The sequence below is a fragment of the Humulus lupulus genome, chromosome 5 (assembly GCF_963169125.1).
Source record: "Humulus lupulus chromosome 5, drHumLupu1.1, whole genome shotgun sequence".
NCBI lineage: Eukaryota > Viridiplantae > Streptophyta > Magnoliopsida > Rosales > Cannabaceae > Humulus > Humulus lupulus.
The window spans coordinates 206,747,426-206,819,514 of NC_084797.1; the positions used below are offsets into that span (position 1 = coordinate 206,747,426).

At 36.1% G+C, this 72,089-nt stretch overlaps 1 protein-coding gene across 1 annotated transcript; it reads right to left on the bottom strand.

The window, feature by feature from the left end:
* Positions 1-22,951: 22,951 nt before the first annotated feature.
* On the bottom strand, positions 22,952-41,303 carry LOC133779897 (uncharacterized). The gene is made up of 3 exons (XM_062219795.1): positions 41,238-41,303; positions 40,815-41,164; positions 22,952-23,309 (listed from the first exon to the last, which is right to left on the bottom strand). Exons 1-3 carry the CDS (start codon positions 41,301-41,303, stop codon positions 22,952-22,954), a joined length of 774 nt encoding a protein of 257 aa, XP_062075779.1.
* Positions 41,304-72,089: the final 30,786 nt, after the last annotated feature.

Sequence of the window (72,089 nt, forward strand, 5' to 3'; positions counted from 1 at the left end):
GCACATAAATATACAATTACGCTCTCAATGGCCAAAATTACGAAAATGCCCTTCTAATAAGAAGTGGGCCCATATGCATGCAATTTTCATCATATAATAATATAACTCACATTATCATGCATGTAATCACATAATTGCACATAATATCACATAATTCCATAATTTTCCATCAAGGCCCCCTAATCAAGACCCTAAGCCTGATTAGGAAATTTGGGTCATTAAAGTCGGGGTAGCTTGGGAGGAACAAGAGTAAAACCCTGTTTTGCCACTTAGGATGGCTAAATTGTATATGTTTATCTTTTACCAATCTGTAAACTGATTTTTGGGTTCCCGTGTACAAACTTAATATTTTAATGAAAAATAATCATTTTGTTGACCAAATCTTTTATTACTTGACCTTGACTTAGTCTTCAATTACACATTTAAGTTCAAACGACTTGCTTAGCAGGTTAAGCACCATTTTAAACACATAGTGTAGCGATCTTGGTTATCCAGGGCGTTACAGATTCTTATTTTAATATGTTAAAGACAATTATTTTATTTTTGTAAAACCATGGATCCATATACTTATTTTTAAGTTTTCATTCAATAAAAGATCAATGTTTATGATTATGATTCAATGTTGTGTTCTCGATAATTTATGAGAAATTAGGGTGTTACAAATAAATAATTAAGGAATATGATTTAATATTCAATTAATATATGACCATTAAAAAGATACCTAATTGGTTTCCAAAAGTAGTCTTTTTTTCATACATCATTTCAAGAAAATGGGAACAATTTTCAAAAGATACAAGTGGCCGAATAATACCCTATATTTTTGAAAATGGGAATAACCACCTCAAATTTAATAGATGTAATTATTCGTATCATGAATGCACATTAAATGAAAAGTGGAAACATGCATGTATTTGAAAAGTTGCAATTACTCATTAAATATATTGTTTTCATAAAAAAAAAACAATTAAAAAATATTTTTTCATAACCCTACACAACATCTTATTAGGCTATATATATTCTAAAGTAGATTAAATAGTTTTCATAAAAAAATATATCTCTTCATCTATTTCTCTAGAAAATTCCTATATCTCTTCTAAACGATTTTTCATTATTATGGAAGACTTTATAACTTTCCAAGTACCTATTCTTTCAATGATTGAACTGCTGGAACGCCAATTATCCATCATCAAAACATTTTCCAAAGAAGAGACTTCTCAAAACGAAAGCAAATCGGAGTTTGAAACTGTCCTTTTTGCCGAGAAGCAACAATAAAGAAGAAAATTTTTTACTTCTCTTATGGTTGAAAATTTGGAGTATGAAATTGAACTTTGGATAAAAGAACTTCAGCAAGTGAGGATGGATGACGAAGACGTCTTTGATCAATTATTGGGTGGCAATGAAGAACTATTCAAAAAGAATACGAAAGTTTTCTTGGAGGATGAAAAAATCGATACTAGTGGAATTTATTTGAACTCCAACAAGGATCAGTAGATTATCAGTTCAATTATTTTATTTAAATTATGATCGAGTTTCTTCTTTCTTTTATTTTGTAAGTTTATGACTTTTTTATGACATTGTTCTTTAGTCCTAGTGATTGATTCTATGTTAATCTCTCTAATATTATTAAGAATTTCAAGTTTTTTATTTTATTTTGTTGAAATTATTATTATTTTTCATGTATATTTTATTAAAAATAACTTATATGCATCATTCATGATAATTGGTTATATTTTCCTATTTATCTTTTAAAAAAACAAATTATTGAAAATTTGACCAAAATTTGTAATTAATAATAATAGCAAGATCGAAGTTTTGGATTCCTTTATGAAAAAAATTAATAAAAGTAAAACCTATTAATTTGATAAGCAAAAATTTCTCAAAATCGAAAAATGCAATAAATATATTTGGAAAAAATATATAAATAATTACCTTTGTTATTTTGGTCGAAATTTTGAAAAATTATATCATGGAATATTGATAAATCCAAGATTCTAGAAGATTGGTTATATTGTTTCACTTTGAAATTGTACATTTAATATTTAATAAGTTTGTATTTCTGCATAATAATAGTAATAAATGATGGGTATTTGAACAATTGTCTTTACAATAAAGTCATAATAATTTTATTCTAATTTAAAATTTAAACTTTGTATGAGAAGTTAAATTAGTAATTAAATACATTTATAAAAAGTTGTGTGGTATAATTTTTATGAGAATTTTGAAATTTATTAAATTGAACAAATGATTTTTTTTTTAATTTCTATTTATTTTTTTTTCATCTAGTTAGGTTATAAAAACTCTTTATATATGTAGATAAAGAATTTACAAAGATAACCTAAAAAAATAGATAAACATAATAAACAAAAATGGGGTACATCAACGATATGGAGAAAGAGAATGAAAACAAAGAGGGTATCAAGACTATCGATAAAGAGAATCAAAACAAAGATATGGTCAATGATATGAAGAAAGAGAAGCCAAAATTGACTGATATTATTATTTTTGAGGAAGGCAAGCAAAAAATGGACGACAACAATGGTGTACAGAAAGATAAGCTAAAAATTGAAGACATTGATCATATAGCAAAAAGGAAGCGAAAATGGGCAAATGTTACGGATGAGGAAAATGAAAAAGGAAAAAAAATTGGTAGACGTGAAGGATATGGAATGAGACGATGTGTTCCTTTATAAAGTTTTTGAATTAATATATGACAATATAACTCTTAATCTTAAAGAGCTCACCACACCGGTAGAGATAAAAAATAAGAATGGTGAAATCAATCAACGCTTGGTTCTTCTCTGTACCAGAAAGACTAAACTTGGGTCTCTTTTTTCATCTCGATGCATCTCAAGTCGCCTATGGAGTCCTGAGGCACGCAAGATGCAACTTGCTCAACATATCATCATTCATAAATTCATTCATGCTGCAGAGAAGGAAGAGCACTTTTGGCTCCAAGAACTCTTGAAGATTGGTCATGATGAAATAAAGATAATAGTCTCCTCAAATTTTGAAAAATGTTATTTCTTATTAAAGTTTTTATTTTGACAATATTAGTTTTCTTCTCTTTGTAATTTGTCGTCTATGAATTTTAGTTTCTCAACAATATTCTTCAATATATTTGTTTACAATATTCTTCAACACATGAACATATTAAATTGTTAGGATAAGTAAATTATAAAATGTTAATGGTAACTTATCATAATAATTTCTCACTAAACCCTAATATATTTTAAGTAACTATAATTATTTATTAATAATAACTTTCAGAAAATATAATTAATGTAAAATTTAATAATTTATTTAATATTTTTTAGAATTCGAAAACTTTTAAAATTAATAAAAAATGACATAAAATAACTATAATTATTTATCAATATTAATTATCGAAATGTATATTAAATATAAAATCTAGTAATTTATTTAATATATCTTTGTAGATTTCGAAAACTATAAAAATGATTAAAAACTGTAATGTTACATAATACTAAAACACACATCCCATGAATACTAAAGCACACATCCTACAATTATAATTCTTGGATATGTAAAAGGTCTTCTCGAAATTATCAATTTATATTTAATCATTGTAATAATAGTAATTTATATTTATAGGTTAGAACATGTTACATCTCTTTATAATCAATGTAACCATTTTAATGAGAAATATATTAAACTTTCATCTTCCATTTAAAATTATGAATAATAATAAAACCATACTATACAAGTGACCACATTATTCATTATGACAAGTGATATTCCAATATGAGTCACAACATAATGCACAACAAATTTATGGTGGAAATAGTTCGTCATCATTTCCTTTCCAAATGCAAAGAAAAATTCATCACTGGAGACTTACATGCTTTGCGGGATGATATTCAGTCGCGCCTCTTGCAAAATTTTCATGAAAGAAGTACAATAAGGATGATCTTGGCAGATCATATAATCCAATAATACTCGACAACTCCTTTGGATTTGGAAGATATTGAACAAGCTCAAAAAGATTTAGCATTATCTTTTATTGAAGGATCGGAGAAGGAAGACTTGTTTTGGAGGCAACAACTGTTTGATGTTGAATATGAAATTAATTATCATGAGTCTTTGCTTTTTAATCACATGCATGGTTCAAATAAAAAATAACCATATGTTCTATCTTTATTTTCCTTAGGGAATCAAATGTACTTCATTGGAAGTTGTTTTGTTATTTAATGATATAATATAAGTATCAATTCCAAAATTTTGTTAATAATTTGTTGGATTTATTAACAACAATTACCATTATTTTCAAAATAGCATAGGTGGTTGAATCTTATGTGCTCAAGTGTTTCATATTTATTAATAAAATAACAATATTATACACTTTCCAATAATATCCAATTCCCTATTAAATGGAAAAATTTATGTAATTATTAAGTGTGATTGGTTGAAATTTATTCAAAAGAATTGAATAGTCACTTGTCTTCGAAACCCTACTTATTTATATATCACACACCTTAATTTGAACCTCTACATATCTTATTATTTTAGTAAAAAAAATTAATGCAATTTTTATCATCTCTTTCTACTCTTAGCCATGTCTGATGTAGATCAAGAATACTTGTCTCTAGTAGAAGGAATGATTGAAAATCTTCAATCCTTGATGAAGATTGCCAAAACTTTGCCTACCTTACCAATCACCAAGGTTGGAGACGGTACACATTTCGAAGATCGTGGTCGAACTCCTTATCCATTTGTCAGTATATCAAAGACAATGAGAAGGGAACTAGCCAAGTTATATGTTGAAAACTTGAAGGAGGAAATAAATAAAAGGCACATTGAATTAACAAAGATCAAGAGAAGTTGCAAACACAATGAAAAGGTGCCACATGAAGAACACAAAGAGATAACTATGGAATTTCTTCGGCGTACCAATGAAAATCAAACAAAGAAGATGACAATCGAAGAAGATCACGCCAATAAGAAGAGGAAGGTCGAACATTAGTGGTTTTTTTTATTATTGTTTCCACAATTTTTTATGTTTAATTTTGTTGGTTTTATTTTATTATTGCACCCTTTCAAATATCTATATTGTCTTGAAAAAGACTATTATTATCTAAAAGGAGAGTTCTTGAATTTTAGGATGTGCAATTATTTTTTATTTTTAATCTTCAAAATTTTCAATATTAATTGTAAACCATAATTGGCATAGCCGAAATTAGGGTTTGGATATTAATAAATTTTACATATTTAATTATAATTTTCGAAATTAGGGTTTAGATAGTTAGTTATTGTCTTTGAATATGAAGATGTGCATTTAATATTTAACATATATTCAATATTTAATTATTCAAAATAATAATTAGTGTAAACCCTAATTATGCAAATTAATAGAACTCTCCCGATTCTCAAAAATATTTATTTTTTTTTAAAAAAAATATTCTCTCTAATATTTTGTTGTAGCCGAAATGTGGGAATATAAAAATATTAAATTAATAAATTTTGATTTAATACTAGGATTTTGGTAGTTGGTTAGAGTGTTTGAATTTGAAAATGTGCATTTAATATTTATGATATATCCAATATTTAATTGTTCAAACTAATAATTTGTAACAACCTAAATTTTGACTATAATTGTAGAAATAAAGATGTTGAAAAATGAACGTAATAAATTGTAAAAAGTATTGTCTTCTTTATTGATAATTTAAAATAAACATAACCTGAGTTTAATAAAAATAAATAATAGTCTTTACAATAAAATAAAAATAAAACTAGGCAACATTTAATCATAAAGTTCATAATTTCCCAAGAAAATAACACGTGGCTATACGGCCCCCACATATTCACACTAGTCTTGCTATTAGGAATCTACTCGCCACTGGTCATCTAAGGTTAACTTTTTCTACAAAAATAAAAAAAAAGGAATGGGCTTCTAAGCCCAGTAAGGAAAATACACAGTAATTCATACAGAAATCAATCATAAACTTATAACGAATAAATACACATGTAATACTAGAATCATAATAGAATTCTAAGTCATAATCTATCCTATTTCACCATCATACTAAAGATCACACATGTATCTAGATCATAAATTATATCCCGCAATCATAACATTAGTCATAAACACAAAAATAACAAATCAAGAAAACTCAAGAAACAAATAAGAGTCAGTTATATAATCATATAATCAAACATATCATAAATTTCACAAGAGTCATAACAGAACTTATTTATACTAATCATACAACATCATAAAACCCTAGGTCATAATATAGCCTAAGTCATAATCATAAATCATAATCTAAATCATAGTTCATAGTCATAAGTCATAGGTCATAAGTCGTAATAATAACCATAGGTCATAGGATATAGGTCATACGTCATAATAACAAGGCAGATATAATAAAAAGATAAGTGCTTATACATGGGTGGCAATTAAGCCCCAGACATAAGTCTGTCATACAAGTTTGGCAACCGAGCCTACCAGACATCAACTTAGGTCTGCCATATAAGTTTGGCAACTGAGCCTACCGGACATAAGTCTGTCATACATCTTTGGACACCTTAGGTCCAGCCACACTTACACCTTTATTGTACCTGAAATGTTAGGTCATACAAAACATAAGCTAGATCATAAACTAAACTACCTAATTTTCCTTACCTTGAGTGTGGTGCACATAAACTATACTTGAGTCCTTTATATGATAATCCCGCTTAAAACCCTATTTCATAAACATAATACCATTATTAAAACATAAACTAATAGATCTAAAACTCAAACACAATCAAAACTTAACTATACCTCAACCTTGATCTTGAAGAAAAACTCTAGATCCTTAAATGCTTGCTTGTAGGGTTTTGACAATAAGAAAGATAGCCTTGGTCGTGTGGCCTCTTTGGGTACTAGGGTTTCAAAGATATGAAGAGGCGATGGAGATGGTGATGATGATTTCAGCCTTAGGGTTTGTGTTTTAATGGTGGTGCAAAACAATAATAGGGAGAGAGAGAGTATGCGTGAGTGTCTCAAGAGGAGAGTGAATGAAAAAAAAAAGAGAGAAGAAATAAGCTCTATTTATAGGCTCTCAAAAATCACAATTTCATTCTAACCTATAATCCTAATTTAAATTTAAATAAAATAGAATCCTAACTTCTATAGAAAATATATCTAGATTATCTTATTAATATTTTTATAAAATAATTGAGGAATAATGGAACATCAAACTACCTAGGAAAAATATCTCAACCTCTAACTACTTAAATCTCGTAATTCTAGACTCACCTGTAATAAAATCAACATAACTAGAGTTGTAAGAGTCTGATTTAGACAATCTTTATACCTTTAGAAAGATAATTCAATTATCTACAACTTTTTAGAAATACTAGTTTTCCAAAATCATAACATAACCAGGTCAAAAATGGACACAAGTTTGGCAACTGAGCCTACCGGACATAAGTCTGTCATACATCTTTGGACACCTTAGGTCCAGCCACACTTACACCTTTATTGTACCTGAAATGTTAGGTCATACAAAACATAAGCTAGATCATAAACTAAACTACCTAATTTTCCTTACCTTGAGTGTGGTGCACATAAACTATACTTGAGTCCTTTATATGATAATCCTGCTTAAAACCCTATTTCATAAACATAATACCATTATTAAAACATAAACTAATAGATCTAAAACTCAAACACAATCAAAACTTAACTATACCTCAACCTTGATCTTGAAGAAAAACTCTAGATCCTTAAATGCTTGCTTGTAGGGTTTTGACAATAAGAAAGATAGCCTTGGTCGTGTGGCCTCTTTGGGTACTAGGGTTTCAAAGATATGAAGAGGCGATGGAGATGGTGATGATGATTTCAGCCTTAGGGTTTGTGTTTTGATGGTGGTGCAAAACAATAATAGGGAGAGAGAGAGTATGCGTGAGTGTCTCAAGAGGAGAGTGAATGAAAAAAAAAAAGAGAGAAGAAATAAGCTCTATTTATAGGCTCTCAAAAATCACAATTTCATTCTAACCTATAATCCTAATTTAAATTTAAATAAAATAGAATCCTAACTTCTATAGAAAATATATCTAGATTATCTTATTAATATTTTTATAAAATAATTGAGGAATAATGGAACATCAAACTACCTAGGAAAAATATCTCAACCTCTAACTACTTAAATCTCGTAATTCTAGACTCACCTGTAATAAAATCAACATAACTAGAGTTGTAAGAGTCTGATTTAGACAATCTTTATACCTTTAGAAAAATAATTCAATTATCTACAACTTTTTAGAAATACTAGTTTTCCAAAATCATAACATAACCAGGTCAAAAATGGGTCCAAAGTTATAGTACCGTAAAGTTACGAAAATTATATTTAATTATCTAGAATAACAACTTAATCCACAAATATGTTAACTAACCATAAAATAACAAACTCTAATTCTGTAGGTTGATTTCGAATTTACTAAGCCCAAAATCTTATTGGTCTTTAGGGCTTTATGTAGAGTCGATCCATAACAATTTTTAATAATACCATAATTAATTCATTCTTATGCAATCACTCATTTTTCCACAAGCAAGGCTACTAATATCATAAAACTATACTATAATAATCATGACCACTAAATATTTTTAAGAATTAAAAATTATTCTATCACCACAACTCAAGTTAAATCTATTCTATAAAATTAAGACAACCTATAGTTAGATAAATAAAGAGGTCTAAGAGAAAGGTAACCTCGGTTACAACATAATTAGTGTACACCATGTTATCCCTCAAATATACGAGGATGACGTGGTGAATAAGAATGTGACACGTGACATCACAAATCAGGGAAAAATGACAAAGTATTTGAGAAAAGACCGACGGGCAAAAAAAATAGGTCCATGACCTATAGGGAAGTCGACCAAGCCTAAACCCCCTAGGGGTAGTTGGCCTAACCCCTACCCCTAGGGGTGGTTGGCCTGACTCCTACCCCAGGGGTGGTCGGCCCTAGTGTGTCCAAGAGCCCCTAGGAGTGGTCGGCCCGACCCCTACCTCAGTGGTGGTCGGACCCAGTATACCCAAGGACCCTTAGAGGTGGTCGTTTTGACCCCAACCCCTAGGGTGGTCGTCCTGACATGCTCAAGCACCACCTGGGTGGTCGGCCCACCCTATTCTTCATAGTGTGGTCAGCCTAAGCCCCCAAATACACTTCACTGAGAAATACTCACTCTCGTTGAAATTGAGATCAGCAGGCCTAGCACCCAAAAGGTCACAAGCCTAGCACCCAGAGGATCAACAGGTCCAGCACCCAGAAGGTCACAGGCCTAGCACCCAAGCTCGGGTCGTCAGACCAGCACCTAAGTCTCATATACCAATAGAGACTTAACATCTTCCCCGAGGTTTCTATCGTGCATTATCCACCACGATCTAGAGAAACAACGAGAAGACCCACGATCTCATAATCATGGGGAGGTGGATACGTATCTCCACTACCTGATAATCGTCTACCAAACCACGATCCCAGTATTACTGGTCATGTAACATCCCCTGGGTACTATAAATAAAGGACCCAGGGCTTCATTTCAGGGGAGGGCTTCTTCTGGAATTTTTGAGATCTAAATAACATTTGGGGAGAAATTATGGGTAAATCATAAACGAGTGAATACTTTTGTTCATCAATGTAATTGTCGAGTGATTCAATACTAAAACCTAAGTGGATTAGGTTATTACTGTTCATTAGAACAGGGTTGAACCACTATAAAATTTCTATGTTTACTTAAGATAATCGTACTCTGTCATTTATTTTGTTTATTTCGCTCAAAATGTGTCGTATACTGTACATACAGCCGTTGGCCAATTTCACAGGTCAACAGGCCCTAATTATGCAAATTAATTGAATTTTCACAATTCTCAAAACTATATTTATTTATTTTTTTAAAAAAAACAATTATTCTCCTAATAAATGTAGTAGCCGAAACATGGAATTAAAAAATAATTTAATAAATTTTGATTAAATGCTAGGATATAGATAGTCGGTTAGAGTGTTTGAATTTGAAAATGTGCGTTTAATATTTAAGATATATTCAATATTTAATTGTTCAAACTAATAATTTGTGCAAACACTAATTATGCAAATTAATTAAACTTTCCCAATTCTCAAAACTATATTTAATTTTTTTTTTTTTTTTAAAAACAATATGTATTCTCTCTAATACTTTGTTTTAGGTGAAATATGGGTATATAAAAATATTAATTTAATAAATTTTGATTTAATACTAAGATTTTGATAGTTGGTTAGAGTGTTTGAATTTGAAAAGATGCATTTAATATTTAAGATATATTCAATATTTAATTGTTCAAATTAATAATTAGTGTAAATCTTAATTATGCAAATTAGTTAAATTTTCCAATTCTCAAAACTATATTTAATTTTTTTTTAAATTATTCTCTCTAATATTTTGTTGTGGTCGAAATATGGGTATATAAAAATATTAATTTAATAAATTTTGATTTGATACTAAGATTTTGATAGTTGGTTAGAGTGTTTGAATTTGAAAAGGTACATTTAATATTTAGGATATATTCAATATTTAATTGTTCAAACAAATAATTTGTGTAAACCCTAATTATGCAAATTAATTAAACTTTCACTATTCTCAAAACTATATTTAATTAAAAAAAAAAACAAAACAATTATTCTCCTAATAAATGTAGTGGCCGAAATATGGGTTTAAAAAAATAATCTAATAAATTTTGATTAAATGCTAGAATATAGATAGTTGAATTTGAAAATGGTGTATTTAATATTTAAGATATATTCCATATTTAATATATTATTGAATATTGCCAAAAAAAATCCTTAAGGAAACTGAAATTCTATTTAAAAAAAAAAAACTTTGAAAATATTGCATTACTTCATAATACAGTTGTATTGTCCTATATATTCTTCATTCAAAAACATATAGAAAAAAAAACATCCTTATATTTGGTTAAAGTTAGAATAAATATTGAACATGGAAGATTTCATTACCTTCCAATTACCAATTCTGGTTATGATTGATGTATTAAGAGAGCAATTGTCAATAGTAGAAACATTAGCCAAAGAAAGAGACTACCCTGTCCCACAGAGCAATGTTTGTGATCTCATCAACTTCTTCATCGCCCAACATGAGAAAAGAGCGGAGTTAACCGAGCTTATGGTAAGAAATTTGATGTTGGAGATCCAAATTTGGAATGAAAAAATGGTAAAAGTTAAGATTGGTGACCAGCGAATCTTCAAAGTTTTAAGAGACGGTGACAAAAAATGCTTTGAAAAATATATGAAGATGCTACAAATGATGAAACAATTAAAACGACAAAGCAAGGTCAATAGATTTCTAAGAGTTTTATTATGATTGTTATAGTTTTTTCTTGATGTATTTTTTTAAAATGTTTTTTGTTTAGTTTATGATTAATATAATAATGTTGACCTTACTGTTTTTGGTTTTTTTTTTAATGTTATAGTTTTTTCTTGATGTATTCTCAATAAAATGATTAAGTTACTTCTCCTATTTCGAAATTTATTTTTTTAATTATGCAAATTAATTAACTTTCCCAATTTTCAATACCATATTTAAAATATTTAAAAAATAATAATTAGCCCTATGTAGCCGAAATATATTATAAAAAAAATATAATTTTATATTATGAATTTAAACTATATATAAAAAAACAATAATTAGCCCTATTTTTTTGTAGTCGAAATTAATTATAAAAAAAATATAATGATTCTAAACCCTAATTATGCAAATGAATTAACTTTCACAAAGCTCAATACCATATTTAAACTACTTTTTTTTATTAAAAAAAACCAATAATTAGCCCTATTTTTTGTATCCAAATTAATTATAAAAAATATATATAATGACTTTAAACCCTAATTATGCAAATGAATTAACTTTTCCAATTTTCAATACCATATTTAAACTACTTTTTTTTTTTAAATTATCCCTATTTTTTTGTAGCCGAAATTAATTATAAAAAATATATAATGACTTTAAACCCTAATTATGCAGATGAATTAACTTTTTCAATTCTCAATACCATATTTATAATATTTTAAAAAAACAATAATTAGTTGTAACACCCTGGATAACCAAGACCGTTACAATGTGTGTTTATAAAGGTGCAAGACTTGCTAATCAAGTCATTTAATTTAAAAATGTGACATTAAACCATAATCGAACTAGAGTTAAAATATTTTGGTCATAAAAGATAAATTTCATTTAATTAAACATTTGATACACGGGATCCCAAAAACAGGGTTAAAGAGCAATTTACAAAATTTCAAAGGTTATGTACAACCACAAGCCACTCTAATGGAAAAATAGGTATGTTAGGTTCTCTTGTCCCTGTATCATCCCTCGGCCGTGGTGGCCGAGCTGCCGACTATGTACTCACACTCAGCTGTTCCCTTGAGACATCGTTACCCTGTTGGCGCTGTACTCACACTCGACAGTTCCGTGGTGGCATCCTATTATCCTGAGTTATACACACCCAAGATAATTCTTCCAAGTACTATACTCACACAAGCAGCTAGAATCTAGTAGCACGCCTACTCTATCATCTAAGGATGTCTACTGACTAAAATCCCTAGCACTATCCTCATGCTAGTCAACCTAATGCAACAATTCAAGTCACAAATATAATTACATGACTAACAAATAAGAAAACAAGGTTGTACGCATAACATACACCATGTGCGCAGATGTCCACTCTTCTTACCTTAAGCAGTGAATTGTCCGCTGGCGTGTCTCGAACCAATTGTTGTGTCACGTCGACGCCCGCTGGCTGCTAGACGTCCAATTACACAACGACAATTCAAGAAAAATAAAAATAGGCGTTAGGGTTTTATTTCGAAACCCTAATTATCAAAATAATTTAACTATGCAATTCTAACATGCATGACACGTAAATTAAAATTATTTTCCACAAAAGTTCAAATCATCATGTCACATGCACAAACAAGGATTTTTCTAATGTATCGCATGAATTCATATAAATACTTTTTATGTGAAAATTACCAAAATACCCTTTAATATCAGAATTACATTAAAGACTCAATAATTTTTTAAAAATTATCATATGACAACAAAATTTAATAAACAACTTTTTCAAAACCCTAAATAATCAGCAAAGACTCAGATAAGACCAGAAAAATCATTTTCAACATTCATAAATTATTTTTCCTCAATTTCCCAAATAATTTAAATAATTCAAAATAATTATACAGCCAACCTAAAATATACAAAACTGTTCAAAAAGCCTAAATAAACTTATAAAAATCATTTTAGAATTTTTTGGGTAAAATAAATATTTTTCTTAATTTATTTAATAGAAAAACCAATTAATTCAAGAAAAATACATAAACAATTTAAAAATAAAATCTAAATGTACAGACTGGTTTCTATATCCTACAGTAACACAAAAAAATCACCTAGGCTTCAGAAAAGTAACATTAATATTTTTCATATTTAAAATATAGAATAAGCCAAATAAATCATGGAAATTACATAAATGATACAAATTAGAAATATAATTACAAAAAGCCTTAGAATCTTATTTTAAACATATACAAAAATTCTCATAATTTTTAGAATATTTAAATAATTTTTCCACATTTATTTTCTTAAATCACATATTTAAAAGAAAATAATTGAAAAAAATTATCATATATGATAAAAAAAATTAAATATAAATATACAAAACAATTCTAAATCATACAGAGATCATTCGAACATAAACTCATATTTTTCTTAACAATAAAATTAATTTTCATAATTAATCTCTATTTAAACTTAAATGAATCATAGTAATTCAAAGAAAAATCAGAAAAATACCAAACCAGTTGGAAAATGCTCTAAAATTAATGTACTATTTTTTAGGATTCAAAATCCAAAGAAAAAACCTCCATAAATACCCAGATTGAGTTCGCAGAAGCCTCGCCGGAATCTTCTTCTTCTTCGTCGCCGGCGAGATTCTAACTCCTCTTTCCACTTGTTTTTTACACTCCAAACTGGTTGGAATTTTTTTCCCAAAGATCCCAGCACCTCAAATAACCCTTGAAGCTCAAGAAAACCGACCCATGATTGTCGAATCGTGCTTGTCTTCCCCGTCGCTGGTGTACTGCCAAAAATGGTGGTCAAAATACAATTTTTATTTTAGAGTTTTTATATCCGTTTCTTCATGTCCAAAACACTTCTTAGGGTCCCTCTAAGCTTTCTAAACACTTCAAACAAATCCGGAACCTCTCATGTTTCATTAGATCCGAAATTATTCAAGAACACCCACTTTAATGGTGAAAATTTGTGATTTTTGAAAACGACCTTTCTAGCCCCTTTTGTCACGTCAAAAACGTTCCTTAGATCATAGGAAAGATATTTCAAACATTCAAAACCACCCAGAAATTTCCTAGAGCTCTCAAACCCGAAATCTCCCTTTCTCTCTCTAGAAAATTAAAGAACGTCTATTTTCTTCCACTAGTGCGACTCTCCCTCTCTTCCCACGATTTTGAACCATTGAGAGGCCATCTAAATCGTGCTTAAACAAAAAGAAATGAAGGCTTAACCACTTGGTTGTTGTTGACTGATTCTAAGCCTATGGTTAAGGAATTTATTTTAAAATTAAATAAAAGAAATGGTGATCTTATTATAACTAATTTAAATTTTGAATTTAATCAGATAATTGCATTTGAAATCATATTCTAATGTCACTTAAATGCCCCTCAAGTAAAATTCAAACATAGGGACATTATGGTCATTTTATAATTACATGCAATTACCATTATTTAATCCATTTAAATAATAATGCAATAAACCGTATAATAAAATAAAATAAATTCATATCATGTTATTAACATTATTATGATCATAATAATAATAACATTCACAACATAAATAAATAATTAAATTAACCCACGTAATTAATTATTTATTAGGCATTATGCACATTTCGATATTTAAATCTAATTCCAGGTTCTCAAACATAAGAAATCGAGAATCTTTGTTATCATTGGAATCCATACATATCTAAACCCATAAATATGTAAAATGACAAAATACTCTCAGTGGAAAAATTACAAAATGACCCTTTCAAGAAAACGGATATTACACCTTTACCTGGACCACGTAGCACCTGTGAGTCAAGGCCCAGAAAGAAAACCATAATACAAAGCATAACCAATAACCGTACTCAAATAATTCACAAAACATTAACCAAAGATTTAGTATACCATAGCGTTCACATAATCAGTGATATCAATCAACAAATCAATAATCTATCATTCAGGTAATCAACATGCCATAATCATCAGATTAACAACAGTAAACACTTCATACAATACCCAAGGTCGACAACCTTAGGTCGCACACTCTGTTTATCCACTGACTCCGGCTCACTTAGGCCGAGCTTAGTGATTATATAGTTAACCTCAACTACCAATGGCCGAGCCGCATACTGTGCGCAAATATCAATTCTGGCACTCTTAGGTCATTTATTTCATGCTCACATGGCACATCACAATCACACAATATATGCATTCAAATACAGGGAATCTCAGTCCCACACAATCACATAAGGGTGCATTTTTCTTACCTTTAATTCCAAGTGCTTAGTTACTACGAACGACCTGTGAGAACAATCCCGTTCTGAGCCCTAGCGTAAACCTTGTCACAAATCGTAAATAGAACCCTCATTATAATTCAATTTCGTAAACCAACTTCAGGGCCAATCCCAAGCTCTCGGGGAGTCCAATTCCACCAAACGGGGTGGTGGAATTGACCCCCGAGCCCCTGGACAACAACTCTACAAAGTACCCAAAAAATCAGGTTCTGGAGGCAGGGTTGCGCTACCAGAGGGGCGCTAAAGCGCTATAGTCAGAAACCTAAGCCCCCCAGAAACACAGCCTAGTGCTGTAGCGCTCCTAACCTAGTGCTACAGCGCTAGCACCAGACATGCAAAATCCTGAGTTTTTCTCATGGAACTTTCCCGAACCAAAGCTCCAAAAATCCACTCAGATCATCAAGCAAACTCAAAATCAAACCCATAACTCACTATAGCACACCCAAATAACACCAAAACTTGGCTAACAACTTCATCAAACACAGAAACCAAACTTGAGCTCTAAAGCTCAAGAACACTATCTAAAACCAAAAAACCCAGACAGTTAAGGCAAGAAATTGTTACCTCGGATGGATGAATCCGACCCTAGGTTGCCCTCAGTGCCCTTCCAAGCTTTAATTCCTCCAATTCCCAAGCTTAAATCCTTAAACTTCCATCCAAAAATCCAAACTCAGAAATCACCCTCAACTAAACTCAGCAAACTCAAAAACCTTAAACCTTACCTCAACTTGGGAGCTAAATTCCACCTGAACTCCTTCAATTACTCCAAGGATCAAAGCCCCAAAGCCTAGCCTGGACTCCTCTTGAATTCTCAGCTTCAAAATCCACAAGGGAGGGTGAGAGAGGGAACAATCGTGAGAGGGAGAGAGGGAAAGTGAGCTGAGACCTTGTTCCTTCTTTCTTTCCTTAGATCATTATGAATTCTTCTCCTTTGTTCTAACAAAAAGGCTGAGTATATCCTTAGTCTTAGGAAATGATCATTTTACCCTCCCAAAATAAAACTAACCTTACTTAATCTAGGGGTATATTAGTTATTTGTTCCCAATTCCCACTAATTCCTCAAGTGTTCCTAATATTTACCACTTAAATCCCATCTTCCAATTAATCACCAATTATTTACCCAATGTCTAATAATCTCCAATATATTTCCTTAATTCCCAAAAATACCCCCAGGCTCCCCCGAGCCGGGTATAAATTCTCGTCGTGACTATTTCGCCAAACCGCTCACTAGGATCATCTCGAGCCATATGCTGCAAATATATCCACAGAATAATGTGGTCTCAATAGTTTACCACAAATAATCACATTTATGCCATCAACAGGCCAAAATTGCGAATATGCCCTAATAAGCTAAACAGGACCCACATGCATATTAATACTCATAAACATGCATTTCACATATCCATATAATCATATTATCATGCATATCACATAATCATGCATTTAATCATTTAAATCATACATAAACTAATTATGCCCTCCCGACACGCTAATCAAGGCCCTTAAGCCTTATTAGTAATTTTGGGTCGTTACATTAGCCCTATTTTTTTCTAGCCGAAATTAATGATAAAAAATATATTTTTTATATAATTAATTATTTACTAAATGCTATGATATAGATAGTCTTTGAATCTTTCAATTTGAAGAGGTGCATTAACAATTCTCACTTCTCAATACCATATTTAAACTACTTCTCTCCTATTTCAAATTTTTTTTAAAAAATAATAATAATAATTACGACTTTAAACCCTAATTTTGCAAATGACATAACTTTCCCAATTCTCAATACCATATTTAAACCCTAAGGAGAGTTCTTGAATTTTAAGATGTGCAATTATTTTTTATTTTTAATCTTAAAAAATTTCAATATTAATTGTAAACCACAATTGGCATAGCCGAAACTATGGTTTGAATATTAATAAATTTTACATATTTAATTATAATTTTCAAAATTGTGGTTTAGATAGTTATTGTCTTTGAATATGAAGAGGTGCGTTTAATATTTAACATATATTCAATATTTAATTGGTCAAAATAATAATTAGTGTAAACCCTAATTATGCAAATTAATTGAACTCTCCCAATTCTCAAAAATATTTATTTTTTAAAAAAAAATTATTCTCTCTAATATTTTGTTGTAGCCAAAATATGGGTATCTAAAAATATTAATTTAATAAATTTTGATTTAATACTAGGATTTTGATAGTTGGTTAGAGTGTTTGAATTTGAAAATATGCATTTAATATTTATAATATATTCAATATTTAATTGTTCAAACTAATAAATAGTGTGGACCCTAATTATGAAAATTAATTGAATTTTCACAATTTTCAAAACTATATTTATACTACGTTTTAAATAATAATAATAATAATAAGCCCAATTTTTTTGTATCCGAAATTAATTATAAAAAAACATGATGACTTTAAACCCTAATTATGCAAATGAATTTACTTTTCCAATTCTCAATACCATATTTATAATATATTTAAAAAAAAATAATAATTAGCCCTATTTTTTTGTAGCAAAAAATAATGATAAAAAATATATTTTTATACAGTTAATTATTTATTAAATGCTAGGATATAGATAGTCTTTGAATCTTTCAACTTGAAGAGGTGCATTAACAATTCCCACTTCTCAATACCATATTTAAACTACTTCTCTCCTATTTCAAAATTTATTTAAAAAAAATAATAATGACTTTAAACCTCGATTATGCAAATGAAATAACTTTCCCAATTCTCAATACCATATTTAAACTACTTTTCTCCTATTTAAAAATTTATTAAAAAAAATAATAATGTCTTTAAACCATAATTATGCAAATGAATTAACTTAAAAAAAACAGTAATTAGCCTTATTTTTTTGAAGCTGAAATTAATTATAAATAAGATATAATGACTTTAAACCCTAATTATGAAAATGAATTAACTTTCCGAAATCTCAATACCATATTTAAAAAAAAAAATTAAGAAAAAACAACAATTAGCCCTATTTTTTTGTAGTCGAAATGAAAATTACAATGTAAAAAATGTTTATAAACAATTATACAAAAGACATCACTAGTCATGGATTGATTTTTTTTTCTTCTTCGAATGACCATTTTTCTTTGTAGTCGACTTTGGCTGCATAGGACAATTCCTTGAATCATGTCCAACCTCACCACAATACTTGCAATGTAATAGTGATTTTTTTGGTTTTCTCTTCTTTGCACCTCCAGGGAATGATTTCGACAAACTGACTATAGTTGGTCTGCCTTTTGTTTTTTCTAATCTGAGAGTCCAAAATATTATTAGGAAACACTCCTTCGTCATTTTGAGGATGTTTTAACTCTTCATTTGGTGGCATTTTTTCCAATTCTGCATTCAACTTTGATATAACTTTCACAGCCTTTTGAAATGCTTCTCGCGATCTTGTAGTAAGGTACGACGTGATAGTAGTTTGTGTGGTTACACCACCGTACCTAGAATTTTCAATAACTTCAGGATGAGGACACTCTCTTTCATTACCTTGAGTCAACAATTGAACTTCTTTAGCATCTTTTAGCCAACGTCTATTTACCAAACAAATTGGCAAACTTCTTCTCTCCAAATTCTTCAATGAAATAAAAATATGTCTACATGGAATTCCTTTTGTCTCAAAAGAATAGCAATCACATCGCACGTCATATTCATCGTTGGAGACTAACACTTTGCACTTTAATCCACAACCAATGTATTTTTTGACCAAACAAAGAGTGTAATCTGTTATCTTATCGTCCTTCAGGACAATATAATTATCGCCACATTTTATCTCCTTTCTTATCTTTGTAAAAATTTCCCTTGTGAAAATTGAAGAAATTTCATCCTCCACACACAGCATAGTTTTTTGGTTCAAAACTGTTTCAGTCAAATTAGTTTTGTAGTGTTCTTTCATCTCGTTGTAACGTAACATGATAAAGCATGGTCAAAGTGTCGTATAAACATCCACAATGGTATTTTATTTTGCAAATCTCTTTTCAAGAATGCATTCATAGATTCGCGTCTACCGGTAGCAGTAGCTCCACCAAAATAAATACCATGAAGAAAAGTATCTGCCCACTGTTTTCTTGTGCCATATTTGCTTCCACCCATGCATTTCCTGTCAATCTATATTTATTCACAGTCACTTTCCAATTATCCTCCCATTCTTCCTCCTTGTACTACCTATATTTTTGTAAAAAAAAAAAAAGAAAAATATAAATGTTTTCATATTATAATTGAGAGAATAAGATAAAACATCATTTAATGTATTACCTGAAAATAATTTTTTTCAATTCTTGATGGAACGCTATATTGTGTACATGGTGCATTGCATTTTTGAGTATGTGCCATGAGAAAATACAATGTGGAACACCAGGCATAATATTATCTAGTGCTTCGTTCATTACTTTGCAACCGTCTGTCAAAACTGCTGAAGGCATCTTACCACCCATGCACTCTAAAAATATTTCCAATACCCAATCATATGTGGTCTAAGTCTCATTATCAAGAAGTGCAGCTCCAAACACACACGTTTTGTCATGATTATTAGACCCAAGTAGTATTACTAATGACTTTCCGTACCTGTTGAACAAAAAATTAATATGATATTTGAAATTTTACTAAGAAATCGATATAAGGTAAAAAAAAAAAATTAAATACCTATTGGTATTGTAAGTAGAATCAAAAGCCAAACAATCACCAAATAATTGGTAATCAACTTGGGAAGTCCCGTCAGACCAAAATAAATTTGTCAATCTACTTTCTTTATCTACATCATACTTGTAGAAAAACGTATTGTCCGACCCCTTTTTTGCTTCGAGATAACCCATTGCTGTGGACGTGTCATAATCATCCTAAGTTGAATATTTTTTACAAATTCCCTTGTACAAGTCATATTTGATACGTCCCACATTTTCCCAACCATCATGAACTTCTACCATGTAATTCCAAATTTGGGATGTCTTAATTCCGGCTCTCTTCATTGACATAACTTGTTCCCTCATCTCGTCCCTAAATATTCTATTAGATCTAAGAAATGATTTTTCACGGAAGAAGGAAAACTTATGGTTTTGGTGGTTATTAAAACACTTAGTAATCCAACGGTTAGTTTCCCTATCTAAATTTATTCTAAACTTTGCATTACAACTCGTTCTTCTTAGAGCATGAGCTTCTTTACACCTATTATCAAGATTACAATATTTTTGTTCTCTAAAACCTTCGTTTGAACACACCCAACTTCTAATGTGTAAAATACCTTTTTTGTCCTCCCTCTTCAGTTTTTTTATAACATTAAACCCCATCATTTTCGCTTACAAAAAATAAAAAAGATTATGCTTGTTCAATACTTACAAACTCCTTCCCTTCAAAGTCCGAAAATTGTATATGTTCTGGTTCTTTGTCAATATCCAAAAATTGAAGCAAGCTCCTCCATTGCGCAATATTAGGTTCAATCCATTCTTCGTTAACGCCACATTCAACATTATTTTTTGGTACATCTTCATCATTTGTCTCTTCCAAACGTGTTCCCCCAGCAAGGTCTACTTCATGTTCAGAAGATAAGGATTTTGTATCTTCTTGTTTAGCTTCCAAACTATTTTTGTAACTAGTCATTTCTCCAACCTATTCCTTCTGATTTTTTTTCGAATGGTGTGTAGCACTATTCAATATTTTTTATATTTAAACTGATTATATTATTAAAATCGCATTAATTAATATAATTAGTGAGGTGATTGAAAAGTTGATGCTTATAAATTTTGAAATTATAATAGCATTAATTAATATATTTAGTGAGTGGATGAAAAGTTGATACTTACAAATTTCGAAATTATAATAGCATTTAATATAATTTTGAAAATATGTATAAATCCAATATTATTTCAAAATTTTCATTATAATTTTTTAAATTAGGGTTTAGATAACCACAATTGTGTAATATTAATTTTTTTTATTTAATGCTATGATATAGATAATTGGTTAGAGTCTTTGAATATGAAGATGTGCATTTAATATTTAACATATATTCATTAATTAATTGTTCTAAATAGTAATTAGTGTAAATCCTAATTATGTAAAATAATTTAACTTTTCCTAATTAATAAAATAAACATGACAATAGGAATTACACAATAATATATATTAATTAATTTCAAAATTCATACAAAAAATTAGAGAATTAATGAAATTAATTACTGTATAATAATATAATTGTTATAATTTTTTTAAAAATTATTAAATCATTTTTTGAACCATTGTGTTTTGATGGGAAGTTGAAAAGTTGTAATTTTAATAATTATATATAATATTTTGCATAATATAATAGGTCATTTCCAAAATATGTGTAGGTTCTATGAACATTTGCTTTGTAATTAAGAATCACCAGAATGTTTAACCAATAAAGCTACACTTAAACTTTTAAAAATTATAATAGCATTTAATATAATTAGTGAGGTGGTTGAAAATTAGATACTTATAAATTTCGAAATTAAAATAGCATTAGTTAATATAATCAGTGGGGTGGTTGAAAAGTTGATACTTATAAATTTTGAAATTATAATAGCATTTAATATAATTTTGAAAATTTGAAAATATGTATAAATCAAATAATATTTCAAAATTTTAATTATAATTTTGGAAATTAGGGTTTAGAGAGCCACAATTGTGCAATATTAATATTTTTTTATTTAATGCTAGGATATAGACAGTTGGTTAGAGTCTTTTAATATGAAGATGTGCATTTAATATCATTAGTGGGGTGGTTGAAATTTGAAAGTATTATATTATATTTTATTATATTTAAACATGATAATGATAATAGGATTCAGATAATAACAATTAAAAATTAATAAAAAAATAGAGAATATCATAAATTAATATGGGAAGTTGAAAATTTTACATCCATAATAATTATCTTTGATGTAAAAAATTATAAATTTCGAAATATTATTGGAATTTTTTTCCGCATTAAAATAGGGTATTTCGACAGTATGTATAGGTTTCTTGAACATTTACCTTTTAATGTGAACATGTCATTTAATAAGTGTACATAAAGTTGTGTTGATAGAATAAATGTGGATTATTTCATTATAAAAATATATAACTATTATATTTATTTTTATTATTTTATTGGGAAGATGAATAGGTGTCCTTCAAATGAATAAGTGTCTTTCTAATTAAACATGCAATGCTTTGTTCTATAAATATTGAAATTAAAATGTTCCCACATTTTCAAAATTATATTTAAACATTGTAAATAAAATTCGGATTATTAGAATATAATAGGATTTATTACAGGCTGAAATTTGTGTAATAAATATAAAAATGTTTTTTTTAAACTATCTCAAATCGATATATTGGACAAAATTTACTAGTTTGTAGCCACTGAACAATAAATTTTTCATGATGTGTGTGTGCGTGTGTGCAAGGTAACTTTGTAGCTTCCAAACCAACATGAACATTCTCGAAGCAAATAGAACATACAATTTGATCATCTTTAATCAAAACTTTCTCCAATCTTTCAATGGATTGCTGGCTTACCGCCACGAAATTAATAGTCATATTATCCATATAATCTTCACTATCAACGTCAGCATCAATGTCAAAATCGTGTTGCGGAGGAAGATCATAAATAAAAACATGAACATCCACTTTTACACAAGAATTAAAATCCTCTTTATTCCACATATTTCTAGTGTAATCAATAATTTTATCAGAAAGAAAAAATATAGAAGGATGGAGATGAGCCTCACCTAGCATCTCGTCAATGATAACTTTGGCATGATTATTTTCATTGGCCATCAATGTTTGTCATTAAAGAAATACAATATTATCGCTACAAACAGAGTCTTCCATGCCGTTATCGACCATCCAATTTGTAAAATTTGGTTCCCTACTAGTCAATGGATGTCGTGAAAATTTTGCGAAAAGATAAATAATAAAGAAAGAATCGGAACATTCACCTAGTCTGATGGTGTTATTAATATCACATCTTACTATTAGGTAGTATGAATCACCTAGAATTTCAGGAGGAGCCATAATCCGGGATTAGAATGATTACTTTTGCGTTATAACTATAAGCAAAAGATGAGATATGTAGAGAATATAAGAGGAGGAGATCTATAAAATATATAGAAACAACTTGCGTTTAAATAAAATAGAGAGAATAAAAGACATTGATGAAGTTGTTGTGTTTTAAAAAAAAATTATAGGTACTGTAATGCCCCGAATTTCCTAATAAGGGTTAGAACCTTGATTAGGAGGCCAGGATGACCATAATTGATTTATTATGTTATGTAATGATCATATGCATGTTCATGTGAATTATATTATAATATGGTGATAAATGCATGTATATGGGTGTATTTATAATTATAAGGGCATTTTGGTAATTTGGCCCATTGAGGGTGTAATTGTGTATTTTCGTGCATGTGGGTGAGTTATGATTGGTGCCACATTATATGTGGATTTGTTCGAGCCTTTCGGCATGAGACGATCATGAAATGCAAGTGTTCGGTCTAGTCATAACGGGTTTAAGTTCGAGGCTCGGGGTGATATTAATGATTAGAGCATTACCAGGAATTAAAGGGTAATGGGATATGGATTATTGGTGTTTGAGAATATTGAGAATAGTGGGAATTGGAGGGTGTTTATTATGATTAACGAATTAGGTGCGAAAGGACGGTTTTGCCCTTGGTGGCTATTAAGGCTTTATTTTAGACCTAAGGGCATTTAGGTCTTTTCACCCTTAGAGATTGGTATAAGCCATTAAGGCTGTAGAAAGAAGAGGAAAACAGAGTGTTGCCTTCCTTCTCTCCCGATGGTCTTTTTCCTCCATTTTCTCTTTGGATTTTCATGCTTTGTTTGAGGAATCAAGCCAAGGAACTAAGCTGAGATAAGCTAAGGCTATGCTCCACCATTGAAGAGGGTGTGTTGTTGAGATTGAGGTGAGTTTTTAGCCATTAGAAATTTTGGTTTTGCTCTGTTTTCTTAGTTAAGTTCCAGCTGGTTTTTGGGTTGGAAAGTGGGGAATTGATTGGAGTTTTGGCTAGGGTTCTTGGGGTTGTGGTGCCTAGGACATGTGGAGGTGGTATTTAGGTTTATTTGGGACTTAATTTAATGTTTTGAAGCTTTTGGTTGGGTTAGAAATGGTGGAATCGAAGGAAGAGATTTCTGGACAGATGCTGGCTGAAGGTAGTGCTACAGCGCCCAGTGTAGGGTGCTACAGCGCTACCTGCAGAGGAGGCTAGGGCGGTTTGGTTTTGAGTATAGCGCTAGGGCGCTAGGAGGGTGGCACTGTAGCGCTACCCTGTTTCTTCAGAACCCTGTTTTGGGTGTTCTTAAGGGTTTTTGGCTCAGGGTTTCAATCCTTAAGGCCCGGGATCGAATCTACTCACCGTGTGGGCATGTTTCGAGGTCCTGAGAGTGGGGTTTAGGTCAAGACCCTATCTTTGTTGATTTTCTTTAATCGGAGGTTATGTTTGATGACTAGGTGACCGCTAAAGGATTAAGGATCGATCATTCTCAAGGGTCGTTCTTGTTCTAATTCTCGCTCGAACCGGAGGTAAGAAAATTACACCCTGTGTATATGTGACATGCATGGTTATTATTGATGCATGTTGGATGTTAAAATGTAATGCACGAGAAACATGTGATTAGGACATGCTATGTATACTGGGTATGATATTGTTCAGAGCTTGAGCCTCTGTGTTTATGCATGATCCTAATTGTGCTAGTATTTGTTAAGTAAGCATGATGAAAGCCCTGTATTCGAATATTGGATATGTGATATATGTTTGGTGGCATTGCTTACTTGTTTATGGCACTGAGTAGTCAGGGACACTGACCTAAGAGTCAGAAACAGCATAAGCGCCCTGAACGCAGGGCCGAATGAAGATTACATCTAATCGATATCAGCATTGAATGGCTCTAAGGCATTAAAGCTAGATCGACCCTAAGGTCGATGAAACTTATAAGCGCTTGGCTAGTCTAGGACTAGTTACTCAGAGCCAAGGCCTAAGGCCTAGGTGACTGCTTGTCACATGGCTAGGGAATGATGTTCCAAGGTTATGACTCTATGGTCATGAAGAAGGTTATGTTGGTGACTAGTCATCATGCACCTATCCTATCTAAGCTAGTGAAAGGATCACTTATCTACTCGACAGGTTTATGCTGGTGACTATTTCACCAGACACCATCTTGCTTAAGCTAGTGAAAGGATCACTTATCCATAAGCCCCGGTGACCCTATCGTCACATGGCTATTGGGAACGGAACCCACCTTAGTGACTAGTACAATTGCCACTCTTCTATTTGGGGCTAAAAGCCCTGGATGACTATTATGGTCATTGGTTGATGTGTTATACTCAACATTACGTGGATTTGTTTGCCTGCTGGAATAAGGCTAAATCTGCTAGGTGTGTGCCTTATGATTTGATGGCATGTTATTACTATTCATGAGAATATTAAGTTTTCTTGCTGGGCTTCGGCTCACGGGTGCTATGTGGTGCAGGTAAAGGCAAAAGAAAGCTTGACCATCCTTGAGTTGGAGAGCTTAGTGATGATGTGTACATATGCGACTGCTCGACTGCCACGACCGAGGGTTGAAAGAGGAACTAGGGTTAAACCCTGTTTTGCCGCTTAGATCGGCCTGTTGTAAATATTTTCTTGTAGTAGACTCTGAAATTATATTTTGGGATCCCAATGTATACAGTAAACGTACTAGTGAAACGTTACATCTTAACCAAAAATTTTAATCCCTAATCCGCTAATCATACTTAGATACACGATTTTGGCCAAACGACTCGATTAACGAGTTTAGCACTGGTTACAAGGCACAATGTAACGGTCCCTGGAGTTTGGGGCGTTATAGGTACAATTAATAATAGTGGTTGAAATATGTTACATGATAAAAACATAGGGAATATAAATAGTGGTCACTTGGTGACATGGATAAGCTACTGTTTACCCAAAAAACGATTGCTGATGACATGGCGATACTTTCTCACACGTGGCGAAAGTACTGCTCGACTATCGACCAGAAGTGCACCGCATCGTCAAGGTTAATTTTTTATACGACCAGGCAGGTCGTATAACCTAAGTTATTTCCTTTTTAAGTTGTAATCTTATAATAACTGTGTTGAATATTTCTTCATTCTTATCTTGATACGCGATTATTAAGAAAAGATAGGACACGTTAGCATGTGTAACCCTCCTTGAGCCTATAAATATGCATGAAATAGCTAAAGGAAGGGACTTTTGGAACTTTTCATTTCCTGAATCTTGTTGCGAAATATTGAGAGAAAAAAGAGCTAAAGTGAGTTGTTCATCATCTTATTGTAATACATCTAAGGTCTGTGAAACTCAAGAACCCTAGTTCTTTGATCACGACTTCAAGATTCAATAATAACAATATCACTAAGTGGATGTAGGTCATTACCATTCTTTGGGGCCGAACCACTATAATTCCTTGGTGTTTTCTTCCTTTCTGTTAGATCATTTTTCTCATTCTTGCTTTATACTTTGTCGTACATTTGACTCCGTATCGTTGGCCAAATCGAGGGTCAACACTCTGGTGATTTCATGAGAGATTGGGAAAGAACTATGAAAGAATCTAATGGCGAAAATATCCAAGAAGACTGGACAGGCTACTGGTGCTGCACCATCCCAACCTCTTCCCCCAAATATGGTCGAGAATGAACCACATTTGGAGTTTGATGAGGAGGAACTAGATTCCAAAACGCTGAGGGCAACACTAGGAGTGTTGCAAGATGAGTTGGCCAATCTGAGGGCCAATCAAGAGAATGCTGCGGAGACGATGGCGCTGCAGCAAAGAGAAATAAAACGCCAGCGTCAGGAGCTAAGTGAGCGGCATGCTGAGATGGATCGTCGGCAGAGGGATGCCATGGCCGCCCTTGAAGTAGCCATTCAACTGGATAGGAGTCAAGTTGTACCAGCCTCCCAGCCAGAGTAGCCACCAAGCACACCACCTCAAAGAGGTCCTAATCCAAGCCCTCAAAGGCCGAAGCAGCCACCTATGGCCCAAGATGATGTCCCACCTAGGGATCCTGAGCAGCAGCCTCCTTCCCAGGCTGGTCGAGGCAATCCCCAGCGCCCAAGGCAGAATAGGGTCGGGCAACCACCCCGCAGCCCTAGATGCCTAGGGGATGAAGAGCCGAATAAACCGAGCAGGGGACAACGTATTTCTGCCAACAGAAGGAACACAAAGTCAGGCTCTGCGGTCAGGGGCCCCCCACGACATAACAATGCATGGCGACCCAATGACCAGCGCAGGCCTCCCCCTGACGCTCAAGAGATGCCACCCCGAGGAGGAAATAGCACGAACAGCCGGACGCGCCATAGTCAGCCACAATTCAGGGATGGGCATGGCTATAATGAAGCTGACTCCGGCAGAGGGAACACTGGCTGGAGAAATGAAGAAAGAGATGGAGGTAGAAGCCCCCCACCTAGAGAAAATAGGCCAGTTAGCCACAACGCTGGGGGGCAGCCCAGGCAGCCGAACGTCTTTAGCCGGCTAGGAGCTAGTGAGCAGAGATGAAAAGACGACGATCTTAGGGACGTACTTAACGACCGCCATGAAAGGCATGATGAGTACGCTCCCCCGGCACCCGCAGCCCCAGCAGTCCCGGAGGCAGTTCAAGCTTAGATTGATGCCCTGAACCAGGCAGTACAACAACTGTTCGGGGGACGTACGTCCCATATCGAGTACGATAGGAGGAGGGGCACCCCCTTCATACAAAGGATTGTTGTGGCCAAAACCCCCAGTAAGTTTAAGATGCCTACATTACCAAATTTTGACGGGTACGGAGACCCCGTATCTTACGTTAATAAGTTCAAGATACAAATGGACATACAAAAAGTGTCGGAAGATGCCCGCTGCTGGATCTTCCTTACGACACTATCTGATACCTCTTAGGAGTGGTTCTTTAAGCTCCCTACGCGGGTCGTGTACACCCCATAGAGGCCAACCAGCTAGTCGAGATACGACAGAAGGAGGGAGAGCCCTTGAAAGAGTATGTCCAACGCTTCGTGCGAGCTGCAACTGGAGCCAAGACAATGGGCGATGAAGGTAAGATGATGGCTCTAACTACTGGAGTTAGGCACCATTCACCCCTCTGGAGTATCCTCAGAAACCATGGGGTTAGAAGTACCCAAGAGTTCTTGGATCGGGCTGATCGGTATATCAAGCTCGAAGATGCAATTTCCAACGAAGCGAAATCGCCAAAAAAAGACAAGGAACCTAAAGAACCCACCAAAGCCGCCAACGGGTCGGAAAAACCCAATGGCAACGGCAAAGGCAATGGGAATGGCAATGGTAGAAATGGTGGAAAGCAGGCGAACAATGAACCCTCGACCTCCAAGAGTAAGCATCCCAAAGGCAATCAGTATGAACCAAGATTCACCAACTCACTGCCCTTTTCGAAATCCGAGCTAAGGTCTACCAAGCGACCAGCTCAAGCGGTCCTTACAAACGACCCGCACCTAAAAGGAAAGATATCTCCAAGAGAGATAAAACAAAGTTCTGTCGTTTTCCCAACGACTACGGGCACGACACCAATGAATGTAACCAGTTGAAGGACGAGATTGAGTTCTTGATAAGGCATGGACATTTAAGATGATATGTGCGAGCCGCAGGAGGTTATCAACGAGAGGCTCAAGGTGGCAACGAGCAGGCGCCTGCACGCCAACGCTCGCCACCTTTACAGCCAGCTCCTGTGGTAGGCACTTTACTCACCATCTGCGGAGGCCCACATCTTGCAGAAGACAGTGGGAAGGCAAGGGAACGATATGCTCGAACCCTACGCCACGACCAGGACATCGAGATGATGAGTGTGGAAGATCGAGCACCAAAAAAGGCTCTTACAGAGGAGGAATTAATAACCATCTCTGATGATGATGCCCAGCACGCACGATTCCCACACTCCGACTCACTCGTCATGGACGTAAAAATAGCCAATATGATGGTGAAAAGGGTGTTGGTCGACACAGGAAGTTCGGTTAACATCCTATACAAGTCCTCCCTGGAAAGAATGGAGCTATCCATCAAAGACCTAGAGCCATGCAACAAAACCATTTATGGTTTTTTCGGTGAAGATCTTGCCCCAACAGGGTCGATTAGGCTTCCAATTACGGCAGGTAATGCGCCTGCTAGTAGGACATTACTCACTACTTTTCTAGTAGTTGATTGTCCTTCGACATACAATGTTGTAATTGGGAGACCAATTTTGGTCGACCTACGAGCCGTCACCTCGATATGGCACCTCGCCATGAAATTCCCAACAGACACAGGGATAGGTTGCGTACTGGGAAACCAGAGGGAAGTGAGGGAGTACTACAACGCCTCGATCACCAAGGTGAAGAAAGGTGTATTGAGAGATGTTCACAGGAAAGAGTTGCAAATGGCGACTGATGTTCAGGCACACTCGGGTGATAATGTCACCAAATAGGGCGTTGCCCAAAGTGAGGAAGGGACTTAGAACCTCGCTTTGGGGATTTTGAAGAAGAAGTGGGACCCATCGAGGACCTTGAAGAGGTCCAACTCGATGAAGAAAATCCGACCAGAGTTGTGAAAGTCGGTAAAAACTTAGAGACAACAAAAAAACAAGCACTGGTGGAGTTTTTAAGGAGGAACTAAGAGGTCTTTGCCTGGTCGCACAAAGACATGGTCGAGATAGATCCTGCAGTTATCAACCATGTCTTAAACATCAACAAGAGATTTCCACCAGTGCAACAAAAAAGAAGGCTGCTCGACAAAGATAGATCAAGGGCCTTAAAAGAGGAAGTCGAGAAGCTGAAGGAGAATGGGTTCATCAGGGTGGCATTTTATCCATCGTGGGTCTCTAATCCCGTACTAGTGCCCAAGTCGAATGGCAAGTGGCGTACGTACGTGGATTTTACAGACCAGTTATTCAGAGCCAGGGCATATGGCCCTGGTGATTGTTTGTCACATGGCTAGGGAACACTGTTCCAAGGTTATGACTCTATGGTCATGAGGAAGGTTATGTTGGTGACTATTAACCATACACCTATCCTATTCAAACTTATGAAAGGTTCTCTTATCAGTTAAGCCTGGTGATCCTATCGTCACATGGCTAAAGGGTTCTATCCCCATATTAGTGACTTTTGTGACTGTCACCTATTTATTTGGATTGTTTGTCCTGAATGATTATTACGATCATTGTTGATATTATATCATGTTTTATTATGCTTTTCTTGCTGGGCCTTGGCTCATGGGTGCTATGTGGTGCAGGTAAAGGGAAAGAAAAGCTCACCCAGCCTTGAGTGGAAAGCTTAGGTGGTGATGTGTACATATGCGGCCGCTTGACCACCACGGCCAAGGCGTTCTCAGAGGAACTAGGGGGTTCACCCTATTTTGCCGCTTAGGTCGGCGGGATTGTAAATTTGAAATAATAATGACCATTTTGTACTGAGAATAACTTGTAAATGTTTTGATTAGCTCTGCAGAGCAGTTTGTAATGAAAATATCCATTTCCTTTTTATTAGTTTTTCTACCTTAACCTGTTAATTACACTTAGAGCACGTTTTTGACCAAAGGACTCGGGTAGCGGGTCAAATTTCTGGTCCACCGTTCACCGTAACTGTTCTGGGGTAACCAGGGCGTTACAACTTGGTATCAGAGCAATGCCAAGGTTAGGGTTCCTGTAGACTGGCTGGGCATGTACACACATCACTGAAGTCAAGCTCGACTCATGGTTTGGTAACTATTTATGTAGTTATGTGTATAACCGCTTAAATGTGGTATATATGCTTTACCTGTGCGCATGAGACATTATGTTAAACCTGTGCCCTGAAATATTATATCCTCAACAACTGTGTGCTTATTAGTACTGGGAATTGTTGGAACATACTTATAAGTATGATTGATTGTGAACCATTATGTGATACATGCTGAGTGCTAAATGCTATAAACATGTATCTGCTTGTATATTTGTATGACTGTGGAATATGATAATTGTCTGCTTGTTCTTGGACTGTAAGGTGGCAAGAGGTTTAGTTATTACTACCTGATTGGCCGTATTGATTATTATTTCAGCAAGGTATCAGTGACAGAATTATGAATCCGGGACAAACAGACACATTAGCTGGCCAGAGTGATCAGGGCCAGAATAATAATAATAGCCAGGGTCAGGAAAATGACCAGTCTCAAATTCCACAGCCAGGTCCTGTAAATTGGCAGCAGATAGTCAGTGAGCTGCAAGCTACTATATTGAAACAGGGAGAAGAGCTTCGTCTCTTGAAGCAACAGCAAGGGCCTGCAGTGGCCAGTGGATCAGAGGCACCTCCTGTGTTGGTGCCAGCAGCTGGGCAGCTGCCTGAGGTTGGAAATAAATGGGAGCCTCTTTATGAGAGGTTCAGGAAGCAACAACCTCCAGTATTTGAGGGCAGTGCAGATCCTGCCAAGGCTGAACAATGGATGAGCATGATTACCACTATCCTTGACTTTATGAGGGTATCTAGTAATGAGAGGGTGGCTTGTGCCACTTACATGTTTCGGGAGGATGCCCGGATTTGGTGGGAAGTGATTACCCAGACGAAGAATGTAAATGCCCTGAGTTGGGAAGAGTTTCAGACTCTGTTCAATGAGAAATACTATAATGATGCTATCAGGGCAGCTAAAGCTGAGGAATTTATTAGGCTACTTCAGGGGAACTTATCAGTCACTGAGTACGCCTTGAAGTTCGATCGCTTGGCAAAGTTTCCCAAGGAATTGGTGCCCACTAATGAGACCAGGAGAGAGAGATTCTTGCAGGGGCTACATCCCAGGTTAGCCCGAGATGTACGTATCACCACTGTGGCAGGAGTTACTAATTATGCACAGGTGGTGGAGAAGGCACTCACAGCTGAGAGTGCAGAGATTAAGATCTGGCGTGATAGTGCAGCCAGGAAGGATTTCAGGAGGCCAGGTCCTCCATTTGTGGGTTCAGGTAGGGGTGTTGGCCCCAGTGATCAGAAGAGGAAGGTTCCTGACACCTTCCCAGTTCCAGGTCCTGACAGGAGGCCCCGTGGTATTTCTATGGGTCGTCTAGGAGGCAGTGAAGCCTGGAAGTCTTATCCTGAGTGCCCAAGGTGCAAGAGGCATCACTTGGGATAATGTAGGGAAAATGCCTGCTTCTCATTTGGAGCAGTGGGTCATCTTAAAAAGGATTGCCCTAAGGTAAGAAAAGAAGAACCCAGAAAGGCGGACAGCTCGGCCCCAGCTCGAGTGTTCGCATTGACCTAAGCAAAAGTTGAGGCTTCCCCCTCAGTTGTTACAGTTCAGCTTCTTAGTGCTGGAACCCCTTATAATGTGTTGATTGATTCTGGTGCTACACATTCTTTTGTTGCTAGTCGTGTTATTGATAGATTGTGTAGACCATGGGATTTTTATGTTGTGGGGTTTGGTACCTTGTTTCCCACTGGAGAGTTAGTAGTATCCAGGAGGTGGGTCAGGTCTTTGCCAGTGACAATGGAAGGCAGAGAGTTGTCAGTGGATTTAATAGAGTTTGTTATGACTGACTTTGATATGATACTGGGTATGGATTGGTTGGCAAAGTATGGGGCAACCATTGATTGCAGAAGGAAAATGGTCACCTTTGAGCCTGAAGGTGAGGATCCTTTTGTATTTGTTGGTACTGTGCATGGACCTCGCATTCCTATGATTTCTGCATTGAGGGCTAGGGATTTATTGCAAGGAGGTTGCATTGGATTCTTAGCCAGTGTGGTTGATACCACCCAGGTCGTGCTAGTGAGACCAGAGGATACCAGGTTAGTTTGTGAGTTTCTGGATGTGTTTCCAGAAGATTTGCCAGGGTTGCCACCGCATAGAGAAATTGAGTTCGTTATAGAACTGGCACCAGGGACGGAGCCAGTGTCTAGAACACCTTACAGAATGGCCCCAGCTGAGTTGAAGGAATTAAAAGTACAGTTGCAAGAGCTGTTAGACTTGGGTTTTATCAGACCTAGCTTTTCACCTTGGGGTGCGCCAGTTCTGTTTGTAAAGAAGAAAGATGGTTCTCTGAGAATGTGTATTGATTACAGAGAACTGAATAAACTGATAATTAAGAATAAGTATCCTTTGCCAAGGATAGATGATCTGTTCGATCAGTTGCAAGGCAAGAAGGTATTCTCGAAGATCGACCTTCGTTCTGGTTACCATCAGTTAAGGGTCAAGGAGGGAGATATACCTAAGACTGCATTCCGTACCAGGTATGGGCATTATAAGTTTTTAGTTATGTCATTTGGATTGACTAATGCCCCTGCTGCATTTATGGATTTGATGAACAGAGTATTCAAGGATTATCTAGACCAGTTTGTGATTGTCTTCATTGATGACATTCTGGTATATTCTCAGTCAGAGTCAAAACATGAGTATCACTTGAGATTGGTTCTACAGAGACTGAGGGAACACAGGTTGTTTGCTAAGTTCAAGAAATGTGAATTCTGGTTGTCTCAAGTATCTTTTCTTGGACATATCGTCAGTAAGGAGGGGATTAAAGTGGATCCAGCAAAGATCGAAGCGGTCAGAGACTGGCCAAGGCCAAAGAATGCTTCTGAAGTTAGAAGTTTCATTGGATTGGTAGGGTATTATAGGCGGTTCGTGGAAGGGTTCTCAAAGATAGCTGGTGCTTTGACTGAGCTGTAACACAAAAGCCAGAAGTTTGTGTGGTCAGATAAGTGTGAGAACAGCTTCCAGGAACTAAAGCAAAGATTGATTACAGCTCCGATCCTGAGTCTTCCAACAGGTCAGAAGAAGTTTATGATTTACTGCGATGCTTCTCATCAAGGATTGGGCTGTGTTTTGATGCAATCAGATAAGGTAATTGCCTATGCTTCTCGTCAATTGAAGGAGTATGAAAAGAGGTATCCTACTCATGATTTAGAGTTAGCAGCTGTGGTTTTTGCTTTGAAGATATGCAGGCACTATCTCTATGGAGAGAAGTGTGAGATTTATACAGACCACAAGAGCCTGAAGTACTTCTTCACCCAGAAAGACTTAAATATGAGGCAAAGGCGTTGGTTGGAATTAGTAAAAGATTATGATTGTGAGATCTTGTATCATCCAGGAAAGGCCAACGTTGTAGCTGATGCTCTAAGTCGGAAGGGTCCGGGGCAGATTCATGGTATGAGGCTGATAGCCAGAGAGTTAGCTGATGATATGACCAGAGCTGGTATAGAGCTGCTGGTGGGCCAGTTGGCTAATATTACGCTACAGTCTACGTTGTTGGAGAGGATCAAGGAGGGTCAGCTGAGTGATCCATAGCTGATCAAGATCAGAGAGGATGTTCTGGCTGGAGTGTCCAGAGATTATTCAGTGTTTGAGCTAGGCTTGCTGAGATACAAGGGGAAAATATGTGTTCCATTAGACACTGCAATGAGACAAGAGATTCTGGATGAATCTCATACTACACCTTACTCTTTGCATCCATGCACCACAAAGATGTATCAGGATGTGAGATCGCTATATTGGTGGCCAGGGATGAAGAGAGATGTAGTAGAGTATGTGGCTAAGTACTTGACATGTCAATAGGTCAAGGCTGAGCATCAGAGGCCGGCAGGGCTACTGCAGCCTCTGGATATCCCAGAGTGGAAGTGGGAAGACATCACAATGGATTTTGTGGTGGGCTTACCCAGGACTGTTGGTCAGCATGATTCTATTTGGGTGATAGTGGATCGCTACACCAAGTCAGCTTACTTTCTGCCAGTGAGGACTACTTATACAGTTGACCAGTATGCAGATCTCTATGTGAGAGAGATCGTGCGCCTCCATGGTGCGCCTAGGTCGGTCGTGTCAAATCGGGACCCTACTTTTACTTCCAAGTTCTGGGGGAGTTTGCAGAAAGCCATGGGGACACAATTAAAGTTCAGTACTGCTTATCATCCTCAGATAGATGGACAATCTGAGAGGACGATCCAGATATTGGAAGACATGCTGAGAGCATGTGTGCTGGACTTTGGTGGATCTTGGAGTAAGTATCTGCATTTGATAGAGTTCTCCTATAATAACAGTTATCAATCTACCATTGGGGTTGCACCTTATGAGATGCTATATGGTAGGAAATGTAGATCTCCCATTCATTGGGATGAGACAGGTGAAAGGAGATACTTAGGTCCTGAAGCAGTTTAGAGGACCAATGAGGCCATTGAGAAGATTAGAGCTAGAATGCTTACTTCTCAGAGTAGACAGAAGAGCTATGCAGATCCCAAACGCAGGAACGTGGAGTTCCAGATAGGAGACTATGTCTTCCTTAGAGTCTCGCCATGGAAAGGGGTGAGAAGGTTTGGAAAGAAAGGCAAGCTGAGACCCAGATATGTAGGTCCATTTGAGATCCTGGAGAGGGTTGGTCAGGTGGCTTACAGGTTAGCTTTGCCTCCGGCGTTGTCTGCCGTGCATAATGTATTTCATGTTTCAGCTCTTCGGAGGTATGTGCCTGATGCTAATCATATTTTGAGCTATGAAGATTTGGAGCTTGAGGCAGATCTCTCCTATGAGGAACAGCCTATCCAGATACTTGACAGAAAAGATAAGGTCCTCAGAAACAAGACGATACATTTGGTTAAGGTATTGTGGAGGAACAACAAGGTCGAGGAAGCGACCTGGGAGCTGGAGTCAGACATGTAGAATCAGTATCCCGAGTTGTTCAGGTAAATTTCGAGGACGAAATTTCTGTAAGGAGGGGATAGTTGTAATGCCCCGAATTCTCCGATTTGGTTTAATGGCGGGATTAGTAGTCCGGGAGGGCCATACTTGTTTAATTATGCCAATAAATGATATTATGCATGTATATGATAATTATATTATAATATGATATTAAATGCATGCATGTGGGTCCACATCTGTTTACAGGGGTACTTTGGTAATTTGGCCCGTTGAGGGCATAATTGTATATTTGTTTGCATGTCAATGATATATTGCGAGACCACATTATAATGTGGGTTTGTTCGAGCCATTCGGCATGAGACGATCCTGGATTACTAGTTAGCGGTCTGGTCATAACAGGTTTATGTTCGAGGCTCGGGTTGAGTCTCGGGGTGATTTTAGTGATTAGTACGTTACCGGGTATTAGAGGGTAACGGTATATGAATTATTGGTGCTTGGAATTATGGGGGTTAGAGGGAATTGGAGAGCGTTAATTATGATTAACGAGATAGGTTGGAAAGGACAGATTTGCCCTTGGGAGCCTTTAGAAACCCTTAAATGACCTAGGGGTATAATGGTCTTTTTACCCCTAGGATAGATATAAACTGAGTTCAGCAGTAAGTTGATGAGAAAAACAGAGCAAGTTCTTGAGCTTCCCGTACCTTCTCCTTCTTCCATTTTCTTTGTGATTTTTGGTGATCTTGTTGAGGATTCAAGCTTGGGAAGTAGACCTTGGGAGTTTGGGAGAGTGTTCCTGTTGGGGTTTTATGCCCTAATTAAAACCCAAATTCTTTGTAATCTTGTTTTATTATCAATAAAAGAATAGAAATCATTTTTTGACTTGGTCAATCACTTTGCTCACATGTTTTATTTTCATGATTATTTGTTTAATATAAACTTCTATTAAATCCCGAGCATATAGCTAATCTTATTTATAGTGACGTAATCACAGTGGAATATAAATATGATTATATGTTCAAAAATAAGTTAGTCCTAAGATTAGTCAGTGCACCGGATTTACACTGACTTGCCAATCTACGATATGATCTACTTACACATTACAGTGTTATGTTCTTTCCAGAACATTAGCAAAGTAGATAAGATCGGATGTATATGTTACATCGGATAGGACCGATATTGACAGTTGATAAGATAAGTAAACATGTCGTTATTATCTATTCTAGTCATATCATATAGTTGACCATAGGTCAATTCAATCTCAATTCTGAGTGGTTAGTATTCTAACTAATTGTATTATTTGAGTTCTTTGACTTGTTCGTTACCAGCTTACCCTACGAACTAGCCCATACTTACATCTTGGGAACTCGGTAGTATAATTGAGTGGGAGTGTTAATCATAGATATGAACATCTATAGCTTCTGATGAAGAAGTGAAATTATGGTTTCCTTTTAGTTTGGTTCAAGGTGATAAATGATAGAGATCTCATTTCAATTAAATTAGTTAATTGAAATATCATTTACAAGGAACTAAGTGTTTTAAGGATAAAATACAATGAGGGGTAAAACGGTATTTTAGTCCTATCTCATTGTAGACCGTCTATAGAGGATTGAATGACAATTATGGTTGTAACAATGGATAATTAATAGCGTATCTATATTTGTTATAGAGCGTTCTATGAATTCAAGAGTGCAATTCCAAGTCTATAGTGGAGTTACGAGGAATTAATAAGTTAGTAAATTTATTTGTTAGATTTATGATAACTTATTGGAGCTTGATTTCATAGGCCCATGTTCCCCATTGTACCTTGGATAAAATCATCTATATAGTCTCAATTAATTGATTTAATCATCAATTAGAATTATCAAAGTTGACCAGGTCAATTTTGGATAGTTTCACAGAGTTGTGTAATTTTGAGAAGAAAAGAGAAATTATGGTAGATTTATTAATTAAGATAAATTGGTATCTAAATTAATAAATAAATTTAAATCAAGGTTCAAATTATAAATAATTAATTTGATAAAGGATTTAAATCATTATTTAATTAATTAAATCAATAGAAAATAATACAGGCCTTGATTTTAAGTCCAATGGGCTTATAATCAAATGGGAAATTTCACGGGCCTATAGCCCATGATAATTTCGAACTAGGGCTTCAAAATAGCTGTTATTTTATTGATTTTTTAATTAAATTAAATGGCCTAATTGAGTCTATAAAAGGAGTGCTTAGAGAGAAGATTTCGAAGACTACAGATAAGTCACAAGTCAGATTTTCTAATAGTTTTAGATTCTCTCTAAACACAAGTCCTTTTCTAAGCCTCTTTGTTATTTTCTCTTCTTCTCTCTATATCTATCTCATGTGTTGAGAATTGCCCACACTAGTCTAGGTGGTTCTAAGGATACATTGGAAGATCGTGAAGAAAATAGAAGATCGGTTCAGTTTCTTGATAATACTCTGTGACAGAGAGGATACAAGAGTTAGAGAAACTGAAGGAAGGACTCTTTAATTCCGCTGCGTATACTGTAAGTATTCTATTTTTTGTTTCTCTTTGAATTCAATTTTAGAAACATGTTTTAGGCTATCTCGTATTAATATGTTTAATATTAGATATACATGAAAATAAATAAAGATCCTGTATAAGATTTTTCCAACAGTTCCACCATTGAAGAGAATCACAACCTGAGTTTGAGGTAAGTTTCCAACCATTAGTTTACTGGTATGTTCCGTTTTGGTGTTAGTTTTCAGCTTGTGTTTTTGTGGTGGATTGTTGGAATTGATGGAAGTTTTGGTTGGGGTTTATCTTGGGTTTTGCTAAGGGAGTGATATAGATCAAGTTTAGGGGTTGTATTGGAGGTTTGAGTGGTGTTTAATCTTGGTTTGAAAGGTTGGTTCCAAGAGAAATCGCAAGGGAAGAAAAACAAGGGTTTTGGCTGAACTGGAGGTTGGGCCGCGGCATGGCCAGGGAGGGCCGCGGCCCTTGAAGGATGCTGAAGTTAGGCACCTCTGTTTGAGGGGCGGGCCGCGGCCCTTAGTGGCTTTTTGGCCAGAAATGGCTTTTTGGCTCGGGGATGCAAGTCAACCTCAAGGTCGATCCTACTACCCGCTTTAGTAGTGTTTGATGTCTCGGAGGCTAGGTTGGGGTTTGGGAACCCTTTATTATTCATTTTATTGATGGAATCCCATAATTGGTTATGACCAGGTAATCGCTAAAGGACCAAAAGGTTGATCGTTCTCAAGGGTCGCTCTTATTATTAATTCTCGCTCGAACAGGAGGTAAGAAAGTTGCACCCTGTGTATATATGACATGCGTGATTATTATTAAGGCATGTTGATTGATAAATGTGGACATGGATTGCCTATTGAATACTAGTGGATGTTAAATACTTGTATATGTACTGATTAGTCAGGGACACTGACCTAAAGAGTCAGAAATGGCATAGCGTCATGAACTTCGAGCAAAATGAAGATTAGATCTAATCGATATCAGCATTGAATGACTCATATGGGGTATTGATGCTGGTCCGACTCTAAGGTCGATGAACTCATAAGCGCTTGTCTGGTCTAAGACATGTTATTCAAAGCCAAGGCATAGGGCCCCGGTGACTGTTTGTCACATGGCTAGGGAACGCTGTTCCAAGGTTATGACTCTATGGTCATGAGGAAGCTTATGTTGGTGACTATTAACCATACATCTATCCTATTCAAACTTATGAAAGGTTCTCTTATCAGTTAAGCCTGGTGATCCTATCGTCACATGGCTAAAGGGTGTTGTCCCCATATTAGTTACTTTTGTGACTATCACCTATTTATTTGGATTGTTGGTCCTGAATGATTATTACGATCATTGTTGATATTATATCATGTTTTATTATGCTTTTCTTGCTGGGCCTTGGCTCATGGGTGCTATGTGGTGCAGGTAAAGGGAAAGAAAAGCTCACCCAGCCTTGAGTGGAGAGCTTAGGTGGTGATATGTACATATGCGGCCGCTTGACCACCACGGCCAATGCGTTCTCAGAGGAATTAGGGGGTTCACCCTATTTTTCCGCTTAGGTCGGCGGGATTATAAATTTGAAACAGTAATGACCATTTTGTACTGAGAACAACTTGTAAATGTTTTGATTAGCTCTGCAGAGCAGTTTGTAATGAAAATATCCATTTCCTTTTTATTAGTTTTTCTACCTTAACCTGTTAATTACACTTAGAGCACGTTTTTGACCAAAGGACTCGGGTAGCGGGTCAAATTTCCGGTCCACCATTCACCGTAACTGTTCTGGGGTAACCAGGGTGTTACGGTGTAATTAAAAGATTCAAAGATAAACAAGGGAAAAGACTAAGAGTCTGGAGGATCTTGAGGGGTGTCCTGGTCGACGACATCTGTAGCGTCATTGTCCGCCTCGTCCAAGCCAATAGCGAAGGAGATTTCGGGCGAGGCAAGTACCCTTGCCCTTTCTTCTTCTGCCAGTCGAGCAACGTAGCGAGCTATCTTGGCATGCCTTGCGTGATTGGGAAGGTAGCTGAAGTCAGCCCCTTGGTTGTGTTTCCAGAAGTCATAAAAAACATTTACTCGTGGCGTTCTTGTACCTTTCCAAATTGCTGGCGTTGTCTTGTTCAAGCTTCTCGATCTGGCCCTTCAAGGTTTTAGTCTCTTGTCTACTCGCAGTCAAGTCCTCCTCGAGCTTTTTATCCGCGCGGTAATTGATGCGGTTAGACTCCTTGAAGTTGTCTCTCTGCGCGACGGCCTTATCCAGAGCACTTTGCTTCTCCTTCAACTCCTCAGCCAGTTTGTTCTTCTCCTTAAGCACCGCCTCAAGCTGTTCAACGTATTTCTCTTCAGCAGATTTGAGTTCGTCAGCGTGCTGTTGCTCCAAAGACTTGGACTGCTCGGTTACGGCACCCGAGCAGAGCCGACCGGTAGTAAGGGTTAGAATTTCCTGCGATCAGAGCAAAGATTAGTCTGACTGTAGAGTATAAAGGAAGCTGTCTCCATAGAAAAAGATAACTTACACTGGCAAACTCCTTCAAGGCGCGGGTTAGGATCTGATCGACGTCCATTGACTCAGTCGAAGCCATCGCCTCTCGGCAACGATTGTGCTTCACAATTTTTGTGACCCTGTCTTTGACCGATCTTAAGACATGACTTGTTATGTCGCCCCCAGTGGAAGCAGGACCAGCCTGCTGAGTTTGATCAATTGGGGCCGGTGGAGACGGTGTCGACCCAACAGGAGCAGTGGAAGTCTGCTGCTCGAGAGGAGAAGAGGGTGGTGTTGAATTGGCTGAGGGTCCGTCCTCCGGGAGGCCTACAGTGCGAGATTTCTTAGCCTAAGGCATTTTACTGCTTTCCTCGGGATTCCTCTTGCTCATTTTCTTTTTGCTCGAGAGAGCTTAGGGAGCCTCAAGAGCATTGTATATGTCGAACATGCACTCAGAGTCCATATCTGGAAAAGATGCAAATATACGAACAATGAGATAGTATAAACAATTAAGTATGTTATGTCAGGAAAAGAAACAAAGAAAATTGCAAGTGAAATATCTGAGCTATCATTACTGGACGCTACATTATATACTCTACTAGTCTTACACTCACTCTCTGGCATGAAGAAGGCTGAATCTAAATGTAAACCGTACTTAAAAAAAATTTCCTCGTTAAATAAGTGACAGGGAATTGGCAAGCTATCTAAGAGCGAGAGATCAGTACCGTTCTCATCCGAAGATTCGTTGAAGGGCACGAGAGGTTCAGTGGCTTTCTTTTTCCCTTTTCCCTTTGGGGCTGGGGGAGTAGCAGCCCACGGGGTGCTGGAAGGTTCCCTGATTGTTACTCCAGTGGCTCTCCTTGGAGGGGTTTGTTCCACGTCCGGGTGCTGCTCAAGAATCTCTCCGCCAGTAGCACTCCCTGCTGTTGACTCCCTCATGTCCTGATGAGGGGCCAAAAGGCCGACCAACCTAAGGTTAGCCTCTGTGACAAGATGCTTGACGCTTTTCTCCACATCAGTCATACTGGCCAAGAGGGATGATCTTAACTCCATGTCAAGAGTGGGGTCTGGTCGCAGCCATGGGCCTGAAAGGCATTAAAAGTCTAAGAAAGTGTAGAGGAAAAATTAAAGAAAGATTAACGACCAGTGGTACAAAGGTGTTACCTCCTTGAGTAAAGGCCAGATTGTTCGTGACCATGTCAGTCGTAAGGAAATACTCCTGGTAGTACCTCCCCACGTTCGATATGTGAGTGGTGTCGGCCAGGAAGGTGCGCTCTGTTTCCTAATGACAAAAGTGAAAAAACCCCGTACTTTCTTTGTTGGGGTTAGACTTGAGGTCAAACAGATAGTTAACCTCATGGGGTGATGGCACAGGCCATTTTTTATGGCTATAAAGGATATAGAGTGCTGCGAGCATTCTATACCCATTGGGAGTTATTTGGAAAGGGGCAACCCCGAAGTAGTTGGCCACCCCTTGGAAAAAAGGATGAAGAGGCAAGGTAGCCCCTGCCTCAATATGGTATCTCGACCAGGTGCTGAAAGCGCCTCTAGGCGAATTCACCCTTTGGTCTTGATTGGGTCAAACTAATGTCACCCCCGAGAGTCCATATTTTCTAATATAGTTGGCGATCATCCTAATCGTCACCCGGCTTTCAGGTACAACATACCATTCAACATCTGGTTGAATGGCATTTCAGGGCTGAACATGAGTTTGGATATTTGGGTCAGGAATATTTTCTGCTCGACCACTAGTCGAGGGAATTTCAACCCGATGAGCAGGCTGATTTGAAGGATTGGGAGTTTTCTTTTTCTGGGCTTTAGTTTTTGCTTGACGCATTTTTTGAACGAGGGTTGATGGAGTGTTTGAAGTGGCACGAGAAAAGGGAATTTAAGGTATTAGCAACAACGATTGCTCCTCATCCTCAAGCAGCTGAGCTAGTAAGTCGTTGTCGAAGGGTCTTTCTCCTCCCCACGGATCTTGTATGAAAAGTTGCGAGCAGAGAAAGGGGGAGGTAAGACATAAAGCTTAAAAGCTTGTGTTGAGAGTTGGAATAACGTTGCTCGCGTATAAAAATTAAGCTTTTATACGGAAAGCAGCATTCTAACAAAAACACTAAGTTCTATACGAGTAGACTGAAAAACAGATTGAAAAGCGGAAGTAAATTTTTTTTCAGGAAAAAGCTTTTTCAACTCCGAAGAGGCGGGAAAAACCCAGTTTTTCAACTAGCTTAAAATTCGAATTTTACGCCCTAAATCTACAATCTCGACTACCAAACTGGCTCCTAACTCCTACGGAACAATATTTTACTACCCTATCAATCATCTGTCAACATGCAAACAATCCCCATACATTTTCAGCCAAGAACACGAAAGGGTTCAGAAATGAAAGCAAGCATAAGGCAGTTTCGTGTAGTAACTCAAAAGACAAGAAAGTTCGTGAAGCTTACTCAAATAAAGATTGAAGTCTGAAGATGAAAGATTTTAAACGTCCGAGCGTAGATGCTTGAAAATTTATGGGCTCTGGAGCACGAGTTCTTCTATGTTCTTCAAGAAGGCAAAAGTAGGTAAAAGGTAAAAATGATAACTTGGAGGTTATTTATAAAGACCAAGGCACGTTAAAAGAGGTAATCATGAGTTACTTTTTCTAAGTATGGGGAAGTTAAATGGTCGTCGGGCACATTCTTGGGAAACTGAAAAGACTTGATTAGACATGATTGGTCACCTTTTTCGAGAAAGCATGGGCGGTTCTGACAGATTTCGTGGGGTATTCGAAGAGTTGGTTTCCTAAGTTTACTTATTGCTGGTCGCAATAAATAAACTTGGGGGGCAAATGTTTACCCAAAAAATGGTTGCTGACGACGTGGCGATACTTTCTCACATGTGGTTGACACATGGCAAAATTACTGCTCGACTATCGACTAGAAGTGCACCGCATCGTCAGGGTTAATTTTTTATACGACCAGGCAGGTCGTATAACCTAAGTTATTTCCTTTTTAAGTTGTAATCTTATAATAAATGCGTTGAATATTTCTTCATTATTATCTTGATACGCGATTATTAAGGAAAGATAGGACACGTTAGCATGTGTAACCCTCCTTGAGCCTATAAATATGCATAAAATAGCTCAAGGAAGGGATTTTTGGAACTTTTCATTTCCTGAATCTTGTTGTGAAATATTGAGAGAAAAACGAGCTACGGTGAGTTGTTCATCGTCTTATTGTAATATATCTAAGGTTTGTGAAACTCAAGAACCCTAGTTCTTTGATAATGACATTAAGATTCAATAATAACAAAATCACTAAGTGGACGTAGGTCATTACCATTCTTTGGGGCCGAACCACTATAATTCCTTGGTGTTTTCTTCCTTTCCATTAGATAATTTTTCTCATTCTTGCTTTATGCTTTGTCGTACATTTAACTCCGTGTCGTTGGCCAAATCGAGGGTCAACAGCTACCAATCTTAATTTCCATTAACATGATTATTTAATTTTTTTATTATTTTTTAGATTTAAAAAAGGTAACCGAAAAACTTTAAATTTAATTTTTTTATTAATAAATTTAATTTAATATTATATTTTGGTTGTTTTATTAAATTCTCAAAATTTATTTGGTTTTTAAGAAAAATTAATTAAATTTTTAAATATCTTCCATTCATAAAATTAGAAAGTTTTATCTTATCAAATTTGTACTTAATTTCAATTTTTTTAAATTCATTTAATTAAAAAATTGTGGTAATTGTATTAAATTGCATAAATTATTATTGTTATTTTTTTCTGCTTTTTAAAATAAAAAGGCCAAACTTACATGCATAAAAAATTTAGTTTACGTTGAGGGTAATTAATCTATGGTTAGTTTCATTTTTTAGGGAAATCTTGGATTGGAATTTTGAGATTCATATAATATCACAGAGTCTCAGATAATTGTACAATATGTTTTCAGTTGATACAATAGAGACTTTAGAAGGGGATCCTATCCCAAGCTAATATTACTAGATAATATTGCACTAAGCATACTTAATTATGACATAATGAACCGTTCCAACGTACCCTAGTCAACCAATACTACAGATAGAGTCTCATATAGTTGTCCTAGAGAGTAAGACATAGTAGTGAATTTAGAAGGGGGTCTAATCCCGAAAAAAAATATTTCTAGATAACATTGGACTAAGCAGACCTAATTATGACCTAGAAAATTATTCCAACCTACCTTAGTCACCGTGCTAACAAATACTACTGCTAGAGTCTCAATTAGTTATCCAATAGAGTAATACAGAGTTGTGAGTTTAGAAGGTGATCCAATCCCGATCTTATATTACTAAAGAACTTAATTATTAAATAACATTGCATCAAGCATAACCAATCATGACATAAGGAAAACTTCTCACACCCCTATTCACCTAGAACACAAATAGTATCGCAGAGTCTCAGATAGTTGTACAGTAAGATTTTAGTTGATACAATAGATACTTTAGAAGGGGATCTGATCCCGAACTAATATTACTAGATAGCATTGCACTAAGCATACCTAATTATGACATAATGAATTGTTCCAATATACACTAGTCAAACAATACTATCGCAACAGTCTTAGATTGTTTCCATAGAGAGTAGGGGATCCGATCCCGAAAAATATTACTAGATAACATTGCACTAAGGAGACCTAATTATGACCTAGAAAATCATTCCGACCTACCCAAGTCATCGTGATAACAAATACTACCGCTAGAGTCTCAAATAATTATCCTATAGAGTAATATAGAGTTGTGACTTTAGAAGGTGATCTAATCTCAATCTTATATTACTAAATATCAATTATTAAATAACATTGCATCAAGCATAACCAATCATGACATAAGGAAAAGTTCTCATGTCCCTATTCACCTAGAACAAAAATAGTGTCGCAGAGTCTCAGATAGTTGTACAATAGGTTTTCAGTTGATACAATAGAGACTTTAGAAGGGGATCTGGTCCTGAGCTAATATTACTGGATAATATTGCACTAAGCATACCTAATTATGACATAATGAATCATTCCAACATACACTAGTCAAACAATATTGTGTCAGTCAGAATCCCGTGATCCGTAAGGGGAAAGACCGGGTAAAGCTGTGCAATCCCACACCGCCTGGGGAAGGTTAAGTGTGATGATTCTAATACTGTGTAGGTATGGGACTACACAGTTGAAGAGGGCTTAAATGGATTGATGGGTACTACCTATATCAACAAGATGCATCTTCTTTTCGGTAGCCCATCACTTGAGAACTCCAAAGATAAGCGTGCTTGACCTGGAGTAATCTCAAGATGGGTGACATCCTGTGAAGTTTTCCCAGGAAGCGTGTGAGTGAAGACAAAGCACGTTGGAAAGACACGTGTTGGTTGGGTCAGTCATCATTCCAAGAAGCAGCCATAGTGACGTGGGGCGTTACAAATACTACCGCAACAATCTCAGATAGTTACCCTAGAGAGTAAGGCGTAGCATTGAATTTAGAAGGGGATCCGATCCTGAAAAAAATATTACTAGATAACATTGCACTAAGGAGACCTAATTATGACATAGAAAACCATTCCAACCTACCCTAGTCACCGTGCTAACATATACTACCGCAAGAGTCTCAAATAGTTATCCTATTGAGTAATACAGAGTTGTGACTTTAGAAAGTGATCCAATCCCGATCTTATATTACTAAAAATATTCATTATTAAATAACATTGCATCAAGCATAACCAATCATGACATAAGGAAAAGTTCTCACGTCCCTATTCACCTAGAACAGAAATAGTATCCTAGAGTCTCAGATAGTTCTACAATAGGTTTTCAGTTGATACAATAGAGACTTTAGATGGGGATCCGGTCCCCGGCTAATTTTACTAGATAACATTACACTAAGCATACCTAATTATGACATAATGAACTGTTTCAACATACACTAGTCAAACAATACTACCGTAACAGTCTCAGATAGTTGCCCTAAAGAGTAAGGCATAGTAGTGAATTTAGAAGGGGATCCGATCCTGAAAAAATATTACTAGATAACATTGCACTAAGGAGACCTAATTATGACCTAGAAAATTGTTCCAACCTACCCTAGATGCTAACAAATACTACCGCTAGAGTCTCAAATAGTTATCCTATAGAGTAATACAGAGTTGTGACTTTAGACGGTGATACAATCTCGATCTTATATTACTAATGATATTAATTACTAAATAACATTGCACCAAGCAGACCTAATTATGACCTAGAGAACCGTTCCAACATACCCTAGTCATCATGATAACCAATACTACCGCTAGAGTCTCAAATAGTTATCCTATAGAGTAATACAGAGTTGTGACTTTAGAAGGTGATCCAATATCGATCTTATATTACTAATGATATTAATTACTAAATAACATTGAACAAAGCATACCTAATCATGACATAAGGAAAAGATCTCACGTCCCTATTCACCTAAAACAGAAATAGTATCGCAGAGTCTTGGATAGTTCTACAATAGGCTTTCAATTCATACAATAGAGACTTTAGAAGTGGATCTGGTCCCAAGCTAATATTACTAGATAACATTGCACTAAGCATAGCTAATTATGACATAATAAATCGTTCCAATGTACCCTAGTCAACAAATACTGTAGAGTCCAGAATGTTTACTTAGTTAACTAGCTAGTAGTAGTTGTAGTATTTTAAATTTCGTGGATTTTGGTTCAAACTGGGACTTAGTTGGAAATTCCTAGAAATAGTTATGGATTTTATAAGTTTAACCTATAGTTTAAGAATATTAATTATAACATAAGGTTTGATTAATATTTCTAGTTATAATTATGATATTTATTATAACCTAAGGTTTAGATAGAACCAATAGGATTATGACACTTGTCATAAGCATGATTATTAAGGAATTATTATTTTAATGATGAAATAAGGGAATATAAGACTTAGTCTTCACCAGAAACTATTAGGGTCGTAGTTTGACTCAGTCAAAGTAGTTATCCAACCTTAATTATGCTGAAAAAGTGCAATTACGTGTTTAAAATAATCATGTATGCCGATATATTGCAGCATTAGAGCCGATATATCGCCTGACGCTGAATACGAAAAACACATTGACGTTGCACGATCGTACAAACGGAGACTCGAAACTAGGGTCTAGCCGATATATCGCCCATATTTATTAATTTTTTTTATTTTGTTTTAATTTTTTAAAAACCACCTTTGACTCCTTAGACCTACCTCTGTTAGTTTTGACCGAGTCTTCAGCTTCTGATTGACGAAAAATCAATTATCTTCAATTAAATTCATTATTTTTATTCAAATCAAAATAAGGTTTGTTTCACTCATTACCTCTATATATAGGACCTAGTACCCAGCCCTTTCACTTACTCTTCAGCTGTGATCAGACTCCAAGGTGCTAGTGAGACTATAGGAGTGTTAAACACTTGGGTTGGGAAAGAAAAAGCTTTATCATTCTTAAGCTTTATCAAACACTTGGGAAGTAAGGATTAGAGTATTTCGGTATTTAAGTTAGGTCAATCTCTAAGGTCAACAAAGGTACACTTATTCTTAAGTTCAATTCTTTTGATTCCTTAGTTTCTTTAGTTTTTATTCAGGTTCTAACTTTTGTTATTGTTTGTGGTTAGGTTTTCAAGTTCGTTGAACTTAAGGTGTTTCTCGGTAAGTTTTCTCTTGGTGGTTTAGTTCTATTCTTTTCATCTCTTTCCTTTAGAAATACTCACTATTATATTACTGGTTTTAGGAGTATTCCAAGCCACGCATTTGTTCTCATATCCCGGTTCTTTTGGTAAGGAAAATAGGATAGATCTTGTATGTTTGTATGATATGTTATGCTTATATGTTATGTTATGTATAATATGTTATGATAAGCTTATGTTTTAATATGTTATGTTATGATTTACCCTACCTCAAATAGATGGGTTATCATACAATACATGTGATCTAACCTACCTCAAATATTAGACAGGGGACGTAGATGGTTTATCACATGTCATAATGGTCATTATTAGTATAGTCTTATATGGAATATGTTATAATATGTTCATAGTATATGTTATAATATGTTTATAGTATATGTTATATTATGTTTATAGTATATGTGATGATATGTTTATAGTGATGGACCCAAAACGGGTCTGTTTTAAAAATTTATATGCGCAAGCGCACGAATCGTATATGAAATATAGTGTTCGTGTAAGCACGAGATCGAACCTAAAGGAGTTGTCTAAAATCAAAAAGAAAACTATTTTAAACCAAAATTAATAAATTCTAACCTAGCTCCAAAGATTGATGAGAGTTTTGTATAATGAAAATAAAATAAAAGACAATAATAAAGATATTAAAGACAAATATATAAACATAAAGTAAAAGTAAAAATCAAGATGGTAAAAGAAATATTATTAAGATAATAGAATCCACAAAATATAAGTTCAATAATATTTAAAAGTACATTGATTTCCAAGTTTTAGTAATAGTATAAATAAATCAAACTATCATTTTCCAAATAGATTTATAATTTTAAGCACAAATTATTTCTAAAAAGATAGAATTTTTCTTCACTTTTCAAATTATAATTTCAAAGCGTTTAGTGTAAATCAATCTAATGAAATAACAAATAAATCAATGAACATTATTTATAAGGCAACACATAATATTTTTGTTCTAAGCATTGGATGTGTACAATTTAATGACACATCTTACACAAAGAATATTATATTTTTACACTAATGAAGAACAAAGTGTAAATATGTTTTAATAATCTAAAATACAAGATATTCAAGATGAAAGAAAATATTTGAAGAAGAAAATCCATAAAATTTATTGCACAAAATGGGAAATCAACATACAAAATAAACACTATCTAGTTACATAGTGTTTCATCATCACCTTAATAATCTTAAAAAGATTAGAAACTCATAACTAGAATAGAAAATACAAACAAAAATATTACAAACATAATTAGGAAAATTTGGAGGATGAACCCCCAAATTGTTCCTCTAGAAATACATAGAAAATTAACCAAAAATAAGAAGAAGATGAAGAGAATAGAGAGGTTTTGAAATGTAGAAACTTTGTGTAGTGTAACCTCTTTTTCAAAATTGAGCCTAAACTCCCTTATTTATAGCCAAAAAAAAGGTATTAAAATAATCAATTTAAATTAATTAAATTGATTAAATTAATTTAATTAATAATAATATGGAAAATATGGGTAAATTATAGGGTGTAATGATGATGTTATGGGGTAAAATGTGTAGAAAAGTTGGGTAAAAATGTGGTATTTTTAAACAAAAGGGACAAGGGGACAAGGTGCTTTTGTCGGGCTCAAAAATGGGAAAAGTTGGCTGGGCTTTTGGTGTGGCAGGCGGCTGAATGGAGGCATTTGGCTGGCATTTGGTGGAGTAGTTGAAGGCTAGGGACGGAGGCAAAGCTGTGGGGTGTAGGAGTTTGGCGTTGGGCCTTGAAGCATTGGAGGACACGAGTGGTGAGCTTGGATGTGGCAGCTGCTGGGAAAAGCTGAAGAAAGCTAGGAAGAGTGGCTGCACGTGGAGGAGGCAGTTAACAGGCGGGCTGGAGTGGCTTCTGGGCATGGGCCTGGCGTGGGCTTGCTGGAGCAGGAGGCAGGGAGGCACGGATTGGGCTGAGCTTCTGGTGGGCTTGGGAGCAGCTGGACATCAGCTTGGGCCTAGGAAATTACCAATTTCCTATGCTTTTCTCACAATCTAACACTTTTCTTTCCTTCTTTAATTTCTTGTTTTTTTTTTTTATTTCAAGAGTCCAAAAATACAACATAAACCCTATAAAATAAACACAAATTAAATTAAAACTAAATATTTTCAATAATAGAATATACAACATAAGTTCCATGAAAATATTAATTAAAACTTAATTTACTTAAACATGTAAGCTCAAAATTACATCTTTTTTACTTCTAACTTAACAATATTAATTATAAATAATTAAACTATAACATATTGTAATAAAATAACTATAAAAACACACAAAAATCTATAAAATTAAAATAAACCTTATAAATTCAAAATTACTTAAAAACTTAATAAATCAATTAAAAACTCAATAATTAAACAGCAATTAGCACATAAAAAGTGGTAAAATAACTCTATTTTGTAGAGTTATCATATAGTATATTGTTACACCCAGATTTCGAGACCTGAGATTGTGACCTCGAAAGCTGGATTCGTCAGGTGTGAGCTCGCGATAGCTAAAGTGCATGTTCGTGGTTCAGATGCCAAACCCTCGAAGCAAGGTGGCAACCTCAAAGATATGTAACCTCGAAGTTCTTTCTAAGCTCGAAAGACATAGCATCGGAGTATATCCATTGTCAGGTGTCTTTGGATCAAGTAGACCGAGCTTGGCATGGGTATGAGCTCAAAATGTAACGGCCTTGGTGGTATTTACCCGCTCCGAGCTGGTCTTGGGGAAAGTTGCATAGCTCACAAATTACCTAAAGACCTGGACTGGCATGATGCTGATTGCCGACCTCGAACGGCTTAGTGGGCCATCTGATGAGACATAGTCCATGCATTCAAAAGATATTTATTGTTGTAACTTCCCTACATTAAAGGGATATTAACTAGTCTGTTATATGCCCCTTGGTCTTCAGGGGACGTTTCCTTGTATATAGGAGTTACATAATTTAATGTCATTATTCCCATTAATGAAGAGGAGTATCTTCCCGAAATATGTGGGAACGGACTCTGAGAACCCTCTATAAAGAGAGAGGTCATGAACTTTTGTAAGGGACGGATTTTTGATATCTTGAGAGAATTTCTGGAGAATTCATCCCTGAAGAATTTCCTGAAATATCCAAAGTCTTAATAACATTGACTCGTGGACTAGGCAGAGTTAACTGCTGAACCATGTAAAATTCTTATTGTTATTCTGTATTATTTATCTGCGCCATAGTTCTTGTTGTTTAGCTGCTCTACGTTTTAAGTTGACGAAAAACGGCGTCAATAGTTTGGTGCTTTCGTTAAGAGCCTTAAGCAATACATCCCTGATTAGCTATGGCCGCAAATGATCAAAATATTCCTGAAGAAAACTATCCACGGCACCCTGGGAAGCAGCCGATGACGAACCCTGAACCTGAAGAGAGAAGTGAGTCCTCCGATTCTCGAGGACCTCCAGCACCTCCAGCTCCAAGGGACAATGAGGACATGTACTATAATCCGGAACGGTACGTCCCCATTGTGGAACTTGAAAATCGACAGTTAAGAAAATAGTTGGTTGAGGCCAAGAAGTGGAACGAAGAGTTGGCTAGGTTAGCCGCAGATGCGCAGGCGGCTCAGCCTCAACCTCCACAGGAGAACCAAGACCCACATCCGCGGAACGTTCATGTTCCTCCCCGTAGACCTCATGAGCGACCTCGGAAAAACATTGCCACAAGAGGAGCGGAGCAGCCTCCACCACCAGCAAAGCAACCTGCTCCCTTGAGACCCCGAAGAAACACTCGGGCTAGAGCTCTGGCTAACTCAACTGCGGAGTTACCAGCAGAAACAAGGAATAACCGAGCCCCTGAAGAGGCTCGGACTCAGGTTCCTGGTAACACACAGAATGTTACCAAGTCAGCACGGGCGAACTCGGGGCCATCCAGGCCTCGAAATGGTTGGCAGCCGCCGTCACCCATACGGTTCCCACCATCACCAATAAGATACCCCTCACTACCTCAGAGGAACACACAACCAACTCGGGGTGATGAGGCAAGACGGGTAGGATGGAAACAGGGGAATAGAGAAGCTGCTAGAGAACAGAGAGGCGACCAACCTGCGAGAAGCCAAATGTCTCGATCTCGCACTGCAGAGACGAGGCAGCATGAAAGAAATCCGTCTCGAAACAATCATGTGACAAGCCTCGCCAGTGATGACTCAGGGGACGCCAGATCAATCAGCATGTATGATCAAGGATGAAGAAATACTGGAAACCATAGGAACCGCTCCGACCTGCGGGAGCACCTAAATCAGAATTGAGGTAGTGGTAATCCATCGAACCCGGACCTAAGAGATCGCCTAAATGGGCGCAAAGATCCCCTGCGGAGGAGTGAGCCTGGAATTGTGATCAACGATAGCCAATTTTAGGCAAGACCCCCTACGGACCCGGTTCAAGAAAGAATTGATCAGGTGGAAATGGCATTTAGGCTCTTTCAGAATGAGTGAAGTCGGAGTCGGGATGAGGATTCTGATGAGGAGCTCGAACCATTCGCTCCCCATATTTCCAACACTCCGTTTCCTCAAGGGTTTCAGATTCCTCATGTCCCTCATTTCGAAGGGAAATCCGACCCGTACAGTCATTTGAGTACATTTAACACCATAATGAGAGCAAGTAATGTAGGTTACGAGCTCAGATGCATATTATTTCCAGCGTCGCTTAAAGGACCAGCAAAAAATTGGTTCGAAAAAGATAAGAGACATTCAATCACTTATTGGGATCAACTATCAAAGGATTTCAAGAGGCAATTTAGAGCCATGATCGGGGTAAGACCCGAAGCATCGACCCTGACCAACGTTCGACGGCAGCCGGGTGAAACGTTGAAGAGCTACCTAACAAGATTTAATCTGGAGGTCGCCCGAGCTCAGGATGTAGATGACAGCGGTCATCTAATGGCTGTCCAACCTGGGGTAATGCCAGGAAGTCCCCTCTGGGATGATATGCAGAGAAAGCCTGTGAGGTCCTTAACCAAGTTTAATAGGTGAGCTCAGAGGTTTGTCAATGTAGAAGATGCGAGGTCAACCCTGAATATGACCTCTCCGCCCGTAACTACAACGATAAACGTAAACTCTGCCTCGGCCTCAGCAGACCCATCAGCCTCAAAACCTCCTGCAGAAAACCCTTCCAAAAGGAAGAAAAATGAAGGAAGTAATCCCGAGGCAGAAGGGGGAAAGAAGAAGAAAGGGGAAAGGGATTTCTCCGTGTACAAAGTGTACATTGAGCTCAACGAGTCTCGGGAGAATATATACTTGGCTAATGAAAACCAGGTCCCTTTCAGGCGTCCAGACCCCATGAGAAACCAGAAGTCCAAGAGGGACTCCAGCAAGTACTGTCGATTTCACAGAGATACTGGGCATACTACTGATGAATGCAGGCAGTTGAAGGACGAGATCGAAGGACTGATCTCGAGAGGATACTTCAGACAGTATGTCAGGAATCAGAATAATAATCAGGCTTCTACTAGCCAGAGGGCAGCTGCGCCACAGCCAGATCAAAACAACAATTCCCGAGCTAGAGAAGAAGATAGGCCCCCTCCGATTGATGGAGAAGATATGATAACCATCTCAGGCGAGCCTCATCTCGCAGGGACGGGCAAGAATGCCCAAAAGTGATAAGTGAACGAGCTAAAAACTGGGGATGGGTCCCCCTATGAACCCGAACCTAGAGCTCTGAAGTTCCAAAAGATTGAATCTCAGCCGATAACCTTTACTGAGGACGATGCGTCCCGTGTACAGTTTCCTCACAATGACCCACTGGTCATCACTCTCCAGCTCACGAATAAGAGAGTTCACCGAGTTCTCATTGATAATGGGAGCTCAGTGAACATTCTCTATAAGGCCATCTTAGAAAAGATGAGACTCGCGCTTCGAGACCTAAAACCTTGTGCAACGACCTTGTACGGTTTTTCAGGAGAAGGGATTGCTTGTATGGGGTCCATTGAACTCCCTGTAACCTTGGGAGACTACCCAGTCTCAGCGACCAAGATGATGGAGTTTTTAGTAGTGGACCTGCCATCAGCCTACAACGTGCTGCTCGGCAGACCCGCCCTAGTAGGGCTGGGGGCAGTCTCGTCTATAAGGAATTTGGCCATCAAGTTCCCAACTTCTAGTGGCATCGGGACATTGAAGGGAGACCAGTTAACCGCGAGGGAATGCTATAGTATTTCCATAAGAGGAAAAAAGCAAGCGAGCGCACAAGCGCTCGTCATTATTCAGAATAAAGATGGGACAATCTTGGAGATAGATGAAGAAATCGACCCAAGAGTGGAGGAAAGAGCTGATCTCAAACCATTAGAAGAGCTCGAAGAAATCAGGCTCGAAGAATCAGACCCCCCGAAAACGGTAAAGGTCGGGAAAAACCTCCATGAAGAAACTAAATAGCAACTAATCTACTTTTTGAAGAAAAACCAGGATGTCTTCGCGTGGTCACATTCGGATATGGTAGGAATAAGTCCAAATATAGTGAGCCACGCACTAAATATCGATAAAAGCTTTCCACTGAAGCAACAAAAGCGAAGACAACTGGATGACGATAGGAAAAAGGCCCTAAAAGAGGAAGTCGACAGGTTAAAGGCAAACTGATTCATTAGGGATGCTTTTTACCCCGATTGGGTAGCCAATCCAGTACTGGTCCCGAAGCCTAATGGGACGTGGTAAACCTGCATTGACTACTCAGACCTCAACAAGGCCTGTCCTAAGGACTACTTTCCTTTTCCACGGATTGACCAGCTCTTGGATGCCACGGCAGGGCATGGACTAATGTCATTTATGGATGCCTATTCTGGATATAACCAGATTTCCATGCATGCCCCTGACCAGGAACATACGAGCTTCATAACAGAGAAAGGGTTATATTGTTATAACGTCATGCCATTCGAGCTCAAAAATGCTGGAGCCACTTACCAGCGGCTCGTGAACATGATGTTCTCCGAGAAAATAGGGAACAACATGGAAGTTTATGTTGACGATATGTTAGTCAAATCTCAACTTAACAATAACCATGTTGATGACCTCGAAGAATGCTTTGTCATGCTCCGGAAATATAACATGAAACTTAACCCTCAGAAGTGCTCTTTCGAAGTATCTTCAGGAAAATTCCTGGGTTTCATTGTAAATGCTCGAGGAATAGAGCCTAATCCGGACATGATCCAGGCCCTAATCGATATGCCTTCACCTCGAAAACACAAAGATGTCCAGAGTTTGACAGGCAGGATGGTGGCACTAAGTAGGTTTATATCAAAATCTACAGACCGTTGTCTTCTGTTTTTCAACCTGTTGAGGGGAGGCAAGAAATTTGAATGGACAGAGGAATGCGAGTTGGCTTTTCAGGTCTCAAGAAACACCTCGCAGAACCCCCTATCTTGTCAAAACCTATTACGGGAGAAGTTCTGTACTTATATCTTGCTACGACCGAGCACGCCATAAGTGCAGTACTCGTATGAGAGGAAGAAAAGGTGCAAAGGCCCGTGTATTACGTCAGTAAAAGGTTACTGGGGGCAGAATCAAGATATCCCTTGATGGAGAAGCTAGCTCTCAGCTTAATTCACTCATCTCAAAAACTTCGACCCTATTTTCAAGCACACCCTATCCATGTACTAACTGATCAACCACTAAGACAAGTCTTGTCCAAGCCGGAAGCTTCAGGTCGGCTTCTTAAATGGGTTGTTGAACTCGGGCAATTCGAGATCACCTATCATCCAAGGACGACCGTTAGGGTGCAAGCCTTAGCAGACTTCATAGTGGAGTGAACTAGCATGACCAACGATGAAGTTATAACCCCGGCCCACGAGATGTGGAAACTTTACGTTGATGGGTCATCTAATGAAAATTGATCAGGGGCAGGAGTAATTTTGATCACTCCTGCAGGAAGCAGATTTCAGTTTGCCTTGAGATTTGACTTCAACGCGTCAAATAACGAGGCCAAGTACGAGGCTTTACTGGTGGGACTTCGTATAGCCAAGGAGCTCAAAGCTAAAGCAATACATTGCTACAGTGACTCCCAGCTAGTGGTTAACCAGATCTTGGGAGAGTACCAGGCTCGTGGTACGAGAATGGCAGCGTACTTAGAAAAGGCAAAATCAGCCTTGGAACATTTCGAGTTCTATGCGATAGAACAGGTCCCTCGAGAACAGAATTCGAATGCAGATGCCTTAGCCAGACTTGCTACCTCTACCGAGAATGACGAACAGAATGTCATGCCAATTGAACATCTCTCGGCACCTAGTATTGATGAGCCAGAGCAGGAGGACGTGTGCATGATCAATTTCGAGCCTACCTGGATGACTCCGATAGTTGAATATCTCGAGACTGGCATCCTTCCGAAAGAACGAACCAAGGCTCAAAAGTTGATGTATCAAATCCCTCGTTATTCCATTATAGATGGAAGGCTGTATAGAGTAGGATATTCCATGCCACTACTCTGGTGTGTGACCCCTCCCGAAGCTAAAAAAATCTTAGAAGAAATTCATGAAGGGTTCTGTGGAGACCATACTGGGGGGCATAGCCTGTCCAAGAAAATCATATGCCAAGGTTACTTTTGTCCTACCATCAAATCAGACTCGTTTGACTACGTAAAAAGGTGTGATAAGTGCCAACGATTCACCACAATTCCTCGAGCTCCTCCATCCGAGCTAACTATGATGACCTCCCCATGGCCATTCACGGTATGGGGAATCGACCTCATAGGCTCCCTTTCAACTGGCAAGGGCGGAGTAAAGTACGCGGTAGTCGCCGTAGATTACTTCACAAAGTGGACAGAAGCTGAACCTTTGGCGACAATAACCTCCAAAAAAGTCCTTGACTTTGTGGTGAAAAACATCATATGTCGATATGGGATGCTGAGGAAGGTTGTGTCCGATAATGGAACCCAGTTCGACAGCGATCTGTTTACCAACTTTTGCGAAAAAAATGGAATAATAAATAGTTTCTCGTCAGTGGCCCATCCCCAGGCGAATGGCCAGGTCAAGGCTGTAAACAAGACTCTAAAAAGTTTGCTGAAGAAAAATTTGGAAGAAGCTAAAGGAAGATGGCCCGAAGAATTGCCCCAAGTCCTATGGGGATATAGGACCACCGCCCGTGCATCGACAAGACATACCCCGTTCTCTCTGGCGTACGGTTGCGAGGCTATGTTGCCAATCGAGGTCGAAATTCCCACAATTCGAGCCCTCGCTTATGATCAAGCCTCGAACCACTCTCAGCTCGAAGAAACTTTTGACCTGATCGAAGAAAGAAGGAATGAAGCTCAGTTAAAAAATGTTGCATACCAACAGCGAGCTATCGGGTACTTCAACAAAAGAGTTCGGGATCGGAAATTCAGCATGGGAGATTTGGTGCTAAGATGTGTATTCTTGGCAACACGGGATCCAGCAGCTGGCGTGCTCGGGCCAAATTGGGAAGGATCCTACTAGATAGTTTCAGTCATTCGACCCGGCGTTTACAAGTTGGTGAGATTGGATGGAAGTCTAGTACCAAGAGCATGGAATGGCGAACACCTACGACCTTACTATCGATAGTATAGGAAGGATGTTGCCAATAACCATGCTTGTTTATCTATACTGTTTTTCTATTTTTGGGTTTTTTCAAATAAAGGTTGATTTCATTTAATATGCTGTATTTTTTGCAATCTCTGTTAATTTAATAACCTATGTTCTCACTCATAGGATATTAAGGGGGCATCAGTGGCACATATACCACCAGCTTGAGAAAATAAAACAGCATATACGAAACACATATAAGTGTTTGGACGTAACCAAATACGCGAGCTAAGACAGTCTGGATATAACCAAACTGTCAAAAGTACACAAGTATTTGGAAATAACCAAATGCGCGAAATAAGATAAGTTTGGATATAACAAAACTGGCAAAAAGATAAAAATGTTTGGATGTAACCAAATATGCAAACTAGAATAAAATGTAAGTGTATGGATTACAAACCTAACACGGCCTTAATAGGTTTGGAACAAACCAGCTAAAACTAATCGGCAGTAAGTTGGAGTATAACCCACTTCGTATAAGCCGAGATCGAGGCTGGAGTATCTTACAAAACAATAGTTTCGACCTCATAACCTCGGAGAGCTAACCGAGGCCAAGAAAAAGTAACTAAAAAGTAAGATATAACTAAACCATTTGCATTACACACCATACAAGTACTTTCAGGTGCATGGTAAAAGTAATATTCGACCTTGACAAATAACGAGATCGGAAGCGGATAATTCGAGCAAACTGTGCATGAATGCATTGAACCTCGAGCTTAAATCCAAACTATGTTTGTGTGATTAAACAGGCATATATGACACTTTAATATAAAATGTGCAAAATATTTCAACCCGAGAAATGTAAAGCATATATTTTAAAATGAAGTCAAAAAGAAAGAAAATTGTATCAGCCCAATGGGCATAAATTAAAAGAAAACAATTGCAAAAAATAAAGGGATGCAGCCCCGAGGTATCATCTAAAGAGAAAGAGCAACCCCCTTGGCCTTCTCAGCATCCTCCTTGGCCTTCTCAGCATCAGCATCCTCCCCAGCTCCTTCTATGTCATCCCGAGCAGCCTCCTCCTCATTAAGCCGAGTCTGCCATTTGGCCACAAGTTTCGCTTCAAGATGGCCTAAGAAGCTGGTATCGAGGTCGACATTGCTGGCCCAGATTTTGTACATGGCCAGGTCAACCGCCCGATCTTTTTTATCCTTAAACTCTTCAAGAAGACGAGCCTTCTCACTCCCAATGATCTCAAAAGTGACGGCCTTATCTTCTTCAAGCTTGGCATTGACCTCCTTGAGCCGAGCATTCTCCTTCTCAAGCTCTGCGAGCCTGGCATTCTGATTTTCAAGCTCGGATATCTTGACCTTAAGCTCCTCGGCTCCTGCCAATACCTTTGCCTTTGTTGCCTTGAGCTCATCACTCAGTTTGAGCTGAAGATCCTTTGCCTCCTGAGCATAGGAATTGCTCGAGTGGATCTCATTGTTCAGTTTATAGTTGAGCTGAGCAGAGACGGCAAGAACCTGGCATACAAAGAAATCAACATTAGCATACAGACTGTCTATAAATACAGCTAGTAGCGAGAAAAGAAAAGTTACCGCGGCAGTAAGCTCGACACTCTTCTCGTAAAGTGTGTTGCAGTCTCTGGCGTTGTTCAAAAACTGCCAATGAGGAGCGTCAAAGCCGCTAAAGCTCTGACCCATTCAAGACAGAATGTCCGAGCCCAGCGTAGCCCCTTGGGGTCCAGCAGCATTGTCAACTACATACTCATCAACGTGAGTAGAAATTGACAACTTGTGTGTTAAGGAAGCCGAGGGTTTTTTCGGAGGTGGGCCGAGCGTTGAGTGAACCATGATGGGAGGTTAGGGCTCGACCATAGTGGACGCCCCGACCTGAGGAGTCGGCTCCACAGCCGAGCTCGTGGCAGGCAGGTCTGGTGGAGGAGGTGTCTTTTCAGTCCTCTTAAGGACCTTGGCGGGACGCTCAGATTTCTGCGAGCCTCTCGGGCATTTTCTTCTTTTGGCCCCACCACTCTCAAGGATGTTGTCGAGATCGGAGTCCATCTCACCTGCACAGTTACACCACAATATGAGTTATCAAAAAAATAAAGTAACTCAGCATAATGCAAACATACATGGGATAAAAAGACAAGTGGACAGAAACCTAACTGGAACTCTCCCCCGAGCTTGTGCTCGGCGACCACGAAATCCCCCCATCTTCAGAAGAGGCGGGGGGAGTACCTTCCCTATAGGTGGACGTCAAACCTATGAAACCTATGAACCCGTTCATCTACCCAAGACCATACATAAAAATGGTTCCTATCGTCCTCACACAATACTAACCTATCGGGTCTATGCTTTAATAGGGAGGGGGACCACATATTCGAGCTAAGGATGCCTGTACCTTGCTCATCCGAGCCCGAACTTGAGGCCTCGTCATTGGCCTCGTTCCCCGATTGTGGACTCCTATGATGGACTGGAGGTGGAGGCCTCGCATCTCTCCTTGGGGGGAGGTTGCCGATTGGCAGAGGCATGAGCTCACACCAGTCGTATTTTTTATTGGACCAGTCCGATGTAGACTGATCCTCTCCTAAGAGCCCACAAGCCCGAAGCTTGTCTTCATGCAGTAGATAGGAAATGGATCTCCTGCCGTAGGGAAGCTGGAGCAGAGTCTCTCGGCGCTCCCTCATCTCATCGGTGGGAGTAGGGCGATGATAGTTGGCTAGAAAATTAAGCACATTTCAGCTAAGCACAAGCCTAAAGCAAATTTCGAGCACAAAAAGAAGGAGGTTGAAATACTTACGGATCCGTCTGAATGAATAGAATCAAGACGGGGCTAGGCCATCTGTCCAGAAGAAGGCCTTCTTAAAGTCAGGAGGATGATTGGGAAGGTCTTCAAACATCTTCTTCTCCTTCGGATAGCTCGAAAGATAGTAGAAGCCGTCCCCTCCCCGAACTCGGGAGGGATTGCTTTTCAAGCAGAAGATATATAAAATCTCTTCTGGTGAAGGTCCTACCCACTTCAACTCGTGATACAGTGACCTCAGGGCAGACAGTACCCTGTAAGAATTGGTGTTGAGCTGGAAGGGGGCCAACCCAACAAAATCTATGAAGTCCTTGAAAAAAAGACTTCAAGGGCAGTACCGCCCCTGCCTTCATGTGCTCCTGGCTCCAAGCTGCGTATCTCAACTTGCTTTCGGGATTTCCATCTCCTGGAGCACGGTAGCTTCGCTCGTGGGAGGCCGGGGCTTGACACCTTAGCGAGCCTGATAGTCCCATACCATGAAGGGCTAGGATATTAGTTATCTGGCCTAGTGATGTAATCGAGCTCCAATAATGCTCGGCCTCAAAAAATTCCCTCCACAGCTATGAGGTAGAGGGTTCCCCCATCAGTGAAAACTGAAGATCACCTAGCTTGAAGGCAATCGTCACTTTAAGCGAAGGGTCGAGTGGAATCGGTCTAGGCTCGGTATCTGGATCTGGATGAAGAGCGACCCTTAGTCTTTTCCTTTTCCCTTCTTCGACCTCGTTTATCTAACGTCGAAAGTGATCTCGAGTGTCCTCTTGCTCACGCCTCAGTTCGTGCTCTCGAATTAAACGTTGATTCCGGGTGAAAGGAGATTTCGGGCTCGGAGTTACTGGTGAGTAGGGAATTGCGAGCTTTGACCCCCACCACTTTCCTGAATTCTACGGCATCTAACAAGAAAGTAAAAGGGTGAGGGTCAAGCGAACAAGAAGTATAGAGATAAATAGTACCTAAGCTCGAATGATCGAGGCAACAAGGCAAGCTCGATCCAAAGAACGAGACCGGTCCTAGAGCGTGTGTTCCACCGAAGGGAAGGAAAGTGGATATGTCATGGGAAATCCCGAAATATTAGGGAAGAAAGGTGGCGGTTATTAAAAAGGTGATATTTTTGGGAATCATACATTCCTTGAAGAAAAACCCTAATTTTGTACCCGATATCTTAGTGTGCAAGATACGATTTCTAAAATTTGAAAACCCAAAAAAGGAACCATTTTTGGACCCTTTTTCGCAGAAGTTGGGTTTGAATCTAATGTCCATCATTCGAAGCATCCTAATCCTAGTGCGTTAAACTAGTGAATTGATAAATGGGACGAGAATAAATCCTAATGCCTACGGTGTAACAGAAGCATAAGCATGCATAAAAAAATGTATATATATAACGCAAAGAAACCATAGACCGAAAACTTACACAATGTAATCGGTGGAAATAGAGAAATGGATGATTGAACGAGCGGTTGCAGGTACGATCTCACTAAATTAAAAAGTCCAACCGTGCTTTGTCTTCTCGGCTTGGAGAACATGCAAGAACCAGGCAAAGAAGTGTCTGGTTTTTTCCCTCTGAGAAGTTGAATGTGAAGAAAAAATGGAGAAGACAAAAGGGGGTATATTTATAGACCCTCAGAGATTGTAAAAGTTGAATTAATCTGAGCCATTGGCCAGATTCCGTATCAGATCCGATGGCCAGGGACAAATGACATGATGGTACCATAAAGTTGGCAGGCGAATGATCACGGGCAGAGTCTCAAGGCACTTGAGTACCTTGAGTAAGCAACACCCAGCTGACGCGTGTCCATACTCGAGTGTGCGATGGAATGGTTCCCAAAGGAAGTAGTTCAAAAGTTTCCTTCTCATAGGATTCGAACTAATACTTTTGAGGGGGGAAAATGTTACACCCAGATTTCGAGACCTGAGATTGTGACCTCGAAAGCTGGATTCGTCAGGTGTGAGCTCGCGATAGCTAAAGTGCATGTTCTTGGTCCAAATGCCAAACCCTCGAAGCAAGGTGGCAACCTCGATGATATGTAACCTCGAAGTTCTTTCTAAGCTCGAAAGACATAGCATCGGAGTATATCCATTGTCAGGAGTCTTCGGATCAAGTAGCCCGAGCTTGGCATGGTTACCCGCTCCGAGCTGGTCTTGGGGAAAGTTGCATAGCTCATAATTTACCTAAAGACCTGGACTGACATGATGCTGATTGCCGACCTCGAACGGCTTAGTGGGTCATCTGATAAGACGCAGTCCATGCATTCAAAAGATATCTATTGTTGTAACTTCCATACATTAAAGGGATATTAACTAGTTTGTTATATGCCCCCTGGTCTTCAGGGGACGTTTCCTTGTATATAGGAGTTACATAATTTAATGTCATTATTCCCTTTAATGAAGAGGAGTATCTTCCCGAAATATGTGGGAACGAACTCTAAGAACTCTCTATAAATAGAGAGGTCATGAACTTTTGTAAGGGACAGATTTTTGATATCTTGAGAGAATTTCTGGAGAATTCATCCCTGAAGAATTTCCTGAAATATCCAAAGTCTTAATAACATTGACTCGTGGACTAGGCAGAGCTAACTGCTGAACCACGTAAAATTCTTGTTGTTATTATGTATTATTTATCTACGCCATAGTTCTTGTTGTTTAACTGCTCTACGTTTTAAGTTGACGAAAAACGGCGTCAACATATGTTATGATATTACTTTATGTGTATGTTTATGTTGTTAGTAGTTTTTCCTTGCTGGGCATTAGGCTAACTCCTTTTCTTTTAGTATGATGCCGGAAAATAGATGCAGAGGCGGAAGGATTCTTGGAAGCTTGGTGTGTGTATGGAGGTGAATGGAGTGGATGGGCTGAGTGTCGATTCGAGGACAATGTTTTTTTTAGTCGCTTTAAATTACGTTTTTATGTATTTTTTCGCATTTAGCTTTGTAAACAATTTTATTTAAAGTTATGTTTTATTTTAAACCAATGAGCTCATTTATGTATTACATATATTATTTCTTCAAAGTTTCAATAAAGTTATGAATTTTCTTATGTATGTTCTTTTCAAGGTTATAGTTATGTCTAGTAGGTTTAATGACCTAAGTCTCATAGATATTTGGGTCGTTACAAATACTACTGCTAGAGACTCAGATAGTTGTCCTAGAGAGTAAGACATAGTAGTGAATTTAGAAGGGGGTTCGATCCCGAAAAAATATTACTAGATAACATTGCACTAAGATATAGTAGTGAATTCAGAAGGGGATCCAATCCCGAAAAATTATTACTAGATAACATTACACTAAGCAGAGCTAATTATGACATAATGAATCCTTCCAACGTACCCTAGTAAACGATTACTACCGCTGTAGTCTCAGATAATTGTCATGCTGAGTAAGATAAAGTAGTGAATTTAGAAGAGGATCCGATCCCAAAAAAATATTACTACATAACTGTAGCGTACCGAAATTTTACTTAGTTAGCTAGATAGTAGTAATTGTAGTATTTTAGATTCCGTGGATTTTGGTTCAAACCGGGACTTAGTTGGAAACTCATAGCAATAGTTATGAATTTTATAAATTTAACCTATAGTTTAAGAATATTAATTATAACATAAGGTTTGATTAATATTGTTGGTCCTAGGTGTATTATTTATTATAACCTAAGGTTTAGATAGAGCCAATAAGAATATGACACTTGTCATAAGCATGATTATTAGGGAATTAGAGTTTGTTATTTTATGGTTAGTTAAGAAATTTGTGGATTAGTTTGTTATTTAGATAATTAAATAGATTTTCCCGTAACTTTAGGATACTGTAACTTTCGACCTATTTTTTACCCAGTTATATTATGAATTTCAAAAAATAGTATTTCTATAAAGTTTAGATTATTGAATTAGCTTTCTAACGGTATAAAGATGGTCTAAATCAGAGTCTTACAGCTCCAGTTATATTGATTTTACTACAGGTGAGTTTAGAGTTACGAGATTTAGGAAGTTAGAAGTTAGGATTCTATTTTTTTTTTTTAATTTTTAAAACAAGGTTTGACTCCTTAGACCTACCTTTGAATGATTTGACCGAGTCCTAAGCTTTGACTGAAGAATATTCAAATATTTGCAATTAAATTCATTATTTTTATTCAAAGCCAAAAAGAAGATTGTTATTCATAGAACTCTATAAATAGGACTTAGAACCCAGTCCTTTCATTCACTCTTCAGCTGTGATCAGACTCCAAGGTGCTAGTGAAACCTTAAGAGTGATAAAAACTTGGGTTGGGAAAAAGCTTTGCCATTCTTAAGCTTTATCAAACACTTGGGAAGTGAGGATTAGAGTGTTTCAGTATTGGAGTTAGACCAATCCATAAGGTTAACTAAGGTACCCTTATTCTTAAGTTCAATTCTGTTTGATTCCTTAGTTTCTTTAGTTTTCATTCAGGTTCTAACTTTTATTATGATTTTGTGGTTAGGTTTTTAAGTTCTTTGAACTTAAGTTGTCTTTTCGGTAAGTTTCCTCTTGGTGGTTTAGTTCTATTCCTTTCATCTCTTTCCTTTAGAAATACTCACCATTTTTATTGTTGGTTTTAGGAGTGTTCTAAGTCCCGCATTTGTTCTCAATTATCCCGGTGTTGGTAAGGAAAATTAGATAGTTTAGTATTATGATCTAGTTTATGTAATGTATGATATAGTTTATGTTTGTATGACCTAACATTTCAGGTACAATAAAGAGGTAAGTGTGTTTGGACCTAAGGTGTCCAACGATGTATGGCGGACTATGTCATGTAGGCTTGGTTGACAAAACTTTATGACGGACCTATGTCCGGTGTATGACAGACTTTTGTCCGGGGCTTAATTGCCACCCCTGTATAAGCACTTATCTTTTTATTACATCTGACTTGTTATTTTTAGTTATGATTATGATATATGACCTATAGTTATGATTTATGATCTATGACCTATGACCTATGACCTATGACTTATGACTTAGAGTATGACCTGTGATCTATGACTTAGATTTATGATTTAGAATTATGACTTAAGATGTGATATGATCTAGATGTTTGTGTTCGTATGACTTTAGTGAATATATGTTATGTTTGATTATATGACTGACCATTGTTTGTATTTTCCTTACTGAGCTTAGAAGCTCACTCCTTATGATGTTGTTATTTCAGGAAATTAAGGATAGAAAGGCTGGTGGCGAGTGGGACCTAAGAGCTTCGTAATGTATTCATTGGGGACCATGTAGTCGAGCAAGATCAAGCAGACCAAATTATTTATTTATATTTTTTAAAGTTTGTTTTATTTAAATGTTGCTCAGTTTTATGTTAAAGACGAGTATTTTATTTTTATAAAACCATGGATTCATGTATTTATTTTTTTAAGTTTTTATTAAATAAAAGAGTAATATTTACGATTATGACCCAACGTTGTGTTCTCGGTAGTCTACGAGAAATTAGGGCGTTACAATAACATTGCACTAAGCAGACCTAATTATTACATGATGAGCCGTTACAACGTTAACTAATCACCGAGATAACCTATACTATATGTAATAATATATAGTGCATTATATTTTTTTTCAACTTGTGCTTACATTTTTCTAATTTTTTTCTTTTTCATATTTTAAATAATACATATAAATAATTTTAAAAAATTAAATATTTAAATAAAATAAAATTAAAAGAAAAAATATATAAAAAACTTGTTAAAATAAGAGGCTTTTTTATTAAAAAAAGACATTATTTTTTTTTTAAAATAATGATGAAAATAATATAAAATATAATTTTTGAACAAAACAAAAAAAGAAATTAAAGAATGTCAATAAAAAATATTGAGAAAAAGTGTAGAAATGAATATAAAATTAATTTTTTATTTAATTAATGGGGTGTTTTTATATATTATTGGAGTGCAAATATAATGTCTCTAATATACAAATATATATATATATTATTTTGAAACAACAAACAAATTTTAATTTTAAATGTTTCAATTAAGGGTTTTTTATTTTAATTTCATTTTTTATTATCAAAATAATTCTCATTATTAATAAAGTCAAATCAATACTATAATTTGGTTGCTTTATTAAATTCTCGATTTTTTTAGTTTATGATAAGAATTAATTAAATTTTTAAATATCTACAAATAATAAAATTATAGAGTTTTATCTTATCAAATTTCTATTTAAATTCATTAAATCAAAAAATTGTGGTAGTTGTATTAAATGACTTAAATTATTATTTTTATTTTCTATTTATTTTTTTAAATGCATTTAATTTGTCAAATTTGTAATTAAAATTATAGTGGCTGAAATTAATGGGTGATTTTTATTAAAAATATAATATTAAATTATAAAATGGGTAGTTGCCGAAATTAATGGATAAATGATTTAAAAAGAAAATATTAAATTAAATATGGCTGCATGATTACTGATTACATTTGGGAAGTAACAACATATTAATGATTACTTATTACATTTCGGTTTTTGAATTTTCTTTTTCGTTTTTTTGTTAAATGCATTTAATTTGTGAAATTGGTTATAAAAAAAATAGGTGGCTGAAATTAATGAGTGTTTTTTTTATAAAATAGAAATAATATTTAATTAATGTGAATGCATGATTAGTGATTACATTGGGAAGTTATCACGTATTAATTATTTATTCTTTCAATAATATTTTATTATTTATTTTAAAGGAATCCAAAATATTTTATTAAGAATGTGAAATGTTACATTGTTTCTTCATAACACACACTATAAATATAATACAATATAACCTAAACCGATTGGGCAATTTTTTTTTTAAATCAAGTTTTACACACGTTCAACTACCATGAAGTAAATTCTCCCATTGAAGAAGATCAGGGTTGAGAAGTATGACAATGATGTAAAGTCTCCATTAAAGAATATCAAGACTGAGAGGTTTAGCGGTGATGAGAAAGATGTGAATCAACTTGATGCTCAACTAGAGTACAATACAAATGGAATATATTTCGATATTATGTTCAAAAATTTAATGAAAATTTCAGTTATCTACTTGAATTGAAGAACAACATGGATGCATTTGTTCGAGAGATGACAAGATGCGTCTTTGCAATGCAAACTCTACATGGATCAATGGTCAACTATTTTGATGCAGAGAGGAAAAAGAACAAGGTGTGGGAGGAATATTTGAAGGAGAAAGAGAAGAAGATGACAAAGAAGAATGACAATTTCTAAAATGCTTCAAGTTTTTTTTTTTTAAATTTAATGCTTCTATGTGTTTCTTTAGGTCTTACTATATATTTTTATTCTATTATGTTTTATTTTTTTTATGGACATTATCTTATTAGCATTTTTTATAAATAGAAACTTTTATTTCTTTTTGGGTCTTCAAATAAAATCTTATTATTATAATTCATTAATAATGTTAATAATTTTGTTGGAGAGAAATTGTCAAATTTTTTTAAAAAAAATTAATGTCGAAATTGTATATATTAATTTTTGGTTTTCAATTTAAAATTATAGTTTAATTTTAATTAATAATTGACAATTGACCATTAAGCAATCTCTAAATTAATGGACTTTATAAATTACCTAACCAATTATATTAAATGAATCTATTTCCTTTTTGGGCAATATAGGACTAATGAATAAATATATAATTTCACAACAACAATATTTTGATTTTCCCAAGAGAATACAAAGAGATGTTTCTTTTCAAAAATCAAAATAGTTTTTTAATGCTAGCCGAATTAATTTTTTTTTTATAACACATGCCGAAATTAATGCTTTAAAAAAAGTTTCAATTAACTTCCTATTTTCAAAGTAAAGAATATCAATAGTTATTGGTTAAATGCTCATTTATTGATAATAGAAAATTTCAAAAGTTATATTGTTTTGTGGTTTATGAAAAAAAAAATGAAATTAATTAAGTTAACATTTTTTGGGAAAAAATGAAGAGTTGTATTGATTCATTTTACCTATAATCAAAGTAGTTTGGCAAAAATAAAAGTTATTTTTCTTTTATTTTTAAATTGTTAAATTTGTATTTTATAATGTAATATGGAAAGTTTTATTTCTTATTTTTGTTTTGATGTTTATTTATTGTTAGAAAAATCAATAGTCATCCATTAATTTAGGGTACATAAAAAATCATTAATTAGTTGTGATTTTCGATATAAGATTTAAATAATAAAATTTCAAATTCGAAATAATAATTTCAAAATTAAAATTTAATACGTTAAAGAAATTAAAAAAATATTGTAAAAAAATATATTTCAATTAGTACATTGGAAATTACATAAACTTGCACCAAATAATATTTAAAATGCTACATTGGAAATTAAACAAATTTATTTCGATCAACAATATAAAAATATAAAAGTAAACCAAATTACTACTCTACATCTCCCTAATTATTGATTACATTACTACTAATAATAATATCTTGATTTTGGTCTTCAAATCTTTGAGATGTTTCACATAGTTGATGTACAAAATAATAAATAAATAAATAATTTAGATAAACATATACCAACCAGATAATGTTTCATACTGTAAAATTATGAAATTAATTAAGATATACCAACCAGACGATGACGAAGTTGATGTATAACATTATTTGAACCATTTCACATATCTCTAGATTCAAGGATCTCTGTAACCAAAATATTTTGCAAACCAACAACCTTTGTGAGCAAAGCAAAGCATTTACTTTTGCCACCCCAACCTATAAAAAATAAATTGATATAAAATTTCAAAAATAATTAAAATGCTAATAAAAAATAATACATACACATTTTACATGTTTTGGAATTTGAAGGTTCCCTTTGTTTACATTTGATGGTATATTAATGGTCATTGCATCACCATCCTCATCAGGTATGACAAAAATCCATGGTGGGATATGAACATCATGGTCTACCTCATCTACACATACATGGTTTTCATATTCCTATTTTTTAAATAAAAATATATATATTTTAGAAAAATAATAATAAGTGTTCTAACATAAACATAAAATGTGATCTCAATCATAGACACATATATAGATATGAATATATTATCTTACAAAAAGAACAATAAGACTCATTATGAAGACAACGTCGAGTTCTACTTTCGAATTGAAGAAGATAACTCCAAACTTTTCATAGGAGATATATACCGACGAGTGTGATCTAAAAGCAATTTGGATCTGATTCGATTAGGAGACAATGAGTTCTCATAAAAAATTTGTCTCTTCTTTCCAGCCCTTTCTCCTAAATCCTCATATCTACTTCTTTTGTTCTTCATCCCCTTCCCCTCTACTCCCATGCGCTTTCTCTCTCCCCCCCCCCCCCCTTTTTTTCCCACACGATTTTTTCTTCTTCTTCTTTCTCTCCTTCACATGCTCACGAAATCATGGGTGCAGTTCTGATCTTTTTATTTATTTTTTTACTTTGAATGAAGAAGAAGAAGAAGAATAGAAAGTTTAAGAAATGAGTGTGCATTTATTATGAAACCCTAATTTTAAAATTTTAAATTAATTCAAAACTTGAAAAGAGAGCTTGCCTCTTATTGGTTGGAATCGCCATTCCTAATGACAAAAATAAATTCGAAATTAATGCAAAAAAAAAAAAAGAATCTATGCAAAAAAAAAAAATTAATATTTACTTGTTAATAACTTGATGTACCTAGTCACCTGCATGCATGTCAACATATTTACACATTTACCTAGGTATCTATGTGTGTGTAATACTCCTTGATAAATTTTCCATATATATAATATTTATGTTTATATTCTCTATATAAAAAATAAACATAAAAAAATATTATACGCATCTCACATAAACTTTTTGGTTTATTATGATATAAAATAATCAAATACATGTTAGTTTAATATATTTCACCATCAACTTATTGTATGTTGCATACATTTTTATTTTATTTTATTAAATTGCTAAATAAAAAACAGAAACATAATATTTAAAATGTTTACTTTTAATATAAAATAATCAAATACATTTTAGTTTACATTTATTCATTTTATTTTTTAATATTATTATAATTTTTTTTTAACATAAACATAGACAGTTTAGTATATTTTTAATAAAAATAAACATCTAAGTATAGTTAGTATAACAAAAATGACATAAACATAAACATAAACAATTTAGTATATATTATTATCACATAAATATAAATAATTAAGTATATTTTTATAGAAAAGTCTAAGCTATTGGGTATAGCGACTTGATAGAGAAGCCAATATTTTTGTGTAAAAATAATTCATTTGCTTGTTTTTTTTTTTTAAAAAAAACATAACTAAAAAGAAAAGTTAATGGGTTTTTAGTGTGAATGATAAAAATACACATTAATTACCTAATTCATTAAAACATCCCAATCTATTCCATTACTAAAAAAAACCATCATTTCCCCAAATTAGAATATTACTTAATTTAAAATAATATTTGTACGCCCTGATTTTCCACGGACTATTAGCAAGCTGAGATATGGCATAATTATATCAGTCACGTGGATACCACGTGGCTAGAGCTGCTGTCGTCAGGTCCTACATATTTAGCTCGAGGTAACCAAAGGTTTACCAAGATTATTTAAGGGCCGAGTTAGGAAAATAAAGACCGCAGGTCAAGAAGGCGTCCAGCTCGAGGCACGAGCTGGAGTTGGAAGCTGTGACCCTTTATAAAGTCAACCACGCAATATAAACGTACATATATCAGACATCACGTGTCTGATATATCCCTGAATTCTCAGACACGCAGCAGGAACGTGCGTGTCCAGGCACCCACGACTGGGTTGGGCCGTGCGGCCCATTATCCCCCTTACCTATTGATTAGACCACACTTCATTTGTCAGGTTTTAGGAATTAATCATGAATGTCACAGAAGTAACATGATGGGTCAGAAGGTAACGGGATGACCCCCCT

Bases quoted from the DNA above. Each gene is read 5' to 3' on its own strand.
- LOC133779897 (XM_062219795.1), bottom strand. From the start codon at position 41,303: ATGGCTTCGACTGAGTCAATGGACGTCGATCAGATCCTAACCCGCGCC. The intron at 41,165-41,237 runs GTAAGTTATCTT...CTCTGATCGCAG, and splicing joins CCTTGAAGGAGTTTGCCAGT to GAAATTCTAACCCTTACTAC. The intron at 23,310-40,814 runs GTACAAGAACGC...TGATTACACTAG, and splicing joins AACGCCAGCAATTTGGAAAG to AAATATGTGGAATAAAGAGG.